Below are 70,678 nucleotides of genomic sequence, written 5' to 3' on the forward strand. Positions count from 1 at the left end.
AATGGCCGATTACTAATCTACTTGTTAGCATGTTGTCGTGCTTTTGGGTCGGATATAGTCTAGCATACAATGACTCAAGATTTATACTGGTTTTAGGCTTGAATGCCCTACGTCCAGTTGGGGGATGATCGACTGTATTGCTCGAGCTTTGGTGCTCAAAGAGTTGGGGAGTTGCTAAATAAATTTTGTATCATTGTGAATCTCCAAAGAAAAGTCCATATTACTGGAACATAACGGACAACACTGCTTGTGTAGTCCACTCTCCACTGTTCGTCGCTGGACAGGCTTCCACATCCTTCACTACTAGAAAACAGGCCAAAGATTCAGGCCAAAAGTATCACTTATTGTTTGCACCGGTACTAATGTGAGACATCAGCACCGGCTGCATCAATAGCCGGTACTATTGGCCTGCGCCGAGCGCTGGCAAGGCGCGGCACGGCACAAACTGGTGCCAATGCACTGACAAAGGCACCGGTTAATGCCATGAGCCGGTACCAAATGGAGGGTGCATCAATGTCACTAGGTGGTGGAACTAACCGGTGCTATTGGTGCAGACATTGGTACCGGGTCACGCCACAACCCGGTGCCACTGAATGCCCTGGTTATAGGCACCGGTTGGAGCCTTCAACCGGTGCTGATCAATAACTTTGGGCACCGGTTGCTAGGCACCAACCGGTGCCTTTGTGCCCCCACTATAAATACCCTGCCCCCTTCCCCACTCCAAGCTGTCGTGAACATGGCAGCTGAGTGAGGGAAGGGGGGCGATTTTTTTCAATTTTTTTAAAAGGTTAGTAAATTGTTTTCAATACTTTAGCAAATTAATTTGGAGGATGTAGTTAGCATTTGATTTAGTTTATACACATGATAAATATTTGTACATATATTTTTGGACCCGATATAGTTTATGGTTTCATATTATTGTTAAATAAATTATTAGGCATAAGATAACTATTTATTTATATATATAGTTATGATTTGGATTATTTTATTTTAATATTAGGCATGTATAATATATATATTTATAGTATATAATTTTGATGACACTCCAATTTAATTTGTTTCGTAATCAATCATTGATTAATTCAATTTATTATTATTATTATTACTTCCAATGTTTATTTAAAATGGTTTATGTTGACACTAGTTTGATGTTAATAATGAAATGTGAACCCAGATGAGTCGGCAATGGATGTACATGACGGACCAGCGTTCAATGGAGTTCATCGATGGTGTGCATGAATTCATTAAAGTTGCTGAGAATCACAAGTACGGTGGTATCGTTTGTTGTCCATGCAAAAACTGCAAGAATGAGAAGGATTACTCATCATCAAGAACCATCCATAGTCACTTGTTCAGTAGTGGTTTCATGCCGAACTATTATGTTTGGACCAAGCATGGAGAAAGAGGAATAATGTTGGATAATAATGAAGAAGAAGATGATAGGATTCCTGACTTTGCAGGCAATTACGGTGCTTTTTTATGACACTGCAATGGGCGAGCCTGAAGAAGATGCTGAAGGACACGATGTAGAAGATGATCTCTATCAGATGCTGTGCGAAGCTGAGGAAGTTTGCGAAACAGAAAAGGAATCGAGAGATCTGAAGCGTATGTTGGAGGACTACAGAATATTGTTGTACCCAGATTGCAAACAAGGCCAAAAGAAATTGGGTACCATATTGGAATTGTTGCAATGGAAGGCATCAAATGGTTTGTCTGACAAGGGATTCGTGGAGTTGCTTAAACTTATAAAAAACTTACTCCCTGAGGGTAACACCTTGCGGAGACAACATACGAGGTAAAAAAGGTTGTTTGTCCTTTAGGATTAGAGGCACAGAATATACATGCTTGTCTTAATGACTGCATCCTATATCAAGGTGAGATTGAAAATTTGGATTCGTGCCCTGTATGCAACGCATGCCGGTATAAGATCCCTCGAGATGCTCCAGGCGACGTTGAGGGGATACGTGTCAAGAAGAGGATGCCTGCCAAGATGATGTGGTATTTCCCTCTAATACCACGTCTGAAACATTTGTTCATGAACAAAACGAATGCTAAATTGATGCGATGGCACAAAGAAGAACGTAAGTAAGACAATATGTTGAGACACCCCGCTGATGGGTCGCAGTGGAGAAAGGTGGACAGAACATTCCCAACATTTGCAAATGATGCGAGGAATATAAGGTTCGGCTTAAGTACGGATGGCATGAATCCTTTCGGTGAGCAGAGCAGTGGCCATAGTACCTGGCCTGTGACACTCTGTATATACAACCTTCATCCCTAGTTATGTATGAAGTGAAAATTCATTATGATGCCGGTGCTTATCCCCGGCCCGAAGCAACCTGGTAACGATATAGATGTGTATCTGAAACCACTGATTGAGGATCTTCTATTGTTGTGGAAAGAAGAGGGTGTTCGTATGTGGGATGCGCACGCAGAGGAATATTTTAACCTTCGTGCATTACTTTTCGTAACCACCAACGATTGGCCAACACTAAGCAACCTCTCCGGACATTCCAATAAGGGTTATAGGGCATGCACCCATTGTTTAGAAGAAACCGACAGCACGTACCTCAAACACTGTAGGAAGATCATGTATATGGGTCATCGTCGATTTCTTCCGATCAAGCACCCATTAAGGAGGAAGCATGCTCACTACGATGGAAAGGCAGATCATCGTACCAAGCCTAGGCACCGTTGTGGGAAAATGGTGTTTGAAATGGTCAAAGATATAAAAGTAGTATTCGGAAAAGGACCCGGCAGCAGATCAGTGCAGAGTGATGACTGGTCGTGCACCTATGTGGAAGAAGAAGAGTATATTTTGGGAGTTACCTTATTGGGAAGTCTTAGAGGTCCGCCACGTCATTGATATGATGCACCTAACAAAGAATCTTTGTGTGAACCTTCTAGGCTTCCTTGGTGTCTACGGTAAGCCGAAGGATACATTGGAAGCGCGGCAAGATCTTCAACGTATGAAACAACGGGCCGCCCTACATCCAGAAAAAAGGGATAAAGGACGTCATTACATAGGTCCTGCGTGCTACACTCTTAGTAAGGAAGAGAAGCAAAGTATGTTCGACTGTTTGAACAGTATCAAGGTCCCATCAGGCTACTCTTCGAACATAAAGAGGCTACTGAATCTGAAAGAGAAGAAATTCGCACAAATAAAGTCGCATGACTGTCACGTGTTGATGACGCAATTGATTCCAGTTGCACTTAGAGGTATTCTACCAGCTAATGTTCGAGCAACAATCATAAAGCTATGTGCCTTTCTCAACACAATTTCGCAGAAGGCAATCGATCCATCGAGTTTAAGCAGGCTACAAGAGGATGTTGTCCAAAGTTTAGTCAGTCTTGAGATGATATTTCCTCCATCATTCTTCAATATTATGACGCATCTTCTAGTTCACCTGGTCAAAGAGATTGGTATTCTCGGTCCTGTTTTCCTTCATAATATGTTCCCTTTTAAACGATATTTTGCAGTCCTAAAGAAATATGTTCGTAATCGAGCTCATCCAGAAGGAAGCATTGCGAAGGGTTACATCACAGAGGAGGTCATTGAGTTTTGTGTTGACTATGTGGAAGAACTCTTCCCAATTGGGATTCCAGTATCACGTCATGAGGGGCGGCTGATTGGAAAGGGCACACTTGGAAGAAAATCAGTAAATGCCATAGATCTGGCCACGTTGAGCAAAGCACATCTCACGGTTCTGCAACAATCAACCTTGGTGGCTCCATACATGGAGGAGCACATGCAAATTGTGCGAAGCACGTACCCTTTGAAGTCTGAGACATGAATTACAAAACATCATAACGATACATTCGCCACCTAGTTGCAGAATGAAGTCATGGCCAATGATGAAATTCATGAGCAGCTAGCTTGGCTGGTCAAGGGTCCAGCAAATTCAATCCTGATGTACTAAGGATATGAAATTAATGGTTTCACATTTTATACAAGAGCCCAAGATAACAAGAGCACCAATCAAAATAGTGGTGTCCGTATTGATGCCACTGACTCTAGTGGCCAAATGAACTCATATTTTGGTTACATTGAAGAGATCTGGGAACTCGACTATGGGCCGTTTAAGATCCCTCTATTTCGTTGCCAATGGGTTAAACTGACAGAAAAAGGTGTCGATATCGACGAGTACGGAATGACAACGGTAGACCTCAAAGAACTTGGCTATCGAGATGAACCATTCGTCCTAGCTAAAGATGTCACTCAAGTTTTCTATGTGCAGGACATGTCTAGCAAACCGAGAAAGGACAAGTCCAGGAATAAATCAAGTTTTCTAGGTGCCCGAGATGAGCCAAAGCGCCATATTGTTCTGGTAGGCAAAAGGAAAATTGTGGGAGTCGACGACATCACTGATGAAGAAGAATATAATAAGGTTGAAGATATGACTCCGTTTGTAGTGGAGGTTGACACAAGTATTCTTTTAGCTGAAGAGGAGGCTCCATACGCATGTCATGATCATAATGAAGGGACGATTGTAAAGCGAACCATCGTTAATATTCCCTTAGTTGAATGATTATGTCTTGCAATATTTTCTGTGAACATGCTATTAATGATTATCTCTGATTGTTATGACAATTACTAGACTTCTTACGCATTTAAATGATTTATAAGGCAATTAATAGTGTTATTGTACATTTAAATGATTTATTATGCATTTATCCGATTTATTATGCATTTAAATGATTTATTATGCAATTATCAGAGTTATTACGCATTTAAATGATTTATTAGGTAATTAATAGAATTATTGTGCATTTAAATGATATATTATGCAATTATCCATTTTATTATGCAATTATCCAATTTATTATGCATTTAAAAAATTTATTACGTATTTAGTTGAGTTATTATGCATTTAAATGATTCACTATTCAATTATCCGATTTTGCAAATAACCTATTGGTACCGGTTGATTTTTTCACCCGATACCAAAGGGCTTGGGGTATATAACCTAGTGCCCTGTTCATCCTCTTCCTTTACTCCTTCTTTCGATCGTCGACCTTCGTTGCCGCCTCCTCCGCGCCCGATCGTCAACCTCCGCCGCCGCCTCCTCCGCGCCCGGTCGTCCACCGCTGCTCCGCCTCGACGCCACCGCCGGTCGGCCTCCACAGCGCCGCCACCAGGGTCCGTCTCGACGCCCTCTCCCCTGTGCCGCGCCGCCACCAGTCCCGCCGCTGCCTCCGCCTCGTCTTCGTCGCTGCCGCCTTGTCTTCGTCTCCGCCTCATCTTCACCATCGCCGACACCGCCTCCGCCTCTTCGCCATGGACGCGCCTCTGCCTCCACCTCGGCGAAGCCGCCTCTCTGTGTCATTCAAAGATTTATTTAATCATGTATTTAAATAGAGAGTGAATAATGCTTTTATTTATATATTAATCATGTATTTCTGTAACTCACGTATTAAATGGTTAGACTCACATAATCATATATTGATTATTTAATTATGAATTCTTCATTCTTAATTCTCGAGCTCACAAACTCGTGCTAACACACAAACTTCTCTCGCTCAGTCGCAAACTCGTGCTAACACACAAACTTCTCTCGCTCAGTCGCAAACTCGTGCTAACACACAAACTTCTCTCGCTCGGTCGCAAACTCGTGCAAACACACAAACTTCTCTCGCTCGGTCGCAAACTCGTGCAAACACACAAACTTCTCTCGCTTGGTCGCAAACTCGCGCTAACACACAAACTTCTCTCGCTCGGTCGCAAACTCGCGCTAACACGCAAACACACGCTCGGTATCTCGCTCTCTCCCTATAACACACACACTCACTCTCTCTCCCTCTAACATACACACAAACACACACACACACACACTCACTCACACTCACAAACACACACTCTCTCTCTCCCTCTAACATACACACACTCACACACACTCTCTCTCCCTCTAACACACACACACACTCTCTCTCTCTCTCCCTCTAACACACACACTCTCTCTCCCTCTAACACACACACTCTCTCTCTTTCAAACACACATATTCGTTCAAAGAATTAAATTCTCCTGCTTCATTTAAGGATGGACACATACTCTAACACATTTTTACAGTTTCAGTTAAGGATGGACCCCTTCGGTGATGACGAGGCCGCCAGACAATACATGTCGGATGCAATAAATGAAGATACGAGGGCCAACACCACCCAGCCAATCGGTGAAGAAGAGGCTAGGACAGTTGATTCGTTCCTCAATATGTCTGGAGATGCCGAAGAAGAAGATGATGACTTTGCGCCGCCCCCAACCATCAGTAGCACGTTCCAGTACGTATCTTAATTATGCATGGTGACTTTGGTAGATTAATTTTGCAATTAACATATCTTTTCTGTAATTTAGTCGACCTCCGCATCGACTTCGTTGAGCCAGTCAAAAGGGAGACGCCGGCCAACCAAGAAAATGGAGGAAAGACAAGTCGTCATAGAAGTGGACGCGGAGGGCTATCCAAGTGCTCCAGAGACTGCTAGCACGAAATTTGTCAACCAATGTGTGGTTATTGTTCGGGCGAGAATTCCGATCACCACAAGACTATGGAAATCGAGCAAACCAGAAGAACAGCAACACGCCGTGCCTCCACATCAGAAGGAAATGTTATGGACAGAACTCAAGGATATGTTCACTCTTCCTGAAGGAGTTGACCAAGAACTTGTGAAGAAATGTGCCTTGAAAAAGATGGCCCTTGCCTTTGCAAGTTTCAAGAAGAAGTTGTACAATAATTACATCAAGAAGGATAAGGAGCCGAACTGGGACGATCTTCCTCAAGTTAAACCACATTGGGAGGAGTTCAAACAATACAAACTTTTAGAGGAAGCCCAAGAAAAATCCTAACATGCCAAGGTGAATGCAGCAAATAAGAAGTACACCCACCACCTTGGGGCTGGAGGGTACAAGAAGGCAATAAAAAATGGAAAAAGATGGAGCAGGACCTTATGGACAGAGGCATCAGGCCGACGACTTGTGATTGGCTGGATAGATACAAGTGGTGGTTATTTGCTAATGGCATGACACTAAACCAGTTGGATGTAAGTTTGGTCGTGCCCGAACATATGCAGGAAGTGTCCCGCGATCTGGTCGCTACAATAGATGAGGCCCAACAAGGAACATTCCAGCCTCACAGGGAGAATGATGAGCTGACAAGGGCATTAAAGAATCCGGAACACCCTGGACGAGCCCGCGGCATCGGCGTGGTCTCATGGAAAGTTGCTTGGGCCGGAGATTCCTTTTACAAGACTCACCGAAAGAGCAAAGCCGAACAAGAAGAGAAACTACGTGCCATACAAGAAGAGATGAACAGGAAGGTTGCGTCCTTGGAATCTCAGATGGACGCCAGGGTCAATGAGGCAATTGCGCTAGCTCGCACTGCTGGGTTGCACCCGGATGTTGTGATAAGCCCGGCCTCTCAGCGATGCAGCTCTTGTGCATCCACGGCGGCCCGACGTACAAGCTGAACATCAACCCCAGATTGAGCCAACGACGGTAGATGACCAGAGGTATCCAGTGGATGATGTCACTATGCCGACACCGTGCGAGCTTCATGTGCGAGCAAAGAATATATCCATTCATGTCGCATACGGGTCAGCCCTGCCCTTGAATCCTTGTACTACAATTTATGGAAGGCCGATACCCCCTGGCTACACCTCCGTCACAGTCGAGCAGGTAGTTGGAAACAATGAGGATCTTGAGCTCGACTTTGTTGGAGGGGATGAAGAGAAGACATTGGGAGATGCACTGCACGGGGTTGTTCTATGGCGCAAGGCCGACATCAAACTTACTGCAAGCACAACGGCTCCCATGCAGACCGATCGCCCGTCTCCGCGGCCTCCCTCACCGCCGTCCCCACAACCACCTCCCTCACCACCGTCTCCGCCGGCACAAAGGGACACCAGTACTCCAACTCCTCCTGCACTAGAAAAAAGGAAAGAAAAAGACTGCATCCCTCCCAGCGGCTGGACCCTCAAAGAAGAAGCAGAAAACGGTCGAAAGAAAATTGACATACGAGAAGACCGCTGGGGAATTGGAAGAGGACACTGCTCGATATATAAAAGAACAATTGAAGCCTAAAGTCCCCCGCCGAGGGAAAAGGTACCTCTAGAATTAGGAAAAATGCTTCTCGCGAGCCTAGACAACCCACCACAACCGAAAAACTTACCCTCGGACTATGAACGTACTCTGACAAAGGCACACAAGGTGAGAAATGTGAAGAAAAAATGTGGCAAGACCATTCCTCAGCTTGGCACACAACAAAAAGAACTCGAGCCCCTCCGGGTGCTAGGGTTGCCACTCCTACACCCGACGGACGTACAACTCCAGGCGGACCTACCGGCCGCGATATTTCTTTCTGAAACTAGATTAACGCTAGAGCAGGCAATGGGGGAACTGGAGGCGGAAATCCCTGTCGCTCCCGTTCTTACTCCATTCCAGCATGGAAAACCTTTTGTCACTGAGGAAGAGGAGAAAAGTCTAGGCACGCAGATGTTCAATTTGCATAGATGGTACCTGCGAATGTCGAATGACGAAGGGAAAATGTTTGGAGTCAAGTATCGTGACCATGATTTCTTCCTGCGGGGAGGACGACTTTTGGGTGTACTTCGAAGATTTATATCACATTTACCATCGACAAGCCCTCGACGCCTCTATCATCACCATTTGGGTTTTGTAAGTATCACTTACCTCTACATTAATACTTTTTGTTAACAAGAACATAATTATATGTGTGCATTATAAAATTTCTATTGTATCATTTAGATAGGAGACCCAAAGAAGTCGAAAACATGGATCGCACCATCAGATCGGCTTCATGTCTCCTTTGCTAGTCAACTAGAAAATGCTCAACGAAAATTACACGGAAACGTGCCAAAACATGTACGATTCGTTGACTAGGCAAAATAACAAATTCTATATATACATACCATACAACTTTGGGTAAGCCTTGGTCGACTCAATCCTCTGTTATATTACTAAATAAATATTAAGTCCTCTAATACATGTATGTATATATCCTATCTATATCTGCAGTTATCATTAGATTTTACTCATACTTTCCATAGAGACTGGCAATCTTATAGTCTTTGACTCAATGAGAAATCCAAAGTCCGCAATCCAACATATCATAGACCCCTTGAACAGGTAAGTTCAGTTTGCACAATCAAATCCTTTTTCTGTTAACAACAATTCCTGAACATCAAACTTAACTTTGAGCATAGGGTTTGAAAAAAATTTGTGAAAAAGAACAAAGGACGTGGTCAATGGAGGCCCAAACTGAACGATAAAATGGATTATCCGGTATGTTGATTCACAAAGATTTGTCTAGTTAAGTAATCCCAAATTATTCTAAATTGAGTAATTTATTTGTTTCTCCTTAAGTGTGCGAGACAACAACAAGGAACTGATTAGTGCGGGTACTATGTATGCGACTACTTGCACATCATGACTCCATGCGGGAAGCCTACTACGGAGGACATGAGAGTACGTCCAAATCATTCACTAGTACATTTTCATAATTATACTAACGCACATGATGTTAATTTATCAGTTATTTTTTCCTAAATGATAGATGTCTCAAATGGTGGATGAATGTTACTCTACTGATCGGATCAACGCTGTGTGCGAGCAGCTCGCCGGATTCATTTTGAACGAGATCCTGGATCCTAGAGGTGAGTTCTACCACGACGGTCACATCCATAGAGGACTTCCATCGAGCTCCTGAGGGACCCAGTAGTTGGACTACAAACATGACTTGTACATTTGTAAATATTTCTAAACGTGATGCATTGATGTTTGTATATTTGTAAATATATTAGTTCATCTAATTAGCTTAATTATATGCTCGCATTTCACTTTTAGTTAGTTTCAGATATTCTCTGAAAATGAACACATACATACGACCAATGAACGTATAGTATTGTAGAGCTCGAGTGCGCTTAGCAATTATAAAAGAATAAATAGTAATAAATAAAACAAACAAAACTGAATTTGGACAAAATAGGGAAAGATTATTGGTACCGGTTGGAAAGACCAACCGGTACCAAAGGGGCTGCCACCTTGCGTCAGCGTGGCAGCCTCTGTGGTACGGGTTGGTCTTTCCAACCGGTACCAATTGAGGCCTAAGGCACCGGTTGGTAAACCCGGTGTCCTAGACCGAGGCTATTGGTATCGGTTTGGGGGTACCGGTTGCAAAACCGGTACCTAAGCACCTCTTTAACCGGTTGTGAAGGCTCGTTTTCTAGTAGTGCTTTTAGCACCAAAACTGTTACCATAAGCTTCATAGAGTAACAATTTACAATGTTATGTGTGCCATTATGATGTGATAATGAGGACCTAGGAGTCTACAGCAAATCACAATAAACTCCCGGTATGTTTTTGTAGCAGCTCGCTTACACTATTTAAGACAAACAAATAATAAGGCAGTACCTGCAATCTAATATAGGTATCTAGCTGCCCTTCTCGAAACCCTAAAATGGAACAGCGACTATTAATGAGTACGGTACTTAGCTCTTAGTGTCGTAGGGCGGCTGATGCTGCAGCGGCGGGGGACCCGGGTGCCCCGCGTACTCAGGGGTGAAGTTGTGTGGAGGACGCCGCCGATAGCTGCCGCATCGGCGGTCCCCGGTAGAACTCCCCCAGGGCGGCGGGTGCTGCGGCAGAGGAGGTAGCTGCTGCTGCATCTCCTCCACCGCCGGGTGGGAGGGGAGAGCTATGGTTTTGGATCTGTGCCGCAGTGAGACGACGAATTCGGCTGTCAATGAGCCGGATCGAGCGAGCCTACGTGCACAAGCTCGAAGTCCGCCAACAAATCAAGGCCCTGTTGGGCTGGGTGGAATCTGGCTGGGCTTATCAGCCCAGCCGTTTGACAGCCCACCAATAAGCCGCGGCAAGCGGATTCGGCTCCCCCCCATCCCGCACCGAACCTAGGGTTGGGCGGGCCGCCGAGGGGACTCCGCCTCGCCGCCGTCCAGGCCGCCCCGAGCCATCGCCCCTCCCCTCGCCGGCCGCGCCTCGCCGACGACATGTACCCTCGCCGCCACTACCCACCACCCCTACCCTCGACGGCTAGAGGCACCGCCGCACCCGTCACCGCGACAAGGGCGGCTCCATTGAATTCAAGGGTATTTAGTTAAATACCCATTATTTTTGAACAAAAAGTTTGTACATATAGTGTATTCTAGGTATATGATTAAAAAACAAAAACTATGCTATAAATCAAGGCTCATTCTTAGTTTTAGCCCAAAACAACTAAACAGCTCACCTTATCCTCGGCCCATTCCTCTCACCTGGCCCAAAATCGAGCCCAATTCAAAAATCCCCCACCCCTGACCCCCCCTGCCCCCGACCACGCTTGACGCCTTGCCGGCCTGCGCGGCTTGCCCTTGCCCTAGCGCACCGCGCCGCCCCAGACCTCGCCGGCTCGCCGCGAGCCCGCGACGCCGGCACACCACCGGTCGCCGTTCGACGGGCCGCCGGGCGCCGCCGCGCCGGCCGCACCGCCGCCGCCGCACCCGCAGTGCGCAGGGGCGGGCGGGAGCGCTGCGCCGCGCCGCTGCGGCTATAGGGGCGCCGGCGCGGTGCCGCCCTGCGCTGCGCTGCCTGGCTGCCTGCGCTGCGCAGCAACGTCAGGGAGCAGCAGACAGCAGGGGCCAGGGGGAGGCGACCAGGCGCAGGCGGGGAGCAAGCCCTGCAGCTCAGCGCCTCAGCCCGAGAAGAAGAAAACAGGGAGCCAGATCCAGTGAACCAAGGTGAATAGAGGATTCACAAATCCATTCATAATTTTTTATTACTTATGATTAATTGGCTATAGATTCGTGAAATGGTTAATTTGTAAGCATCCTTATAAATGCCATTTGCTGCTTTTATTTATTTCAGATAATCACATTTTGATTGTTGAACATTTAGTACATCTATTATCTATGTGTTGAATAATTTTCAAATTATGAACAATTTATGTTATCAGTACTCAATTAAAGCATGTGTGTACTTTGAGCTGTAAAAAAAAATTTAGCCAACACTTGAAATTTCGAATACCCACTGCCCAAATCCTGGGCCCGCCCCTGGCGACGACCCACCGCCCCTCCCCATGACTGCGAGCCGAGGTGCGACGGCGGCTGCCGCGTCGCCTCCCTCCCTCCCTCCCTCCCTTTAGCCATTGTAGGTTTCTGACGGCCAATAATAACTCGAGAGGAGTCTTCTCCCCCCATTCGTTAAAACTCTGCATACTCCAACTCCTAGCACTCATCCAATCCACTGGGAATCTGACGAATCAACAAGCAAATCAGGTAAACTCAAGATCTCCGATTTCAATCCTTCCTATTTCAATCGTTGTTGCTTGTTTCGGGGGTGAGTCGATACGGGCGGGCGGGCGGGCGGCGGGGAATCTGAGGCCGCCGCCCGCCGCCCAGATGAAGTTTGAATATGGCCGGCGCTTGTTCCGATCCCTTCTTCCCACGCCAATGACCTGCATCTGCACGTACAGAATGTGAGACTCACTAGCTAGGGGATGGGGAACAGCATGCGTCGGTACTTCACTGCTTTTGAGCTAGGGACTCCAGGGCACCTAAGCCATTGCTTCCCGGTTGATTCAGCGAGGCGCGCAAAGTAGAAGGACTGAAACGGCGTCCATCAATCTGCTCGTTTTCAACTCTTATTGGGGCTGTGTAACTTTCCCGCTAGAACTACATATTTATACAGCCAAATCTGATAATCCTATTAAACTCAGTTTTATTACAAAGGAGCAGCAACACTAGGTAGACAATATATCAGCAATTCACAACCTTTGAACTGAAGCTGTAGAGGCTTACCATGGCAAGACAAATTGTTTTCACTATAAATCTTGAAATATTGTACTGCTAGATATATATAGTCTGGGAACCTAGGATGATTGGATGAATAGCCACTTCATTGCTTAGTCACCTGTTCAGTCGCTTTCTAAATTTATATGCATATGTATTATGATTTTTTCTGTTGTACCAAGTACCATAAGCAACAAGCAAAGTAGAGTAACATTATGGCCACATGTGCAATTAGCGGAGACATACTTTCATAAACATTAAGGCCACATGTCCAGAATTTTACATAACTGCAGCCATTGCTCCTTAGTGTTGCAGGGAGCAATCACACTAATGTGACTTTTTTCATGCCTTCTGTTGGAAGGCTACTGTGGACGCTCCTTAGTTCCTGCATGGCTCATTATGAAGTCCTGCGACCATATAGGCATCAGAACATAACACAATCAGATTTAGGCTTGTCAAGTCTGCTCATGTTGCATTGTAAAGCTGACACACATACTGCGCTCCCATTTATTCTATGCAAACCCAGATTACATATGTTGGTTAGTTGTTACCTTTAGTTTAGAGTCAGGCTTCGATCATTGCTTACCAGAGTTGTCTTTATGCCATACTATATGCATGATCTTAGAACCAAGATGTCGGAATCATAATTTGAATTAGCTGAATGTCCACATGTAACTGTATCCTGAACCTCTTTTTGCTCCAACTCGGGCTTTGTACTTGATTTCTGTAATACTAATATTTAATGAACTGTTCAGTAATCCAATTATCTCTATATTTGTACTACTTATTTTTCTCTAATGCTATCTTTAATGAACTGTGCTGAAATGTCTATAACCCTAGCTCTCCCCTCCCACCGAGGCGGTGGAGGAGATGATGCAGCAACAGCAGCAGCAGCTACCTCCGCCGCCGCAGCACCCGCCGCCCCAGGGCGGCGGTGGCGGGGAGTTCTACCGTGGACCGCCGATGCGGCAGCTATCGGCGGCGTCCTCCACCAACCTCACCCCTGAGTACGTGGGTCACCCGGGCCCCCCGCCGCCGCAGCAGCATCAGCCACCCTACGACGGTAAGAGCTAAGTACCGTACTCGTTAGAAATCGCTGTTCCATTTTAGGGTTCCGAGAAGGGCAGCTAGATGCCTATATTAGATTGCACGTACTAACTTATTGTTAGTTTGTCTTAAGTAGTGTAAGCGAGCTGCTACAAAAGCATACCGGGAGTTTATTGTGATTTGCTGTAGACTCCTAGGTCCTCATTATCACATCATAATGGCACACATAACATTGTAATTTGTTACTCTGTGCAGCTTATGGTGACAGTTTTGGTGCTAAAAGGATGCGGAAGCCTGTCCAGCGACGAACAGTGGACTACACAAGCAGTGTTGTCCGTTATGTTCAAGTAATATGGACTTTTCTTTGGAGATTCACAATGATACAAAATTTATTTAGCTTCAGCTTCAGAATTTTTATCCTTTATGCTTTTTCTTTTTTGTTTATATCTTTGCTCTGAATTTGCAATGCTTATCTTTTGGTACCTACATTTTTCTTCCCTCCAGTAGTGCTGACTTCCACAATGTGCACGAACGCAGGCTCGCATGTGGCAAAGGGATGCAAGGGATGCAAGGGACAGATTCACATTGCAGCCAACTCCAGCTGCTGTCCTAGATGTACTTGCCCTGACTTGCAATTATGTGTTCAAAAGATGGATCGATAGTTGTGCTAGAAATACTGATTGGTCTAAGCTTTGGAAGATAGTAACTGTGCTCTGATAAATAGCTTTATGTGTATGAAGCCATAAGCAATCAGATGCCATTTGAAATTCAGTGTTAAATGTGCATCTACCATCTAGCATACAATAGATAAAAGGCTATTCTGCACCATATAATACTAAGTTCAATAAAGCAGTTCATATGAGTAATGGTGATGCACTGATGCTCTAGGTTATTCGCTAAATCCAGTTAGTTACTTAGTTCTATAACTAATCAAAGATCTTCATAGAAATTTTATGACTATTTCTTATTATATATAATGTTATGAGAACTGTGGCTGTTGCAGATGTTACCATCTGTTGCTTATCCCGACAATCCCTCCACAAGTTTCGCTGCCAAATTTGTACATTCTTCAATCAATAAGAACCGGTGCTCTATCAATCGTGTCGTGGTAAGTTTTGGGATACCTATTTAACTGCTTACATAAATCTTGTCAAGAAACTGTATATTTCTTATTACTTTTGGCTATTTTAATGTGTTGACAATTATGTATCATTTAATCATCACTTCAATAGACATTCATTTTTCTTATTTTCATGATTTCATCTACTTGGAGTATAATGCAAATTTATTTGTGGATAAAGTGGACCCCTACAGGCCGTCGGCTTATCACTGGATCACAAAGCGGTGAATTTACGCTATGGAATGGACAATCTTTTAACTTTGAAATGATACTTCAGGTATTCCGCATTACTTACTGTTGGACTTACTACTATGTTGGTACTTTAACTTACTTTTTGTAGTTTTCTGACCATTAGGCTCATGATCAACCTGTGAGATCAATGGTTTGGAGTAACAATGAAAATTGGATGGTTACTGGTGATGATGGTGGTGCAATCAAGTATGCAGTCCATTGTTTTGTACCTTCCACCAAATTGCCATTTTGAACTTTACATTGTTTAACCCCTTAGCTGAGTGTTTTAAATTCATTTGCAGATATTGGCAAAGTAACATGAACAATGTCAAAGTGAATAAAACAGCCCATAGAGAATCAGTTCGTGGTTTAAGGTGATGGTTGCCTAATGCACTTCTGTTAGTTTGCTATGCCTATTTCATGTTCATTGTGCACTGACATGTTCTTCAAACAGCTTTTCAAGAACAGACTTGAAGTTCTGCTCCTGCTCTGATGATAGAACCGTTAAGGTTTGGGATTTTGCGAGATGCCAGGAGGAAAAATCATTAACTGGTAATGTTGCCAAACTTTTCTTATGAATGTTAATCAGATTTTTTTGGGAAGAACAGGAGGTGTGCCCCCCTGCTGATTAATATGTATAAGAAAAGGTAAAAAGAATAGCAAACATTACATTAAGGAACCTAGCCAATTCTCGCGCTGATTGATATTTGATCATGTGAAGTTATTGCATAATATTACTTTGTTTACTTTTTTCGTCAAATAACCTGAATTTGCCTTTGACTCGGCCAGGCCATGGTTGGGATGTTAAAAGTGTCGATTGGCATCCTACAAAGTCTTTACTAGTATCAGGTTAGTATATGTTTGTGCTTGTTTCATGAGTTTATTCTTGCAGTTCTCATTTAAATTCTGTGCTCCATAGGTGGTAAAGACTATCTTGTGAAACTTTGGGATGCAAGAAGTGGTAGAGAGCTAAATTCATTGTCAGTATTATTTTCACTTCTTTATTTTATTTTCTCTTGAAGTTCTGCGTTACAATATGTTCTATATCTGCAGCCATGGTCACAAAAATATTGTACATTGTGTAAAGTGGAATCAGAATGGGAACTGGGTACTGACGGCCTCAAAGGATCAGATTATTAAGGTCCGTGATTTGTGCTTATGTACCTTGTTCTGTTTTTCCATTCCTTCTCCAAAGGACACTTTAAGATAGTAACATATGCTTTTGTACCCAACATTCTAATGCTGGCTATGTAGATGGTTACATTCCATCCTGGTAATCAGTAACTTTTTTATGATGCCAGTAGATTAATATTTTTTCCCACTGTTGCTCACTCTGTATTGCTAATTCATTCATGCAGCTGTATGATATTAGATCCATGAAAGAGCTTGAATCCTTTCGCGGGCACATCAAGGACGTAACTGGTTAGATTGCTGTTACAATATTGAAATTGTTATATTCCTTAGTGCATTTTAAGATTTGAATACTGACACAAGTTTTAGATCCAGTAGTTCACTTCCTCACTGCAGGCACACATTCTATGAATGTTAGAATGGCAGCTTAAATATTTTTAGGAAATACTGTGCATGCTCTTGTTTGCCAAGGTTGTATTGAATGAGTCAGTTACTCAATTCCTTCATTTTAACAGCTTTGGCATGGCATCCATTTCATGAAGAATATTTTGTTAGTGGGAGCTTTGATGGAGCAATATTTCATTGGTTGGTCGGGTAAGATAGTTGTAGCATCACTGAAATAATAATCTTTACTATTGTGTGCTAAGTTATTCAGTTCCCCACCCCCCTCCCACCCAAATTTGTCGAACAACTTTTTACATCTTTTTTGTCTGAAAAAAATGTCTCAACTTGATGGACAAGCTATTTTGTTTATTTGGTAGTCATGAAGCTCCACAGGTCGAAATTAACAATGCACATGACAATAGTGTGTGGGATCTTGCCTGGCATCCTGTAGGCTACCTACTTTGCAGGTATTGGGCAGTTTACTTTCAAATTTTGCAATTAACGCTCTTTCTGATTTATCGCTTGCTTTGTTTTGTTTTACATATAGATGCTTTTATGCAACATGAATCTGAATTCTTATTGAGTACAATCTTGTCTATGGTATGGTCTTATTCATTTTATTCTATAGTTGTATGTGAACTCATTAAAATGTGTTTTCTATTCTTTTGGCAGCGGGGGCAGTGATCATGCTACAAAATTCTGGTGTAGAAACAGGCCTGGTGATCTTACCCGGGATAGATACAGCAGTGGACAGACACAAGGTTGAATTTGGCTCATTTTGTTGTTTTGGTTATAAAACTTTAACAAATGTGCTTGAGCTTTCATGTGAGCATACACATGCCTTCCAATGTTATTATCTAGTTTGATAAAAGAATTATGGTCATCTACTACTCTTGCTTTACGCAGGTGCCTAATGGTGTTTTATGCTGGTTTGTGACCTTTTTGTTTCAGAGGAATTCTTAATGCTAAATTATTACCTTTTTCAGGTTACGGTGACCAACATCCTACCTTTGGTGCTCGTGCTATGGGTGGATTCCAGATGCCTGAACCTCCAACGCCTGGTCCGTTTGCTCATGGATTGTCACGTAATGAGGGCACAATCCCTGGCATTGGGGTTGCAATGACCTTGGATGGATCTGATCAAGGAGAGCAGAGGCCATCTATTCCGGGTCTTCCACCTGGGCAACCTCCGCTGCCACCAGGTCCTCATCCATCACTTCTTGGGCAGCAGCAACAATACCAACAGATGCCTCAGCAGCAACATACCCAATTTCATCGGCCACCACCTCCAAATATGCACCAATTGCAGCCACCAGCTCACATGCTTTCACATTCGCAAGGATCTCGACCTACACTACCCCAGCTTCCATCGATGGGTGGGCCATCAATGCCATCACCAGTGAATCCACCACTTCCACCAATGCCTCACCCAACGGTACTGTTCACTGATACCCTTATGATTGAGAGCATAACTGTTTACTTGACTTAACAATAACGTAGCATAGTCTATATTCTATCTCTATTTGTCTTTACTTGACTTAACAATAATGTAACATATTCTATGTTCTATCTCTATTTATCTTATCTGCCAGTGAAAAACCAAATGCGGAGACTCAAACCATTGTAAATTCACATCAGGAGGATGTTCTAAATGAACTTATTTTTTCTCAAAAGAGCTCCCTTTACTACATAAGACCTCCTAAATAATTTGCATATCTGCTATAGATAAAAGCACAAATACATCTGAGTTGACATGAAGCATGAATACATTTGAAAACATTGTATCACCAAGGAAGACTTATTTGCTGCAAGGATTTTAAAACCATGGCATCCTCCTGGTTTTGGAAATGCCATTTTTTGGGGGCTCTTCCAAAAGATTGACTTTGTCCAAGTTTTGGTTACCTGATTCTCTTGCTACATAGCCAATAACTAATAAATAAACTGCATTAGCTTGAATCCTTTTAGGGACTGGTTTGGCCGAAAACAGGAAGTAACTGGTATGTTAAGTTTTCTAAACCCCAATTTAGTGTTGTTATCTCGCACTACACTGCTTGGGCATGATTCTATGTTCATGTGAATTCACTGGTCAATTTGATGTTACATCAAAGGAACATGGTTGAAATATATTTGGATCCTTTATGCTCCTTTGTAAATTAGTACTACGGTGATAGTGTGGATTTAACCATTCTAATATTTCCAGGCGATGCAAGGTTCACAGAGTCAGATGATGCCCCAAATGCCACAGCACATGATGGGCCTAAATCAGATGCATCCTGGTTCTGTTCCTCCTGGCAATGTACCTCCAATGGGTGGGTTCCCAAGTGGGATGGGAAACATCCAAGGAGCATCAGGTTCCATACAAAATTTTCCGATGGGTGGCATCTACAACCGGCCTCAGGGACAAATGGCTCCACAAGGACAAATGACATCCATTCCAGGTCTAAGCTCTTACCAGGTAAGAGTGAGTGTTGCATCTTGATTTTTGCCATACCTATATCTACTCGGTCTAGTCATCTATTATTAAATGTTTCTGCATTATCTAGCTATATTGTTGTAAATTTGTTATATTAAGTAATAAGTAAAGCATGGTGCTACTGGTTGCTGCAGGGAATGGGCAATGTTGGCCTTACACCACCCCCGCCGCCGCCACAGCACCCGCCGCCTGGAGGTTCAACACCACAGTGACTGAGTGACCTGGAACAAAGTGATGCTGATAATGAGCCTATAGTTTTGTGCGACATCTGAATTTGTAACATCCTGAGCAATATCAGTATGTCTAGGCCCTCCTTCAAATTCAAATGAATTTTGTCTGGCAGCTAGGATGTTTGCTATTCGTGCTGAGATTTTCAGAGCCTTCTGCTTAGTTCAAGGGCCGAGTTGCATTGGACATGTTTGTCTAGACGCCTAATGACCCGTCTGGTGTCTTGTATTTATACTGTATTTTGTATTGTATTATTACTTGTCGGCTGCTTAAATGTGAAACAAAGAGAGTTCTGTAATGCAGTTTTGAGGAGAGAGATTTAACTGTCCTTGTTCCAGGTATCGATATGGATGTGCACATAGGCGATTCCTTTGTTGGATAAGTACCATCAGGCACAGTACGGGAAACTTAGTCCAAATGCAAAATCGTGACCAGTTTATTTTCATGCTACAATATAGCAGTGTCTCTATTTCTCACCACATTTGTGTCAGTTGAGTCTCTAGACAAATCTGCCCATGCTTGTGCGTACTTGATAAGTTGCGATGGCGATAATGCAATATTGGCTATGAGCTTTTCTTTTGACACAGGATGTTGAACAATTCCATTAGTTTTTATTACACAGCAAATCTGACATCAGCACCAGCATGGCTGGTGTTATCATGTAAAACAGATCAAACATTCAAAGGCTGTACAGAACTAGATTCCAGGTTCGTTGGACGCATCCATGGTGGCTTATATGCGCTAATTGCATCGTCCAAATCGCCCGTTGTTCCTTCCTCAGCAAGCTCATCACTCTCCTTGGAAACCTTATGACGATATCCAAAATAGATTTCAAGATTAGTTATGACAATTTGTACTTCATGTTTGATAGACGCACCAAACGTGAGAAGGGGAGAACCATGGAAGCAAATGTACCTAGACCGGTCGATGGTGGAAAGTTAGGAGAAATCGGACCTTGCCGTATCTATCTATACTATAAGGATCCATGAAAATTAAAACACTTCTCACTAAAATTAGAATCCATACTCACCTCACAAACTTTTATTTTGAAGCGCCCATGTAAGCTCATAAAAGTTTTACAGGAATCCGGCAGCCCGAAAAGGTCGCCCAGTCCCGTTGTTCGCGAGGCCGCGCCCCCCTCCGTCCCTTCTTTTTTTCACCGCGGGGTTATCTACCCAGCCCTGCGTACCCGCGATTCTATTGGCCGGCAGCTTCCAATTCCTGCCATAACGACGCCTGCTCCCAATCCCCCCGTGAATCCCGCCCGAGCATCACGACGCCGGCGTGATCCCATCCCAATCCCGATGACCGAGCAGAGCACCAGCGCCCTCTTCGCCTCTCCTCGCCTCCTCGCCTCACCGGCGCCCCTCCTCCCAAGCACTCCCTCGCCGGCGCCCCTCCCTCCCTCCTCCCTCCGGCGCATCGGGCCTCGAGCTCGCCGGCCGAGCAGAGCACCGGCTCGAGCTCGAGCACCGTCGCAGCCTCCTTCCCTCCCGGCCTCCTTCGCGCGGGGCCACAGCGGTGGCGACCTCCTTCGCGCGGGGCCACAGCGGCGGCGACCTCCTTCGCGCGGGGCCAGCGGCCGTGGAGGCCCGCGCGGGGCTACGGCGGCCGACGGCCGGGTCCGCGAGGGGCCACGGCGGCGGACGGCCGGGTCTGCGCGGGGCCAGGCGCGGCAATGGACGCCGCCTCCCCCACGCCCAGGCAGACGGCGACGTTGGTCCCTGCTCCGGATGGTTAGACGCGGGTTTCCTCTCGGTCCAATCGAGATCCAGCGGGTGCTCTCCCCGCGCGGGCGGCTCCGCCGGCCGTGTGCTGCGGCGGTGACGGCGGCCGCGGCTCACAGGCGCGTGCTATCGGGGCGGCGCGGCAGGCCGCGGGGGCAAGCGCTGCTCGGGCGGGCGCGTCGCGCACCAGGCAGCGGCGAGCGCGGCGGCGCGTGCTGCAGGGTGATGGCTGGCCCAGGGCAAGCGCGGCTCGGGCGGGTGCGTCGCGCATCGGGCAGCGACGAGCTCAGCGGGAGGTCGTGCGACCGCGGACGGCCTGCGCGGCTTAGGCTGGCGCGTTCCAGGCTAGCCTCCTGGCGTTCTTCCCCGCGCTCGCCTCCGTCAAGAATGCAATGGGATTCGCCTCACTGCGGGCCGCGAGTTTCAACTGGGGACGCGTCCTCTTGGCCTCTTCTTCGGCCTCCGGAACCGTCGAGTAGGCAGCGCCGCCACCAAAAAAGTGAGCTATTCCTTCTACGATCTATTTGATCTTGTCGAGTGAACAAATGATTTTATTTCAATCCAATTTTCCCGCAGCTTGCAGATCGAAGATCCCTGACTGGCTGGATGTGAGGATTTGATTTTTTTTTCAGTATGAGATTGCCCCCTCGCCACAGGCCCCAAAACGGCAAAACCTGCGTTGTGGAGAGGCAGCGGACCTCCAACCAGCCCCCACGCAAACCAGAGCAAATCCCCCTCCTGATCCGAAATAGGTACATGCATGTACTTTTGGTTTCATGCACCGTGTCCACTTGAGTGTTCAGGATCAGTTTAGGCAACGCAGAGTTGGGTATATGATATCAATTTTTATTTCTGCCAGGATCTGATATGCATGGCATGAAAGCTTTTAATCTGAAATTACTCTTCTTTCTCTCATTTTTTTTGTTAACCAATTAAATAGCACCTAAAAGAATGCATACAGAGAGTATGATCTTATACACGAATGCAAGTAAAGGTAATTCCGATTGTGCGGTCCATCCAATTTGTTGCCCAGTGTTTTGGCTTGGCATTCGAAATGATCCGATTATAGCAGTATCATATAAGCATGATTTGATTGTCAAAATAATATTGTGAGGTAATGCTTTCCTGTGGTGGCCAATAATTATGTGAAATCTTTGCTATAGTCAAGCTGCATATTTTATCTAGACAAGTACATGGTAGATGTATATACGTGTAGCCAACAATGCGAAACTAAAATGATTTAGCATGTAAGCTTATTTTGAGGCAAAATTTCAGACTTATTCTTTTTATTTTCGAAACTTTTCTTACAAGTGTGCAGATGTTTGTGGTGCTTTCAGACCATGTTGCTGACGTGCTGATGACTGATCAAAGATGATCATGCACTTCCATTATTGTTTACATGGAATGATTTAGTGAAATAAACGAAATCAGCATAATTGCTTAATAAGCGGTTTTAAGTTTAGGACTGACATGTGAAGTTAGTTATGGTATGTTGTGATAGAAAAAAATAAATGGCAAATTGCCATCAGCAATGTTTTATGGATAGATTTGTTTTAACCAATCTCATCTAGAGTTCTGCTTCGAGGTTTATTGTTGCAAAGGATTCTTGAGCTAAGAATGTGCTGTACAAATCCTTGATAGCCATTAATATCATATAATATTATTTTTCATATGGATATCTGAATGACTAAATCTACCAACCTGGCAGGACGGGTGACTAGGCATGAGGAGATGCATGTGCCACATGTCCTATGTTAACTTTTGAGGTAATTTTGTTGATTTTTTTTGTAAAGTTCCTTCGGTTATGCGTTTCAGGTTTTATGTAGAACTGTGCTTTGTTAAAAATTCGTACTTGAGGGAAATAATTTGGATTTTTCCTTCACTTTATATTTATTTATATTAGATCAAGCATTCCACTTTTGGGGAGAATCTTAACACTTGGCTGAATTCACTTCTCACCTAAGACTCATCCTCAGGTATATACAGGCAACCATTACTTTTCCACAAGCTTGCGATTTTATGTAAATTTTAAGCACTAACCATTGCTTTTTGTGATCTTCATATGTGAATTCGAATCCTGCTGCACATATGGTTAGAAACAATGATATCCTTGGCTTCCAACTTGGTTTACTCATGTATGGTTTAGACATGTAAAATGGTATCAAGATGTAGTTATTTCTTTACAGAAGTAAGCATCTTCAATTGGAGAGGAATCAAATTAATATTTTCTAGACTAGGTGGTTAACATGGAGCTAGCTACTCTTAGCTTTTATAGTAGGAGATTAGATGACGAAAATTCTAAGGACTCAGGAGGAATTCTTTGAGATTATAATTTTTCTGATTTCGGAATGTCATAATCTGCAAAATGATTCATTTTTGATAACATGAGGTTTTGCATGATGTTTTCGAAATATTTTTGGAACGTCTTATTAAAGGGATCAGGTGCACATAGCTTAGTAACTAGCACTTGATGATTTTCTAATTTATTTGCACTCCATATTTGTGGAAGATGCATGCTCCATTTTCTCTCCATATTTGCACTTGATGATGTGGTCTGTGTTAGAAAATAAGCACCAGTTCAATGTTTGCTTGCTGGTTTTGGGGACGACTGCATGAGCTAAGAGAACAGACTTTTTTTCTTTTTCTTTTGATTGACATCAAATCTCTCCTTTTGTTTTCTTTTGGTTTTGAGTTGATTATCTTTCCTTTTGTGTGCCGATTAACATACTCTGGTTAACATTCGTAGGTTAACTTTCTAAATAATGTTTCCCAATAATTTTGGTAAGAATCGGATCCCAATATTTCCTAATAGCTTTACTGTGCTGACTTCATTTCCTTTTTGTGTTCACCGGCTTGTTGAATGTCTGGTGATTATCCCTTGTATCTTTTGGTTATTAGGTCTACAAGCTCCTCCCCGTTTGTTTCCTTTTGGTCATACTGATGAGTAAAATGACACGACACAATTTTTGTTCCTCTGTAGCTTGAAGGACAGCTACTTGGTGAAATACGCACTAGCTTTAGTAAGTTCTGTTCTTTTGTTCTATTTGTCTGTGCTATAGTGTGCCACACTTGCGCTTTTAGGTTTGAAAGCTATAATTTGTTAACATAGAATTCTAATGACATGTCCAAATGATATTGGTGGAAACCTAAAAATAGGACGATTCTATGGCTTGATGCCCTGCTATATGCTTTCTAAAAACCATCGCACATTGTTTATTATTCTTATTGTACTCGACAATAAAAAAGATTTCCTAAAATGAGCTATATTTGGTTTACTGCTGAGATAACCTGCATTTGGTTCCTTCAGAGAAGTATTTCCTTTCAGTGCCTCTTTTAACTTGTATTTGGTTCCTGAGATAACCTGTATTTGGTTCCTGCTAAAATCTTCTCCCTTGCTGTTTGGATAAATTTGTTCATGCAAGCATGGGTTTATTGCCATGTTTAATTGCCTATCTTTGGTTGTCATGCATGTTTTAGTGACTTATAAAGTGCTACAAATTTAAGGTAGTCAGAGTTGGCCGAGCCTATAGTGGTTCCAACCATGCATGGACACCCTATATACTTGTTGGCCGAGCCTACAAGTTTAGAGGTATACAATGGAACTAATGGCTTGCTTGGTGGTGGTAGCCACCTTGGACCTTGGTCATACAAATATCAAGAAAGATATCGCCATTAGCCTATTGCACCAGTGCTTGATGTGCCATTACAGCAGCTGGTATGGATGACCATGCAAGGTATGTGCAGAACCTGGCATAAGCTAGAGCATTGCTCTCTTCATCTTATCTGTGGATATGTCCATCTCAGTATTATTTCTTTTTTAGAAAATTGATCTGCATTCGCATCGTGGCATATCACAATATGGCAGGAAATGAGTTTCATAAAGTAAAGATTTCCGGTAGATTCATTGAAGTGGGGGGCTTAAAGTTCTTTGGATCATTGGGGCATATGCAGTCCTGACATCAGTCATGAGAGGTAAATAACTCACTCTCTGGTTTGTATATATATTGCTTGAATTTTGTTTGGAAATCTAAACATGATTGTGATATGATTTGGCTCAAACCTCTGCCCCTTTTGGTGAGTATGGTCATTATATTTAGGATTGTTTTTTTTAGATTATCAGCACTGTACCCTCTTATCAAAATGATATCCTTCAGACTTGTCGAACTTGACATCATGCCAACATGCCGTTGATGGAGAAAACCATTGACACCAAACTATCACAATAATGAAGGTGACATGGTTGTCTTCGCATGGCTGCAGGTGTCAATTTTAATTATGCTTTGCTGGACTTTATAAAGCAGGCAAGGTATTTGCAGCAATGCATTGCTGAAACTTTCGGTATTGTTTGCTTGATCTATTTTAGTTGAAGCGTGCTGCATGTTTAGATGAACAAACTTCCTTATTTTTCTCTTTTAATTACATAGTAAATAGATATATGGCACACATCACAATGCATGTTTAAAAGCAAGTTATGTCTATATTCCAATTTTTAACTCATGGTTGTTGCCCCTGTCATTTTGTTTAATGTGATATTCCTAAAATTAGGATGATATAATTTTTTTTGTAGGGTACTAGGATGATATAATTACTCATGGTTGTTAATGCAGATAGTATCACGATGTTATATCTTATACGTGCTGTCCATGTATATGACCATTATTAGATTAACGTTATTCAGAAGTTACAGGAAAACCACATGCTGTTGGATCATCATCTGGGGGGCCACTATTAGAGCTCAACGCCAAGGGAAAACCACATCCATTGTTGTTTCAAAGCAAAATGATTTAGTTTATTCCATCTCTCTTCCTTTGCTAATTCAAGTTAAATTCTTTTATACAGGCTCGCTAAAATATATTTGTTTTAACAAAATGTGTTTCTTGTCTATATCCTTTTAATGGTTAACATTATTCAATCGAAATGTAATTCAGTGATGCATCTTGTAGCAGCACTGCAGCAGGAGCTTCAGATGTAGGTTAGTAAATACTATTAACTTTGTCAATACAGTCATTCTGCATAACTTTGAAGGATCACCTTGTAAATAACCAATAATTCTATCAAGATTCCCAATTTATGCTCGCTGACTTTATTTGCATGAACAGATGAGGCCGTGCCAAGCTTTGTACTCCGTTATTTGTTTGTTGAGACAATTGACGGATGCATGGTTACAACAGAATGGTACCGGGTTTCCTTTTCTATCTTTTGTATCAAATATTGATGCGGCTATGACTAACAAAATTTCAATTTTGATTACTATTGTTGGAGTTTTATTGTAAAAAATACTCTGATTTCCCTTATCTTATTAAGTTGATGTTTTTATTTCCAGTCTGGACTATATGACATGGTCAAAAAGTTCAGCTCTTGAATCTTAGTGTTTTGCATTTTACTCTGCAGCTTATGTCAAGTAAACCCTTTTAGATAGTTGGTATGAGACAAAATGTGAAGGTGTTTTCTCCAAAGCTGACAATTAAAACAGAGGATAGCTTGGACTTTTGAACTTGTCATAGATTACCCTTTGGAAAAACAATAATAGACATTGCTTGATTCAAGTGTGAAAATGGGTATGTAGCATTGAGTTATTAACAGTTGAAATGATAATTAATATATACGAGAAATTTTTATGGCCATCTTAGGGTGCTTATTTCTATTGTTTTTTGATAGATCCTGGTGGGATGGAATATTTTATGGGATGGCTAATTATTGTTGAAAAAAAATATAAGCTTCATGTTATCTCAGAATTCAGATGACCAATCAGACCCATGGTGAATTCTTTGAAGACAAGTGTGCATGGGCTAGAGATCGTTTTGGATGAGATCTACTCTTATGTGACCTTTTTTTGAGAAGGATATCAAACAGGACCTGACCTGGCCGTTTACTGTTTGGATCAGCCATCAGGGAGTAAAGTGCTCCCCGTCGTGCTCGCTCGCGGAACAGTGTTGCCAGCCAACCAGCTCAGCCAACCGAACAAGCCATTAGATAGTTGTATAGTACAGTGTCATATATGAACAAGTATATGTGAAAATGATCTCATAAAAGACTTCATAAATGAATTCAACTAAAGTATTAATATCGAATCCTACTTCTGTTTTTTAATGTAGTTGAGTCTTGAATTTACAAAAATTCAACATCTATATTTCTGTGGTTATTGGGGCTTGACTTTTCTTTTTTTATTGAATAATTTTAATGTGGCAATAAAAAAATAATTTTAATGTGTGTGATACTAATTATAGTTTCTTAATTGATTTTTTTGAAAAAAAACGTCCTTTTCATGCATGCATGTTATTTTCTATAAACATAAATTTTATTTCACCTGATTTTTGAAAAACATGTGCCTGCGGCACGTGCATCCTACTAGTTCATTGAAAAGAATGTTGAACACAAGCAAGAGAATTGTGGATAAGGAAGGTCCAGGCTTTCACTTCAGCCCAAACAACCCGATCATCATGTTTTGCACAAGTGTGACAGATAGGAATATGTAGCGGTGAATTTTTGGCCAATATTGTCGACACGCATCATATGTGATCTCATATACATCTTCCGTCTGTATAAATATTATTAGTCGCCACTCACCAATCAGTGCTCAAATATATAGTGTAAGAGAACATAGGCACAACTAAATTTACAGATAAGGATGACTAATCTGAAGTTGCGGAAGTTTGTTTTTTCCCCTTAAATGGAAGGCCACACCAAATAACAAACCCAAAAAACCCAAAAATGATTTGCCATAGATTTGAAGAAAGGGAGGTCTTTACAGATACAGATCTAGTGATCTGAACAAAGTAAACAAACTACCTGGTTGATGTACACTGCATAACCGAGCAGAAAGTAAATGAAAAGGATCGGAAGCAGAAGGGGTGCAACTTTCTCATCGCCAGGCCGCCTTCGGTGGCGCAAATATTAGGAGTCGCTCGTGTGACTGGCAGTTAAACCATCACACAAGGCCCAATAACTACATTTTGTTCCGAAACAATTTTTTGGTTCCTAAACAATTTTTTTATTGTTGTAACAATTAAAAAAATTGTTATGGAACAAAAATTTTTTATTCTAGAACAAATTTGACTGGATTATACATGTGGGCCGGTTTGTTGGAATAGCTTAGGCCCAAAACATAAATTTATAGTGGGGAGAGCTTAGTGTGACAAATCTGCCAGAGGTAACACGGGTGACCCCAGCAGCGCCCTCCGGTGGCAGCCGCCACCACCGGCGACTGTGGCGGCCTGCTGCTGAGCCGAAGCCGGCTCAGCTCGCCGCTCCCCCTCACTTTCCCTCCTCCCCCCCCCCCCCCGCCTCCCTCCTCCGGCCCTAATCCTGACCGCTGATTGCTCGCCGCCAGGGCCGGATCTAGTGCCCCCCGGGCTGGTTCTGGCCGTCGCGGTCCGTCCTCGGCGGGCGCCGCCCCGGCGTGAGGGCGTGGCTCACGGTGCTCGGCCACCACCAACACCTTGGCCCTCGTGTGTCGGCCTTCCTCGGCGCGCGCCGGTGGGTGGGGTGGAGGGGGGCTTATGCCACCTACTCGCGCTGGGGAGGCCGCTGCCGTTGCTGTCCTCGGTGGCACAACCAGGGGTGCTGCCATGCTCCCCCTCAAGTCGTTGCTTGGGCTTGCGGTGCTCAGCCGTTGCCGCTGCCGCCGCCGCCCTCACACCTCGATTGTGCTTGGTGGGTGCCGGTGGGTGCGTTGCACTGCTTCTACTACCATCACCGCCTTGTCCCCCCTGGGCTGCAGGTCGCCGAATGCCCCGGGCCCTATGCTTTGCCTGGCCGGGGGTCTTTGTACTCGCCGTCATCGCCGTTCTCGGTGACCGTGGGGTGGCCTGGAGTCCATGGCTGCGCTTCCTCTCGCTTTGTCGGCCGTCGGCTATAGGTTGGAAAGGGGTGGTGGCGAAAGTTTGGATCCGCTTGCAGACTGATGATGACGACGCCCTCTGGCACTGTTTACCTTCTTGAAGGCGTCATCCTTCCACCCTTTTCCTCCCTCTCCAGCTAACCTTCCAGGTGAAAACCTAGACCATGTTGGTCGGACGACGACGGCACCTGTGGCGTCATTTCCTTCCTGGAGGCATTGCCTTGGAAGCTTTGCTGTTGGCGGTCATCTGCTCTCCTCGGAGACTTTCTACTTCTGTGCCTGCCTTCGCGTCATTTCATCTACATCATCCGGGTTGCGCTTGGTCATTGGATTCTCTTCGCTGGCGGATGCTTTGCCACCATCGTCGCGTTGGTTGAAGTTTGCTGCGGGCGGATGCCTTGCCGCCATAGTTGGTTGTTCGGGTGGATGCTTATCCACCTTTGTTAGGTCGTAGATCTTTATGCCCCGGGCGTTGTTGTTTCTACTTGCAGGTTCAGTTATAGGGTTCTGGCTAGAGGTGTGGGTCGTGCCCTTTGTCTTCTCTGTGTTGCTTTGTTGTTGTTTATGTTGTCGTGGTGTTTCCTTGTTTGTTTGTGCATTTTTTTAGTATTTCTTTTTTTTAGTCCTTTGTGCTCTTAGTGTTGATCAAGCTCTGTTTGGCCGCATCAAGATTGTGTCCGTAACTGTTTTTCTCTTAATGAAAAATATGCTTAGGCACGGTTGCAAAAAAAACTATGTAGTAAGGGAAACCATAAAGATATGGCTCCTTGCTATGCCCAAGAGAATGTGCCTTTAAGAATTGCCATGTTAGCAAACACAACTGAAGAACTTCCAAAGAAAATCCTAACATGCCATTGGTCAATATGTATGTGATGAAGAAATCTGACTGCAATAGAAACAAGTTTGACATTATGTAAAATGTTTCTTGTTTCCCGAACTTTACATTAAATGTTTCTGGCGAAAAGTTTTACAAGCAACATCACATGTTTTCGTATTACCTGTGCAGAAACAGCACTAGCAAGACGGCTAGGGATATCCTTTGGGTGCGTGAAAGTTTCTCCTAGTTGATCGAGTAGAGAACCTGATAGAATGCTAAGGAATAAAACATTTCCAAGCAAGAAGTAGAACACCATGCTGCAGGCCTTAATTTCCTTTTGGTTGTTGGCAATACAGCCTTCAAACGATGCCATACCAAGCATCACAAAGGGAACCAAGTATATAAAGCCATTTAAGATCATGCTCGGAAGATACCCAGTTACAATAGAATTCAAACATGGTCTGCAAGATAACAGAAAAATCACCTATGGCATTATATATTCTGATAGCCTTAAGTGCCAACTAAATCATAATATTAGTTCGAAGTTTATAACAGTTAAATAATCTGCACAGCTCTCGCTGGTGGAAACCACCTTTTAATCTTCTGAAATTGCACTATCCCCTGCACGACTGTCACAGGGATGGCGAAGAACACTGTTAGCAGAAATGTAGCAATGAAGACTCCGACTTTGTACATAGCCATGTGCCAAAACTGAATGGCCAAATTTTTCCATATCGTATCATTCGGTTTAGGAGCATAAGTTGTAACTAATGAAAGTGGATTGACAAATTGATGCATTTCTGCAGCATGAGTAGCATCCTACCGTGATTTGAATGTGACAAAAGCTACAAGTACCTCCTATAGTTGAAACTAACATTAAAATTTATTTAGAAATATCCGTTGGGCAATACACTATTAAGGGATACCCTTCACAGAAATGAGTAAATAATACACAATTATTACCTATGCTGTACATCTTTCAGTTTTTCTTCTTGACTCTGAATATTTATTGCTTCTGATGTCAACTCGAACCAAATCCTCTGCGAAGTATTACATTTTCTAGTCTCTCTTTTCCTCTTTAGAGTTCAGGAGAAGTTTGATTTCTTCTGAATTAGAGAGCTTGGAGCTGCTAACCCAATCATTATAGAATAACCAGTTGGATGCTGATCGACATGATGAGGTGGAATGGGCACTAGAAAAATCTAAAAGTTTTACCACTAAAAGCCTGTACAAATTCCTCATGCACAGGGGTGTGCAAGTGAAGGACACGGAGAATATCTGGAAAACTAGTTTGCCAATGAAGATAAAGGTCTTCCTTTGGCAGCTATCTCACGACAAATTACAATCCGCAGTGGCTTTGAAGCGGCGGGGCTGGAAAGGGCACTCGCTGCGTGCTTTGTGGACGGCAGGAATCTGTCTCCCATATTTTCTTTTCTTGCTGTTTGGCTCGTTTTGTCTAGGCTTGTCTTTCTGAGGTGTTTGGAGGGGCGATACCCAGTTCTTCGGGTGAGTTACAAGGAGGCAAGCTCACGAGCATGTTTAAAGCTAATATGAGGCTGAGCCTCTTTCTGTTTGTAGGGATCGCTTGGTCGTCCATTTGGAGAACACGCAACAAGATGGCTATCAAAAGGGCGTTCCCTAATAATCCTATGGATGTTATGTACTCGGCTATTTCTTTTATACATAAATGGTGGAGACTGTTGAAACTTGCTGATCAGGAGAATCTCACCGAAGCTGTGGACGCGATGAGGAGTTGGTTACAAGATTACAATCCTAGTAATATAGTGTCATCAGATATCGTGGAGATCTAGTGGGGGGGGGGGGGGGGGGGGTAGATCCTAGTTTCTGTTCTGCTTTGTTGGAGCTGTTTCTTTCAAACTGGTATCCGTACGGTTTATTGCTTTCAATATAAGCCGAGTGATCTATTTCAAAAATAATATATTTAGATAATATTTTTATTTGTTCCCGAACAATTTCTATCTCTAGATATTCCTTAGAACATTTTTATTTGTTCCGAAATTTATCTTTCTTGGAACATTTTATTTTGTTTCAAAACAATTTCTATTTTTATATCTCTAACAGACTTATGCGATAGTATAACTTCGCTCGTGTGATGAATAGACGCCCTCGTTGATTCAGCTCCGACAGCCAACATATGAAATCCCTGACTAGCAGTTCAGTTCCGGCTTGGCTTCAGTCAATCGGTTGGTATTTCATGCTGACAAAGAAAAAATGTGCACGACGCTCAACTGAACAAATGACTAGAATGTACGGATAAATTACAAATTTGGAACAGTTGTCAGACATTGTAGTATTGACATTTCATTCTAAAAAATCGGCATTACGATTGTCCATTTTGCCTTTGGATTATACGGTCGAGAAGACCACCATGTATTATCACCAAGGATCACAGAAAAATTACAGATAAGCGTTATGTGTGTGTACAAGCACCCCCAAGAAAGGAATTTCTTTCCCAGCACTTATTCAGGAGAGCCACTCAATTTTCTCTTCTTACTCTGCAATCTGTACTCCCGGCCGATACTTCGCAAGACGCTGAAGACTGACACCAAGATCACCTCGACGACATCCTGCTCGACACCGTCCGCACCACGGTCATGCTGACACCCGGCCGCTGCTTCAGCCCGCTCATCGGGCCGCCGGCGGCACCGACGCCGCTGTCCCGTTTCCTATTCAGCGACAGCCTCGCCTTGATCGGCGACACGAGCCTTGTCGCCAACCTTGACGGCGAGAACGAGCAGCGCCGGGTTTTGGCTGGTGTTGCCTGCGCTTTCGGCGGCGGCGGCGATACCGCGGCGGACCTCGCGGGCAGTGCCTTTCCATGGCTCCTGAGCTTGGACCCTAGCGCGCTCGGCGGCGTCTTGACAAGGAACTTGTGTGGCGTCTGCCGGGCGGCGACTGGGGACCGCGTCTTGTAGGACTGCTTCTGCTTCTTGGACGGCGACGGCGTGGCGCACCCGTCGGTGGCGGCGGAACTGGACGCGTGGAACGTCGGGTTCGGGAACATTACCGCCTTCTTGGCCCACGGCCGGTTCTTCGGGGAGACCCGGTTGGCGGACACCGACGGCCGGCCCAGGGCGACCGGCGAGGCCGGCTTGAACTGGATCCGGGACCGCACGCGGCCGCGCGACGGCGGCGTGACGGCATCTGCACCGCGTGCCGGGGCGGCGCCCCGGTGGCTCTGCTTCTCCCGGGCGCGGCGCGCGCGGAGGGGCGTCTGCTCAGCTGCAGCTGGCTTCCTGATCCTGGGCGCCGGCTTCGGGGTTCTCGGGGGCTCCCGGTTCGTACCGCCAGCCACCGCGACGATGTCCCGCGCGAACTGGCTGGCCTGCACGATCTCCAGCACGGTCTCGCCGAGCAGCATGGCCGGCAGTGACATCCGCCGCCACTGCGCATTCTCGCCGCCTGCGCCCGCGCCCGCGCCCTCACCGCCGAACTTGCCGTTCGGCGACCTTTTCTGCGCCGACGCGCCGCCCCTCATCCTGAGGCGGAAAGGGAGGTGAGGAATTCGCGCGCGAGCCAAGAATCTAGATCGGATCGAACGGGTTCGGGATGGGGAGCTCTTGCCTGACGGTCTCCTGCTTGCACCGGAGGCTGGTGCGGAGGTACCCGCGCGTGCTGCGCGGGCTGAGGCTGACGCCGGACACGACCTTGGCGCCGCCGGCCACCGTGTACTGCAGCTCCTGCAGCCGCGCCATGCACCGGTCCACCTGCGCATCGAAACCCACCAAGCACAAAATTGAGTCCCCAGCAGAAACCCGATTGAGCAGAGCACCTTCTCCTACCTTCTTGAGCGTCTCCCTGACGAGGACCGGGTTGAGCACGGCGGCGGCGGCGAGGGCGGCCGCCGTCTGCCTGTCCGGCTTCGCGTTGGGACTCCTGGCCACCATGTTCCTCGTTGTCGTCGTGCCTGGGCGGCGGTGGAACGGAAGGGGGGCAGGGGGAGGAGGTGGAAGTCAAAAGGGGGAGCTCCTGGCGAGCGGAGAGGGAGGGGATTGCACATTTCGCAGGAGGGTTGGCGGCTAACGGTCGTCGGCTCAACGGCTAGTTCTCGGGAGTGAACACGGGAAGGCCGGCCCGGCCGCTTCTTCAGGAGTAAAGCGCGGCCGGGCCCGCCACGTCAGCCGGTGGACTTGAGCAATTACGGTGGGATAAACTGCAGATTTGTTGCTTCTCGCTAGACATGGAAATTTTATTTCTTACTATACAGAATGGGTAATTCCTATTGAGTAAAATGCATGGGAGGTCCATAAACTTGTAAGAGTGTGTCATATAGATCCATCAACTTCGAAAGTGCATTTTTGGATCCCTAAATTTTTTAAGTCGTTCACCGCAGGTCCATACCCCTCCACGTGAGCAAGTATCGATGACATGGCGTGCTGACTAGGCATCTTTATCTTTTATGCATCTCTCCTTCCTCTCTCCACCCCTTCCTCTCTCTCCAACCCATCCTCTCTCCTTGCGCCGACGGCTTCCACCCTCTCTCTCCCTGCGCTGGCGCCGCTCGTCCCGCGCCCCACCACCAGCTCGCCGCTGTGATCCGCCTTCGCACTCGCCGTGGCACCCCGCACCCATCCTCGCCGCCGCGCCCGGACTCCGGGCTCGCCGCGGCGCCCCGCCACCATCCTCTCCGCCGCGCCCGACCTCTGCGCTCGCCGCGGCACCCCTCCACGACCCTTGCCACGGCGCCCCGCCACCGTCCTTGCCGGCTTGCCGCGGCACCCGCCATGGTGTGCGGCGGCGCGCGGCTTCCGCCGGCGACAAGGCCAACGAGAGCGGAGGCGGGGCGGAGGCGGCCGGTGAGCGTGCCCCGTCGGCCTCGAGGGTGCCTGGACGCGGCCCCGGAGCTCCGTCCCGGCCGGACCCACGCGGGGCCAAGGCGGTGGCGGCCGGAGGCCTGCGCCGCACCGGAGCCCTACGAGATGGCCACCGGCGAGCACCCGCGAGCACGCATGCGGTGGCGCCGGCCGAGCTCGCCCCTCCTCCCAATCCCGCGCCGCGTCCGTCCCTCTCCCTCGAGCTCCTCCGCCTCATGTGGAGACCGGGCTGCCGGGCCCCCATCGAGCTCCGCGCGCGGCCGAGCTCCGCCGTGGGGCCATGGCGCAGCTCGAGCTCCCGTCGGCACTCCTCCCTCCGGTCCATGGCGGCAGCGACCATGGCGTATGCCCGCGCGGGTCCATGGCACGGCGGCGGCCTCCCCGCGCCGGTGCTCCCTCCAGATCCGGTTCTCTCGGTGCGGCGGCGAGCCTCCTCGCGCACCTCCTACCAACGTGGGCGGCGCGGGGCGGGATGGCAGCTCCAGCGAGTTCCGCGGGCCAGGGGCTACCCCGGCGGTGGAGGAGACGCGGAGCAGAGGCGCCCCCTCGCCGCGGAGCTCGTCGGCCGAATGGAGCCGCGGGGCCGCCCTCCCTCCCTCGAGCGGAGGTGCCCCCTCGCCGCGGAGCTCGCCTGCCGAGCGGGGCCGCGGAGCTCGCCGGACGAGCGGAGCCGCTTGGCACCCATGTCTGGAGGAAGAAGAAAGAGTAGCGCCTAGTCAGCGTGCCACATCAGCGCTAGCTGCCCACATGGATGCGTATGGATCTCCGGTGAATGACTTAAAAAGTTTAGGGACCCAGAAATGCACTTTCGGAGTTGATGGACCTATATGACACACCCTTACAAGTTTGAGGACCGCTGGTGTACTTTACTCATTCCTATTTATGGCTGACAAGTTATAATAGGGAGATTTATGGATGGACATCAAGTGCTACGGTCGTAGTGTTTCCATTCAAAATGCGTCAGGGCGAGTGTCCATTTCAAAACGAGTATCTGACATTTCTGAGTCTCCATTGCAACACAAGATAGTTTAGGTGGTGTTTAGTTGGTGAAAACTTTAGATTTGAGTACTATAGTACATTTCGTTGTTATTTGATAATTAATATCTAATTATAGACTAATTTGATTTAAAAGATTAGTCTCGTCCTAATCAGTTAAACACTTAAACTGTGTAATTAGGCTCTTGTCCAGGCTCTTACTGTGTTCAATTCATTCGAAAAAGAAAAGATTATGTTAATTCTGAAGCACCTGAACCTCTTGTCCAGGCTCTTACTGGCTTACTGCCGCCATTATAGATCCTTCTTAGAACACCAGTGCTGCCACTAGCCCAGCTTAAAGATTGGTTAGCGAGTCGAATGTGCTTTTTGTCTTTTGTGACCAAGGCTTGGCAAGAAAGCAGGGCTTATAACTCATACTAGTATGGTACTTAAGCGATCAAATTCGTGGGACTAATGTCTTTCTGAAACATATGAATGATAGAAACCCTGCTTCCGGTCAGAAAATATAATGGTAAAAAGTTGTGCAAATGGAAAGTGACATATACGAAATCTAGAGCATGATCATAAAAATGTGTTGCTCAATTTTTAGATATGGAAAGTCAGATTTTGCCATCTAAGATAAGCAGATGAGAATGTGTTGCTCAACGCAAAGTAATAAGGAGAATATTAGTAATAGGGCCTCGTAGGTAGCAGTTACATGAATATAAATATAGTTATTTGTAAAATGCACCAAAAGTCCACCAATTTGTAAGGGTGTGCCATTTATGTCCACGAACTCTAAAAGTGCATTTTTAGATCCATCAACTTGTAATTCGTGTCACTTAGATCCATAAACTATGAAAGTGTATTTTTAGGTCCATAAACCTGTAATTTGTGTCACTTAGGTCTATAAACTCCGAAAGTGCATTTTTAGGTTCATGAACAATCGTGTGGCTTAGACCCTTAAAAGTCGCTCCGATATAGCTGCCCATGAATATCTTTCAATCCCTCATCGAGAACCACACTCTGAGTTGACCAAATCTAACATCGTCACAAGAATTTTCGCCACAACAACTTGCATCACCATATCCGGCCACTCACGCCACGGAGGAAATAATATCCCCTACTATGGTACACATATTGTTGAGTCCCTCTATAACTTACTCCATCTTTCCAAAGTAATCATCTCCTACTCTCCACCCATATTACATGGTTATATTTGGATATAAACTCCAAAACTCACCACTGGCAGTCCGGAAGGCTCCTTCGAATCTCAATACATTTCAATAACCTCCTAAATAAGTCTTTCATCCCCCCTCTCCCCTCCCTATGCACTTGATTTGAAATTGGGGCTCAAATTTCACCATTATGATCAAACTCTAGTAATGTGTGGGAACCGTGTAGATTTATGTTGGTGCGATATCAGTGCATGAAGACTAGGTGGAGGGGTATGGACCTAAGCGACACAAATTACAAGTTTATGGACCTAAGAATGAACTTTCAGAGTTCGTGGACCTAAATGACATAAATTACAAGTTTATGGATCCAGAAATGCAATTTTAAAGTTGATGGACCTAAGTGACACTCTCCTAGAAGTTGATGGACCTCGGGTGCATTTTACTCTATAGTTATTATTTTTAGAACAGATTAAGAAAGAATAAAAATGTTTGTTGGCCCCTATCAGTCACAAAATATTACTCCCTCTGTCCTGAAATGTAAGCCATCCTGGGAGTGTTTTACTGTGTCCAGATTTATAGAATGTTCAATGAATCTGGACATACAGTTTGTCTAGATTCAGAGAATGTTCAATGAAACTGGTAAAATGCCAGAATGACTTACATTTTAGGACAGAGGGAGTAAATTAATGATGAGGGTGGGTAATAGTATTCGCTCTGTTCATTTGACTTGTCAGCTAACCAGCCAGCAGTACTGTTCTCTCATACTAAATCAGCACCAGCCATCAGCAGTATTGTTCTCTCATAACAAATCAGCACCAGCCACAGCTAAGCGAACATAGAGATTATGTTGTAAATGACCACATATGTAGATAAATTTTAAATGCTAGAATTGCTAATATTTATGCCTGATGGAGTGTAATGATTTCCTTTGCCGACTTAAAATTCCGTTTGAAGGATTTTTTTTTGAAAACTCGAAGGATATTTTTATTTGATGAAATGGTACGGATCCCCATTTATAAAGGTAAGCTTTTGAGAAATAGACATAGAAATTAGTTTTGAGACAAATTATTTTATTATTTCTACTTTTGAGAGAAACTATTTCTACTCTATATAAGAGAATCTCCAAGATAATAGTAATTTTTAGCTCTCTATGTGACTCTCAAATTGTCTCTCTAAAAAGATTCATCTATAGTAATTGGTTTACTCCAATAAACTCTACATTTCCTGCTCTTTAAATCCCCCATTGTACTATAGTCAGTCGCTCGGATAGCGGCAGCCGGCCCTACGGCACTGGCAGATCGTCGTGCTCCCGCTCGGCTCGACCACCACGTCATGCCGGACGACGACGGGCAGGGGCCGGCCTTGTGTTATCGGGGGCCCGGGCGAACCTAAAGTATGAGGGCCTCTAAAATAAATATAAAGCTTATTTTGCATTGTTTGGTAAAACTGTTGTATGAAATAGATATTTAATACTATGACAACGAGCTAGAATTAGTAGCCATTTTAAAGGATCGACATTAAAATTGTATTCGAATCCAGAAGGTAAGAATGAAGCAAACATACCATAAGGAACTAAAGGTTAATCAATTGGAGTTTGCGTATTCTCTTAGCCATGAGGGAGTGCACACGTGTTAGGTGGGAAATTGTGAAAAGAACACAGACAAATGCATGATGGTAGAAAAAGAATGGATTAGTAGTGATGTGAACAATATAAAGGATGATTGGATGAACTTGTCGGCTATTTGCTTGTTTAAGTTGGATGCTTTGTATATATGTATATGTACTAGTAGAAGTACACTGGGTTGGGGGCCCTTGGCATCCTGGGGCCCTGGGCGGTTGCCCCACATGGTTATACTGCAGGGCCGGCCCCGTAGACTCTGCTCCACTCCCCTCCGCCCCAGCCCCTCGCTCTGTCCCTCTCCTCCTAGATGGCGGCGGCGGCGCTTCTCCTGGACGGTGGGGGTGCGTTCGCGAGCAATCCAGCACCGGCGAGCGCGAGCTTCGTCGCCGCAGGTCCGAGCTACGCCGTGGTGCGTCAACCTGCTCCTCCTCCACTACGCTGTCACGTCCCGGTGGCAGGCCCCGCCGCCATGAGCTCCGCCCGAGGAAGACCACCGCCGCTCGTGCGGGCCGCTGACCCGAGGACGAGCTCTGCCGCATCTCTGGCCCCGACAAGGTCTGCCCCAGTCCTGGTGAGGCGCAGCTCCGTCGGCCGTTGGCGCCGCCCATGCGCGCGAGCCAATGTACTCGTCCTGGTGGCGGGGCTCGAGGGCAGGAGTGCCCAGGAGTGCCCAGGGTTCACTTTGATCGGTCCGGCTCGGTTCCGGTTTGGTCCGGTATGAAACCGGTTTAAATTTAAAATTTAAATTTGAATTAAAAAAAATGGAAAATTACTAAAAATACTTTAAGGTGCGACGAATCTAATGGTGTCAAATTTTCTCAAAAATTCGTTCATTTAGTATAGTTTGTGGGGATTTGAAGTTAAATAAAAAAAACGTGCATACAAAAGTATACAAATATAATGTAAAAATAGTACAAAAGAGTGTTGGAGGGTTCATTTAGACTAAAATATGTTATACAAACATTTATTTAGTATACTTTGCGGGCATTTGAATATAAACAAAAAAAATTAAATTTGACCGGTTACCAATCAAACCGATCGGTAAACCGGTCAAACCGGCCGGTATACCGGTACGAACCGGTTGAACTGCGTCATTTGAATTCAAATTTGAATTTGACCGGTTCTGACCGGTAACCGGTCAAACCAGTCCGGTAAACTAGAACCGGAGGCCGGCGGTTACCGCTAACCGGTCGGGAAATAAAACTGGAGTGCCAGCAGGAAGGAGGTGAGCGGCGTGATGAGTAAGCTCCAAGGGGATGGACAAGGAAGAGGATCCACGCATGGGTGAGAGCGGATGGAGAGCCATTCTGTCTAGGCATTTTTGCCTCGCGGGATGACGATTTTACTTTTTCCTACTTTTATACCTAGCTACCTAATTTTAACTAGTCTGTTAGAGATGCCTAAGGTACACTTTTGTTTCCCGGCGAAAAAATCGAGTAAATCAAACAAGTGGCAATTTTTTTGAAGTAAAGAATAAAGTAGCATTTCAAACCAGCCATTTCCCATTTTCCTGGGTCCCATATGTCATCCTACCCGGCCTAAACCCCTCTCCGTGTTCCCCCGTTCGCAGTTTCACATTCCCCTCTCGCCCAAATCCCCCCTGCGGCACTGCCATTGTTGATTTCTTGAGCGCCGCCTCCCCACCCCATCCAATGTGACCACCAATACCCTAGCCACGGGTCTCCATGCCTCCGCCTCGCTCCTCCGTCCTCTCCCTCCTCCTGCTCCTCCTTCTCGCTGTCCACCTCCCGCCCCCCGCCGTGGCGGCCAAGCACCGCCACGCGTCCACATCCGGCCCCGCCCCCGCCCCGCCCGCCTCCTACCTCGGCGTGTCGTGGGCGAGCAACCTCACGCTCCTGGGCTCCGCCTCCCTCCTCCCGGGCGCGACCGCCGTCGCGCTCACCACCCCGTCCCGCGACGGAGTCGGCGCGGGGCGCGCCCTCTTCTCGGAGCCCATCCGCCTCCTCGTCCCCTCCTCCGCCGCCCCCGCCTCCTTCTCCACCCGCTTCACCTTCCGCATCACGCCCGCGCCCACCCACGGCGACGGGCTCGCCTTCCTGCTCACCTCCTCCCGCACCTTCCTCGGCGCCTCCAACGGGTTCCTCGGCCTCTTCCCCTCCTCCTCCGCCTCCGACGAGGGCGAGGCTGACCTCCGCGGCGTCACCACCGTCGCCGTCGAGTTCGATACCCACCGCGACGTGGCGCTTCGCGACCCGGACGGCAACCACATCGCGCTCGACGCGGGGTCCATCTTCTCCGTCGCGTCCGCCAGCCCCGGCGTGGACCTCAGGGCAGGGGTGCCCATCACCGCCTGGGTGGAGTACCGCGCACCCCGCCGTCGCCTCAGCGTGTGGCTCTCATACTCGCACTTCCGCCGCCCTGAGAAGCCCGCCCTCTCTACTGACGTCGACCTCTCCGGGCTTCTCCGCACGTTCATGTACGCCGGCTTCTCGGCGTCCAATGGCAACGGCGCGGCGCTTCATGTCGTTGAGCGCTGGACCTTCCGCACCTTTGGCTTCGCCAACTCATCCCACGCTTCGCCACCGTCTGAGCCCCCAGCGCCGCCCAACAATCCACTGCTGCCACACAACAAACCACTGCTGCTTACAGGAAACCACCAGCACCACCACCACAACCTATTGTACATGGTGCTTGGTGGAGTCCTTGGTGGCGTGGTCCTACTGGTATTTGTCATCGTTGGCTCTGTTGTCTGGCTCTCTAGGCCAATTTGCCACCCAAGTGAAGAACGTACAGTGCCAAGTGAAGACAAGCCTTATGGAACGATGTCTATGGAGGTGGTGCGCGCAGCAACAAAGGGATTCGACAGTGGCAATGTGATTGGCGTTGGTGGCTCTGGTGCCACTGTGTATGAGGGGGTGCTCCAATCTGGTTCAAGAGTTGCAGTCAAGCGGTTCCAGGCTATTTGGCCGTGCACCAAAGCATTTGTGAGTGAGCTTGCTGCAATGCTCAATTGCCCAAATCACCCCAATCTAGTGCGGCTTGCTGGTTGGTGCTGCAGTAAGGATGAGCTCGTGCTTGTTTATGAGTTCATGCCCAATGGGAATCTTGACTGTGCACTGCACACAATGGGTGGTGCAACACTTCCCTGGGAGGCACGATTCAGGGCAGTGGTTGGTATCGCCTCAGCGCTTGAGTATCTGCATGATGGGTGTGATCACCGGATTCTGCATCGTGATATCAAGTCATCGAATGTGCTACTTGATGGAGAGTTCAATGCCCGACTGGGTGATTTCGGGCTTGCTCGTTTGGTGAGCCATGGTGGATTACCACACACAACACAGCCAGCTGGCACGCTTGGCTACCTTGCTCCAGAGTATGTGCATTCAGGTGTTGCAACAGAGCGGTCTGATGTGTACAGTTTTGGGGTGCTTGCTCTGGAAGTGGCCACTGGCCGGAGGCCCACAGAGAGGGGAATCTCTGTTGTTGACTGGGTGTGGGTTCTATGGGGTCGTCGGAGGCTGGTTGATGCTGCAGACCAGCGGCTTCAGGGCCGATTTGTTGCGGAGGAGATGCGGCGGGTTCTACTTGTGGGCCTCTCTTGTGTGCATCCAGACTGCAGGAAGCGGCCTGGCATGCGAAGGGTAGTCAAGATGCTTGATGGGACTGCACCCTTGACACTAGTGCCAGATAAGAAGCCACCGGTTATGCTCCAGACGCAAGTAAATCAAGCTTCGTCAATGAACTCTGTGGATACTGTCAATACTGCATTCTATAGCTGTCGCTGAACTTACATGTTAATAGGTTGGTAAAGATCAGCATCTGATTCGTATGTAGTTGTGTTGATACTTAACCTTTTCCAATGGTATTAATGTTTCGGAATACAGTAGTGCACAGAAAGGTAAATAAAATCTTGTTTTGTGGTGCAAATTGCACTTTTATCGACTAGGCTGTAGGTTTGGATGCCATTGCTCGAGCAATGGTTCAGTAACTCTTATATGCCTCATGATGTGCTTGATTTTGCCTGACAAATGATTAGCATCTACTGCTGGGGTATTTGGGCATTGGTCTCACTGTGAACAATCACAACGGAGCAATAGCTCTGATGTTCATGTAGATGGAACAAAACTGTCTTCCTAAGTAGTTTGAACATGTTGTATTCAGTGCATGTCTTTCTTCACTGGAGTTCTTACAATCATCTGAACTATACTCAGTTGGTCCTATCACACATCATTACTTCATCCCTTTATTTTATAGTCAGTTGCTTTATCATATAACATAGCATTTAGAAAATTGACAATTGAGCACTAGACAATCACTTGAACAGATTTTAGTTTCTTTCATCTATGGGAAACTTTTTGATATTTTGATATTTCCTGTCGGCTAAAAAGTTTAAAGGAGTGGTTTATGAGGGACATGCTTTGAAGGGTATTACTAGCTACATACTACCTGTCCTAACTATGCTTTTACTTGAAATTGCATAAACAGTTTTAAGTTCTTGAATGTCAAGGCTTTGTTTGTGTTAGATTTAGTGAGAGTGTAATTCTTTGTTCTATTGAATATGTTTTGGCATGTGAAATGATCTGCTCTGGATACATTCAGGCACTGTAGAGTGAGTATATTAACGTGAATTGGTTCTGATATCTGTAATTTGATTTGGATCTCCTGTATGCATTACCTGAATGCCAGTCAATTACATTCTCATTTTGTTTTTGTCCTTTCTGTTGCTACGAACAAGGCTTGATGTTAGATTAATGTGGTTGCATCAATATTTCAGTTTTAACAGATCCACATTTTCTGCAGAAAGGTATAAAGATGGAGATAATTTCTGTATAAGTTGATTTCTTCTGCCACACAAAGAACTGATGAAATTGGAGGCTTACAAAGTACTCTGATAAAATGTCCAGCATTCCCCTGTATATATTTACGACTCCTTTATTTTTCTCTAAAACCATTCCGTTTATACCCAGTCTGATTCTTTTGCTACCTAATAGTTTGGATTCTTGATCTTTGCTTCGCGTCATGCTTACTATTGCATTCCAGTAGTATTGTTGTTTCAACGGATTGACTGGTTTCTGTGTAACAACTAAACTCAAAGCCATTCCTGAGTTTGGGAGAAGTTCTCTTATGTTCACTTGTTTGCAGTACATTGTTGGGTGGATGCTCGTGAATCGTGTCAGTTAAACACCGGATGTTGTTACCTCTACCTATGTACCACTATAATGCGTTCAGTATAGATAGCCCAATATGAGCTGTCTCCCGCATAATCTGAATATTTCAGCATCTGCTGTCCTGCTGCTTTGACGATAGGTAACTTATTCCTCTGTCATGTCATTTCTGAACCCGCATTTTCAGCATAACTTAATCGTTTGCAGCCGTTTCAATTGCAATGAATATCTGGCAATCAAAAGGTTGCGCCAAATCCTAAATTGTCGGGATTACACGGGAGCAACCAATGATTGTCGATCAAGCATCCTGTTCAAACTGTCAATCGCTTTGCAGATGAACTCGGCCATCGTTTGCAGGCAGAAAAGGGAGCAGTTTTATGTGGACGAAACATGGTAGCTCGGTGTACCATCAATTCACCATAGGCACTAAGCTCCTTCTGTGCACGAGGAATCATACTCCATACGTTCCAAATTATTAGTCATTTTAACTTTTCTAGATATATTAATTTTGCTTTGCGCCTAGACATGATATCTATCTAGATGCATAGTAAAATTGATGTATCAAGAAAAACCAAAACAACTAATAATTTAGTACGGAGGGAGTAGACAACAACATGATGACCGCGTTTACATCAAGCACCTATACAACAGAATGCAACGACGGCAGGCCGGCAGGGCATGATCCGTTGACTGAACAGGATTACCAATCAGACGATGAAATACCAGTGAATCGTCTCTGAGTCTCAGCAGCCGTGCTTGATGGCGCAGGCCACCACCTGCGCCCAGTGCCTCAGCCTCGTCTTGACAAGCTGAGGGTTGTCGCCTGCACCGATCATGCATCCATGGACATGCATATATGATGTTTCAGAACACAGAAGTTAATGGAGATTAAGATAACTAAAATGATTCTATGGAATGGAAGCACACGAGCGCATACTACCTGGACTGAAGATCTTCCATGGATCGGCCCCAGAGGCGGCCGGGGCATCGTTGGGGCTGCGTGGGCTCGGGGTGTCGGGGAGCGTGGAGGACGATGACACGGGCGACAGCGTCGACTTGGGGCTCGCCGAGCGCAGCTTGGGGTCTGACAGCTGCCGGTTGACGGCGAAGTAGAAGTCGAGGGCGGGGAGCGTGTTGCGGAGGTGGGCGCCGCCGGTCTCCACGTCGAAGCCGAACCCGAGCTCGAAGGAGCCCCGCAGCTCGTCCAGGTCCTCGTCGGTGAGGCACCTCATTGCGCGCTCCGACGACGACCTCACGACATGAGGCCGTCCGTCGACGGCGCTCTTCTTGTTGCGCCCTCCGCCGCCGCCGTCGTCGTCCCCCTCCTGCTGCTCCCTGCTCACGACGACCGAGACCAAGCCTCTGCGCCGCAGTATCTGCCGCCGGCGCTTCTCCCACTTGGCCTCCCTGGTGGTCTCCTTCATGGACAGCTGCTTCGACAGAAGCCGCCTTCTGGCTGTCAGGGGCAGGGGAAAATGCAGGGGCGCCTCCCTCGCTGCGGCCACATGCTGTGCTTCGTGTTGCTCCTCCCTGTCGCCGTCGTCCGACGACGAGGAGTCGTCGACCTCGATGCGCAGCTTGTTCGTCGTCACCCGGTCGCCGACGATGTTGTCCACCATGTCCGATCGATCCATGCTTGCTGCCTACTATAATTAATTACGCTACGTGTATGTACTGTATGGTATCGATATATATATTCCTCCTCCGATGAGTGTATACTGCGGTGTATGGATGACACGTAGCAGCTGCCGTCCGTCACCGGCCGGCGCACGTACGGCAGCCGCGCGGCGTTCGGAGGAGGGGGCCGGGGACGACGGCGAGCGTCGTCGGGGTGGGGGAGGAGGGTCTCCTCCTGTATGTAGGGCTGTAGGCCCTCCTTGCCGATCAAGGAGGGGAAGAGACGTCCTCCCAGGAAATAGGGGTCCACCAGCCACATCTTTTCTATGAAAAGCAAAGCCGACACAGATGTCAATGCATGGCTATGAAGCTCGCGGCAGGCAAGCTAAGATGGGTTGGCCGGCCGTAACGACGGGCGGCACGGCTGCAGCGCGCCAAATTTAGCTGCCGGCATGGAAAGGGGATGTCATTATCTGCATTGAGGAGAGAACATGAACAGCTAAGCAAAGCATCTATGTTGCCTGGGAGCAGGCAAAGATGCAAAGTTTTGGGGGAGAACGGACGACTAGTAGCCCACAGCTGATCGGATTGGTAGTTTCCATGACGAACACGATCAAGAGACTCCTATAAAAATCGAAAACAATTAAAAATATTTGTTGCTTAAATTGGATTTAGCTTACCCCTTACCATAGTTGGCCATTTGGCCCGATGCCCATGGGCCCCGAGGCCCGGCCCAATTTAGCCCGTCCCGAGCACGGCCCGGGCCCAGTGATTATTGGGCTCCGGGCAGCACGGGCCCGATAGCCAGGTCGTGCCTGGGCCTCAATGCCGGCCCGCTGGACGCGTCCAGGTACGACCCGAAATAGGCGCCCCGATCGGCCCAATGAGTAGCATGATAGGCCCGTTTAAATGTTAGCCCACCCCATTATCAAACCCTATTAAAGCACTTTCGGGCGCCGGGCTGTCGGGCCAAACGGGCCAGCCCAGCACAATTAAAGCACTTTCGGGCCGTGCCTGGGCCGGCAGTTTAGCCTATGGGTAGGCACGACACGGCCCGTTAATTAATTCGTGCCTAAGCGGGCTTTTGCCGGGCTGCCCGTTTGGCCATCTATACCCCTTACACTGGACATGCCTGTTAAGGTCCAAGGAGGTGGGAAAGGGTGCAGACTCATAAAAATAACATGTTGGAGGATGTTTCTACCAAAAACTAATTTTGTTCTCTCACCAATTTATACCTTACCCGCCACCCCTTTCTCCTCTCCACTACCCCGTCGTGCTTCTCCAGTTCCCCGCGCTGGCCGTCCTTCCCTCCCTCCTTCCCTTCCTTCCTCCCTCCCTCAGATTCTACACATCCGCACCCATGGAATAGCTCCTGCTCTGCCACACCGGCATACCATGGTCAGTGCTACCTCACCATCCCATGCCCTGTCCATGCCTTCCATACCTGCAGCGCGATTATGCAAATGCTGGGCCTCCCCATCCTCGGCGGCAGCTACGCGTCCTCGCCACGCTCTCCATTCGCAGCCGGGGCGACACATCCCCATCCTTGGAGGTGGAGGCGGCGACCATCGGGGGCACGAGAACCCAACATCCGTGTCCTTGCCATGCTTGCCATTCGTGGCTGGTGCGACATGTCCCCATCCTTTGATGTGGCAGCGGAGAGGGGCAAAGGGACCCACACTCGCCATGGATCCGAGCATCCGATTCCTCGCGGCGCATGCCGTTCGGGGCTGAGGCGTGTAAAATTATGAGGAATGTGGGTTGCCTCTCTCGGCATACCTTGGCTTGTTTATATATGGGCACCAAGGCCATGAGGTATACATCATAGGATTACAATCAGGTTACAACTAGGACTCGACTACTAGGAGATTGATCCAGGTACAAGTAAGCTACTGAGTCCATAACCAATAATACAAACCAATCCTACTTGAACACATTTACACAAGTTGCTCTAACAGCCTCACTCAATCTAAACTTGTCTTTCTTTGCAAGTTAAGATTGTGTCTGAATTCTTCAAACTTCCTAGCTGCCAATGACTTTGTGAACCCATCTGCGATCTGATATTCAGAAGCAATGAACTGGATTTGAAGCTCTTTGTTTACTACTACTCTCTCTCTCTCTAACAAAATGGAAATCAATTTCAATATGTTTTGCTTGAGAGTGAAATACTGGATTGGCAGAAAGACATGTTCCTCCTAGATTATCACACCACAAGCATGGTACTTGTTCCAACTTCAGTCCAAGCTCAGCCAACAATGATTGCACCCACATTGTTTCTGCCATTGCATTGGCTAGAGACTTATACTCTGCTCCAGTTATGGCTGGGCGTTCGGGTAACCCGAAAATTTCGGGTCGGGTTTTTCGGGTTCTTTGAAATTCGGGTTTTAGAAAATGATACCCGAAAAACATTAAAAAAATATAAAACCCGACATTTCGGGTATCCGACAATTCGGGCTCGGGTTCGGGTAACCCCGATTTACCCGAAATAACAGCAAGAAGACACAGGAATAACACAATTTTGTATTGCGAGAAGAAACATCAAGAAAGCTTCAACATATGCACTTGAGACACGGACAAAAGAATAATCATTCCAAGCATACGATTGACACCACAACAGCAATAATTGGAATAACAAACAAGCTAATCACCAATCCACAACACGCCAAGAATGAATGGGAGCAACAAGCAAGACACGCTGGCACCAGATGCTAATGGCAACAGGGAAAGATCAGGCGCTGCTGGCCTGCAGCTCTACCATCGCACACTCGAGCCACCATGCTGACGAGTAGGTTGGAGAAGAGGAGCGGAGAGGCGGCGAGGTGGAATGCCTGGAGGCGCAGGCAGATCTGCACGCACGGAGGTTGAGGCGGACCTGCACGCAGCCACGCACGGAGGCGGAGCCAGAGGAGGACTTGCACGCGACAGCGACCTGCTGGTGGCCGGTGGCCGGAGGGCACTGGCCGTCCGTGGAGATGCGCCGCCAACTCCTGCGTATGTTGCGGCTGGAGCCTGCAGAGTGGAGGAAGTCGATGGGGGCGGTGGGGGCCTAGGGTTACTCGGGTTTGGGGCAGGCAGTGGGAGGCTTTCGTGGGCTGGGCTGAAAACATTGGGCTTGGCTTGCTTGAATGGCTAGATGAGCGGAAGTTCGGGTTTTTTATCTAAATTCGGGTACCGGGGTCTTAAACCCGAACTACCCGTAATAATTTCGGGTACCGTAGTCTGCTACCCGAAGTAGTGTTCGGGTTTTTCGGGCTCGGGTTTTTCGGGTTCGGATTCGGGTTTTTCGGGTTCGAGCTTCGGGTTTCGGGTAATATGCCCAGTCTTAGCTCCAGTGCTAGATCTTGAAACAGTAGCATGTGTTTCATGCACTCCATGATATAAGATTTTTATAAAAGTAAACTACAAAGCCTCCTGTCGATCTTCGATGATCTATATTGCCAACCCAATCGGCGTCCGAAAAGGCACTCAACAATGTAGAAGCTGACTTCTGAATTTAATATCAGTTGAAAACCGAACATACCTCAGTATTCTTTTGACTGCAGTCTAGTGAATGTTTGTAGGCGCATGTAAGAATTGACAAACCTTATTTACCGAGAATGCCAGGTCAGGCCGGGTAAGTGTGAGATATTGAAGTGCTCATACAAAACTTCAATATGTAGTGCTGTCTTCCATGCTCAACGATTCTCCTTCAAACCGTGACAATTTTTCTGATGTTGACAAGAGAGTAGTAGAAGGTTTGCAACTCGTCATCCCTCCTCGAGCAAGTATATCATATGCATACTTTTCCTGTGAGAGAAGAATTCCTCCACTTGTCCATTTAACTTCAATCCCCAAGAAATAGTGCAGATCTCCTAGATCTTTCAAAGAAAAATATTTCTTAAGATCATTTAATAAAGCTATTATGGCTTCCTGAGAAGAACCGATCACTATAATATCATCAACATAAATAAGCATGAAGATCACAACTTCACCCTTTCTATATATGAAAAGTGACATGTCTGATTTGGACGACGTGAAACCAAGCTCAACCAACTTTGAGCTCAGCCGAGAGTACCAGGCCCTTGGTGCTTGCTTTAGCCCATAGATAGCCTTGTCCAATCTGCACACATGATGTGGTGCATTAACATCTTCGAACCTAGGTGGCTGACACATATATACTTCCTCTTCCAGAACACCGTGCAAAAACACATTCTGTACGTCCAACTGTCTCAAGCACCATACTACAACTGACAAGACCAACCTAATAGTAGCAATTTTCACAACAGGGCTAAAGGTATATTCATAGTCAATTCCATACTTTTTCTTGAATCCTTTGGCTACTAGACGAGATTTGTAACGATCAATCGAGCCATCTGCATGTTTCTTGATTTTGTACACCCATTTGCAATCAATCAAGTTCTTGCCTTGAATAGAAGGTACAAGGTGCCATGTTCCATTTTTCTGAAGTGCATCATATTCCAATTGCATTGCTGCTTTCCACTTCGGATCTTCAAGAGCATCAGTCACACTTTTAGCTTCTCCAGTGACACATAAATTTCCCCAACTTATTGTTCCATCAGTAAATTTTCAGGGTTTGGATATGCCACTTTGTAACCTTGTTCTTGGACGAGGCTGTGCAGGGGAAGCATCTTTAGGATTTTCAGAAGGAGCAGAGGTAGTAGTACTGGTCGCAGTGGAAGATGAACCAGGCACAGGAGAAGACCCCCCTGTGGCTGGCAAGGATCCCGCAGACAGTGAAGTGCCGCCAGATGATACCTCCCCGTGCGACGCCGGAGTGGTTGACATAGGCTATCGCATGGGATCTGACCCACCACCATGCATCGAAGTCATACTGGCACCAGGTGCTGAGGGGAATCTGGCGATCGGTAAAGCTGGTGCAGGCAGATCAACTGCAGGTGTATCAGCCTTGGATCGTGCGTGATGATCTGCCTGTTAGTCTGTGCCACCTCTATCATTTTGTGCTGGTGAGATCACATATGGAAAACCAGCACTTGCAACCATATTAGATCGGTTTTGAGCCAAATTTTCTTCTAAATCCTCCTGCACTTCTCCTTCCTGTATATCGGATAACTCAGCAATACCAGGGTTAGAAGCATTAGAAGATAAAAGGTCATGACAATCTACATCCCCAAGGTTGTGAAGGTGCTCGGGAAGGAGAGAAATTTGTTTTCGAAGAAGAGCTCCTGCATTAGGATGCATAGAGGCAAAAGGGAAAACAGTCTCATCGAAAACAACATCTCGAGAAATATATACTCAACCAGTCGAAGGTTCTAAGCATTTGAACCCTTTATGAAGAGATCTATAGCCAAGAAAAACACATCTGATAGAATGAAAAGCAAGTTTTCAGCTATTAAAAGGTCTCAAATTTAGCCAACATGCACACCCAAAGATGCGAAGAGAAGAATAACTGGGTTTTTCTTTAAGAAGGCGCTCCATAGGGGTTTCAAATTTTACGACCTTGCTGGGAAGGATATTTATAAGATTTGTAGCTGTGAGACACTGTCGGTGTTTACCGCCAAGCCTGCTCAGGGATACCCTTAGCAGTAGGGTTTGTAGATAGGGATCGACTGCTCTAGAACTCGATGGTACAAGGAACACAAAGATTTAGACAGGTTCGGGCCGCGAGTTTGCGTAATACCCTACGTCCTGTGTGGTTTGTATTGCCTTAAGTGTTGATGATTGTTTGGAGGGGGCCCCTGCCCGCCCTTATATATCCGGGGGGACAAGGTTATATGGAAAGTCCTAGCCGAGTACAGTTGGAGTCCTACTACAACACAATCGGATAGTTTTCTTTGTACTGCAGTTAGTTCTATGCCTATTCGGATAGTTACAAAAGAGGTAAGATACATTTATGAGCTATCCCTTACTCTAGAACATTCTATGTCTATAAGCAGTTCCGCTGTCCCGTGTCTGACAAGCCCCCGAGCTCTTCGTAGCCGAGTCCTGCAGGCGTCGAGTACTTGGCTGGGCGTCTTCGAGTACTTCAAGTAGTCAGAACATCCTTCTGGTTGCTTCTGGTCCTTCCTTCAGATACGTCGAGTAGTCCTTCAAGTACTTCCGTTTGCTTCGAGACTGTGAGGTGCTCAAGCCCCGAAATCTTGATCATATATGGTGCACGAAGTACTCGCGCTCCATATGGAGGAGTCCCCGAGCCTTAGGTTGAATCGCAGAATCAGGCTGAGGGTCACTTCAATCTATTTTCCAAAAAATTTGAAAAATAAATCTTTGATGCCTATATCTAGCAGCCCCCAAGCCTTAAATCAAAATCCCTTTTGCTGCGTGTCGGTACCCCAGGACTGGGGTACCCCCTCTTGCTGTGTCTAGGCAAGAAGAGCTTTGTAGTTATCCTTAACTACGTCCAGCAGCCGGACCCCTGCGGTTCGGAAGCCCTGTTCACCCGACAACGGTCCCGGACCCGTTCTCTGGTTGGGAAAGGTCCGGGAGCACCACGTGTTCCGGAAGAAGCATGCGCTCATTCCGAACAGCCGGGGGCTCCGGACCTCCCGTGGAGGTCCGGATCCCCGCGGAATCCCGGTCCCCCCCTTTTTGGGGTCTCGGACCCCCTGTATAGTGACCGGACCCCTCGCCAAGAGAAGGAATCGACACCCCGCCTCGGGGTGGTCCGAGGCCGCCACGTGTCTGCAAGCGCAGAACACGTATATAAAGCCGCTTGGTCTCCATATTAAGGTTCACCTACCGCTATATTCATTGCAGTAGGAGGACGTCCGCATTGATGTAGCAGAAGCCGAGGCGATTCTTTGACCAGGGGGCACTATTGATCGCGTATTACCAAGATGCATAGTGGGGCTGCTGGCGCCGCCCACGCCGCGCCTGTCAGTCTGCCATAACAGATGGATACGACGGCTCGGCTTCACCCATTATGACACCTACATAATAGCCTCAACAGGTCACGCCGCAAGCTACGTTCCCCCAACGGGCACCTTGCTGACGGGACAAGAGAAGACCACCCTTCGTCAAAGGGCCAGCAGGGCATGGAAGCGTATCGGAGGAAAGATTCGTGACCACTGTAGCCATTTAAATACTCTGCGCAGTATGCTTCACAGTTATGTTGGGCCCACTTGTCGGGGCCCCAACGTCCTATGTATCCGCACCCCTTGGTCTATAAAAGGGGGCGCCCGCTAGAAGAAAAACTCAGGCTGGGTAAAAGCCAAGACCCGGCAGAGGATAGATTCATACACAACAGAGATCAAAACCTCTCCCAGTATATGTAGGGTATTACGCTCCGGCGGCCCGAACCACTCTAGATCATGTGTTCTTGTGTGCTTGTCTCAGAGGTAGATCAGCCCAATCGCCTAGTACCTTCCCGAGCACTCCCTCTCTGGGGATAGGCGGGTGCGTTCCGCCACCCGGCTGTGGGTACCCTAGAAACCCCGCGACACTGCGAGTAGCTCCCGAGCGTAGATTTGGAATTAAGGATTTAAGTCGTGGCATCATATTTTATCCTTTAAATTATTTGCAGGATTCATCAGATCCGGAATCCGAAAAGACCTCTTTTTCGGGTAAAATCCCAGAAAAATGATACAATTCGATCCGCCACACTGATTGCACCCGAAATAATTTCAAAAATAAAACTCGGGATGTACGGCTCTTTATTCAGTGCTCACATGAGATGTTACTGTTTGGAGAATCTGCATTATTGCAACTTTGACTACGTTCGTGAATGCTGCCATGAATGCGTCCGTGAAATGTGCACTGTTGATTCACGGGTTCTCCTTCAGCAAGCCTCCTTGTGGCTATAAAAGGCAGGGGAAAGGCTTTTGCCAGAAGCACCAAAGTGTAGCGACCATGGCTTTTCCTTGGCGTTCTTGTTCTCGCCCTCCTAAATTTTACGTAGTTCCTTCCAACAAAAGATGCTAGAAGAGAACTTGCGAGTGACAAGAGAAGTCTCTGCTGCCTCCTCCTGCATCCCTAGAGCTCTCATCGGATCCATGCTGGACATCATGTCCTTGCATCTTCCAATGAGGCAGATTTGGGGTCGTAGGGTTGGGTCTTGTTGTGTCACATCCTTGGGGTTGCCTATTTTTTGGTGCCCAAGAACTGACATCTCTAGCGGGGAAGCTTGATCTTGCCACAAAGTGTTCAGGGAGAAGGAGAAATTTCTCTGCAAGATGCTACAAGAGGACTTGCAAGGTGGTTACTGTAATCTGCCTCCATACTCTTATTGCTTATCTCTCTGAATACAAATATCTTTATTCCCAAAATGGGAATAACAAGTTTGTTCTTTTTCACAGCCTCGGGCCAATCTAGCTGCAGCAGGCATCGACTAGAAGTTCTAGGAGATCCAAACAGCAAGCATGCAAGCCCGAGTCGTTTGTAAAGTTTATGTAATAAAAAGTACTCGAGCTATAATGTCGAGTAGTTGTACTGTGTCGAGTACTTATCCTTGTTTTGAAATGTAATCCCAGTTAGGGAAAATGGTGTCGAGTAGTCGACTAGGGATGTGAGTTTTTTCTTTTCCGGAATGTAATCTCAGAAAAAGAAATGTATCTTTAAAACGAGACGGTAACTTAGGTTTTACCAGGCGGGGAAGCAAGAACTTTTGGCCTATTGGGTGTTTTTACCATATTGCCACCGCCATTATAAAATGAAGCGGTAACTTAGGTTTTACCCCACCGGCCGCCACTTGTTTTTACTGCTTTAGATATGTCTGTCTGCTCTCGAGATCCCAGATCCAAAGTTCTTGCTTCATTTTGCTCCCCACTTTCGCCCTAGGGTTTCTGCCAGTATATGCGCGTGAAGCAATCCGTAGATTTCTAGATGGCCCCCAAGAAAGCGACCAAGGGGAAGGGTGTGGCTGCAGAGCCAACCCGTGATGAGGGTTGGAACACAAGTAAGAGTTCTCAATCTGACTTAGATTCTCTGGTGTCGCAGGGTCTTTTAGTTCCCAAATCTATTATCCAATGGCGTCCTGCCTTGGGTTCAGATCATCCGTATGAAAATACAGGGGAAATTGTTGCTTTCACCTCATACTTGGAACGAGGATTGGGGTTTCTTTGCTCTTCTTTCTTTTCTGGACTCCTGCGCTACTACAGGATCCAGTTGCATCATCTGACCCCAAATTCCTTTGTCCATATTTCCATCTTCGTGCATTTATGCGAAGATTTTTTGGGCATCGAGCCCCATTTTGAGCTCTTTCGCTTTCTTTTTCATTTGAAACCGTAGCCCAACAGATTCATCTTAGATGTAGTAGGGGGCGCGGGTCTCCAACTTAGGCAAAGGAAGGATAGAGTGTATATCCCGTATGACCTTAGTAATAAAGTAATCGAATGGAAACCCTAGTGGTTCTATGTCGAGAACCAGTCGAGAAGTTTTCCATCCATTACTCCCGGCCCTCCAATCGAATGGCCCGAGTGGAATAAAAAACCAGTCAACGAGAGTCAAATCTCTGAACTACTCGCGCGGATTGCCATTCTAAGGCAAAATATGTTGACTGCGGAAACAATCATGTTTGACTGGATGAAGCAGAGAATCCAGCCATTGCAGGCTCGGGAATCGCTTGGATTCCAGTATCAGGGAACAACTGATCCATCAAGATACTCGAAGGAAGAGATCTAGGATGATGTAGTTTTTAGTCGAGTACAACGACTTCTGAAGAATGTAAATAAAATCCCAGTTGTTTCTAGTACATTTTCTGCTACGAATCCACCGAAACAGGTACTTGATAAGAGTAGTCGATACGTAGAAATCGAGTACTTTACCATAGTGTAAATCTGATAGGATTTGCTTTCTGTAGGAGGACGTGGACAACTTTAAGAGTAGTCCTTCGCTACCAGGCATTTATTCTCTCTTTTGTTCCTCCAATTTCCTCGATCTATTAATCAAATCTTAGTATGCTCATATGAGGTTTCATATAAACAGTACTGATATCCAGACTTGGTTGTGCAGATGAGGCAGCGTCTGGGGAAAGGAGTGATAGGGAGCACAGCCCCACTCCAAGTGCTGATGCCCAGACCGAGCGCCCAAAGAGTACTCGGTCAGCGGTGAGGAAGCGTAGCAGCTCCTCCCATACTACTAGCGACAGGTAAATAGCTAGTTATTTTGCAATCGAGTACTTTCTAGTTGTCAATTTGCAAGTTTTGATTTGTGTTTTTGCTTTTCCCAGTCCGACGGCTAAGATGCCACGGACCTCACCATCTAGGGATGATACTACGGTGGGACAAACTGTCCCCTCCACCACAGTGGACCCATCAAGTGGGATCGGGGCTACTCATTCAGCGAGTAGTTCTGATATAAATAAGACCGTCAATGCGGGTAAGCTGGCCATGATCGCAAAGCCTGCCCGCAAATTTGGCATCAAGGGGTTTGCCCTAATAAGAGCTCCTGCGTAAGTTCTTTAGAACTTGTATGTGTAGGATCTGTTTTGAATCTAGTAGTTTGTATTGTCTTTGTAGAGATGCAGTCCTAGGAGAGGACGTGGTGGCTGAGAGCCACTCGGCTTCTCAACCGAGGCTGGAGAAGCCCCCGAGTACTCCTGAGATGAGTACTCATGATGCAGAGGTGATGGCCAATAGTATGCTTCTGGATTCTCTATTGCTCGATCCTGAGAGGGTCAATGAGGAGATCCCGGAGGATGGTGGAAGCAGCAAGCTTCCAGGAGAAGGAGAAGGCGAGAAGCATCCTGAGGGAGGCGATGATAAACAGCCTGCGGAGACCCCTGCAGGTAAGCTTGTAGTGCCTTGTAGAAAGGTATCCTTCTGTTTGCTCTTAGTGTGATTAAGTAGCATGTTCTTCCTTTAGATTCCCAAGTCACAGGGAATACTGTAGGAAGGATTGAAGAAGTGCCCAAGAAGGCTGTTGTTGTGGCAAGTACTTCCCAAGTCATATCGGGAAGTGACTTGCCAAGAGAGAAGGTGGAGCTAGCTTTCAAGCTGCTGGAGGTAAGTAGTCGAATGCTTCGATTACTTTTAGAGTAGATCGAGTAGTATACTGATCTTTTTGTTTTGCAGGAGGCGCTGGGACGAAAGGGTGTCCAGTCGTCAGATGAGATAGAGCTGAATACTCTCAAGGAGAGGGTTAAGATGCTCTCATCTGAGAAGACTGCGCTTGAGGGGAAGCTGAAAAAGCTTTCCCAATCTAAGAAAGGTTAGTCTTTAGCATTTGATATGCACTCGACTAGTAGATCCGCTTGGTGTTTATAAGATTTTCTTGTTAGTCGAGTACACAGCTTGTGCCAAATCTTTAAAGATTCAGGAAAGCTTGGTACTGGATTTAAAGATTCTTATGTACCGAAACGCAGATGAGATAGAGAAGCTTAAGAAGATCAAGGAGGACTCTGACCGTGAGGCAACGACGGTGCTGCAACAGCTCAAGACTTTGTCAGAGTCTAGAGACTCGATGCAACGTGAGCTCGTGGAGCTGAAAGAAGTCAGAGATGCCGCCCTGGAGGTAGCCGAGGCCATGGATATCCCAGTTAGAGATGGAGATGAACCGCTCACACTGGCAGGGAGGCTTCACAAAGTTCTCGAAGCTTTTGAGAGGTTTGTTTCAACCATCACCCGCCAGTACGTGGGTCACATACTTGGGTTGATGAAATCTTATTGGCCAACCACTCGTCTAGATGCTCTTGGACGAGGAGCCAAGGCTGATTGTACTAATGATCATTTCCGTCAATATTTGGCAGAAACTTCTGGGGTGGCTGATCAGATTGTAGAAGCCTTGACCAGAGCAGAGTCTCCTTAAGCTTTTCTTGTATTTGAGTTGGCGTGTGAGCCAGAAGTACTTTGAACAAATGCTGGATGTTTGTGTAAAGTCAAGTACTTGTTAGGATTGTGGAATCTCTTAATGTGTCGAGTAGTTGTACTTGTGGGTCCTGAGTGTAGGCAGCATCGGGCCCACTCAGTCATAATAATAGATATGATGCATTGTATCCGTGGGTGCCTTAGGAGGCAACATATGTTCGAATCAAATCGAGTTTGTATGGTTCTGAATCATAACCATAGTGCTGACCGGTTAGGATTGAATCCCGCGGGATTAACCAAGTGGGAATAGCACTTAAAGGAGTGAGAAGCCGTAGCTTAGTATGAATTTCCTTTTTGGAGGAAAAATTTTCAATTAGCACGCGGCTAATATGAACTTTGTTGTCCAAATGGGGGAAGAACTCTTTTTGAGTATTTAGGAGTTTTAAGAAGTTTCTCGATATATAAGAAGACAGGAAGCTCTCGACAACTACTTAGATTACTCTGGGAGAATAGTTCTTTTTGTATCTCAAGCAAGCGAGTAGTACCCATCAAGTACTCGAGCCAAAAAGATTCTGTAACAGAGATTCCCATAGTAAACTAAGTAAGCGGGAAACTTGTGTCAACTTATTTTAGAGTATCGAGAACTTATTTGTACTCCTTGAGGGGTTTTCGTAGTTGACCATTTAGGATAGACCTTGTTTGGTTACCTAGATAGTATGCAGCTGTTTACGAAAATGACCCAAACTACTCGATCATATCGAGTAGTATGTCCTATTAATGGACTGGATTGATTTCTAGAATAGGACTGTTAGGATTGAACTTCGTCGAGTTAACCAAGACGTGAATATTCTAGAAACATCCCAAACTTACTCGAGCAGAGCAAGTAAGGTGTCCTACCTGAGGACTGGAGTAACTCTAAGGCAAGTCTGTTAGGTACTAATCCCGTCGGGTTGTCCAAGATGAAGGTGCCGAAAGAGTATCCAAGACCTACTCGAGCCAGCGAGTAGGGTGTCCTTTAACCAAGGACTGGAGTAATCCTTAAGACAGAACTGTTAGGTACGAACCCCTTCGGGTTGCCCAAGACGTAAATGTCGAAGGGATATCCAAAACTTACTCGAGCAGGGCGAGTAAGGTGTCCTTTTAACCAAGGACTGGAGTAACTCTTAGGGCAAGTCTGTTAGGTACTAACCCCGTCGGGTTGTCCAAGATGAAGGTGCCAAAAGAGTATCCAAGACCTACTCGAGCAGGGCGTCCTTTAACCAAGGACTGGAGTAATCCTTAAAACAGAACTGTTAGGTACGTACCCCGTCGGGTTGCCCAAGATGTAAATGTCGAAGGGATATCCAAAACCTACTCGAGCAGGGCGAGTAAGGTGTCCTTTTAACCAAGGACTGGAGTAACTCTTATGGCAAGTCTGTTAGGTACTAACCCCGTCGGGTTGTCCAAGATGAAGGTGCCAAAAGAGTATCCAAGACCTACTCTAGCGTGGCGAGTAGGGTGTCCTACCAGAGGACTAGAGTGTCTTTTAGGACAGAACTGTTAGGTACGAACCCCGTCGAGTTGCCCAAGATGTAAATGCCCAAAAAGCACTCGAGTATGAATCATAAAAACTACTCGATAGCTGCTCTAATGTTGAGCAAGACTTTCGAGATGGGGTATTGGTCGTGTGAGCGAGAGCCAAGTAGTCGATATAGGAGAAATCAACTTTATTTGGATTTGTCGAAATTACAATAACTGTAAGGTGACAGACTCTGACTCTTAAGACCTACCCCTTGCTCGCTGGACGTGAGCAATGGTTTACATGATTGAATAAGACTTATTCGAAGAAGGAACTTAGTCGATATGATGGTCGACAAGTACCACTAGTCGATGCAGATGTCGACTAGATTTATTGGTGGTGTCTTCTTTAGGAGAGGTGCCCCAAGGGCCTTGCGGAGTGAGTCACACTGGAAGATCGTGTGAGAGCTCTTTGGGTGGATAAAGCACTTACGTAGCAGTACTTTGTTGATCCTGTTTCCGCTCTGAGGCGATCAGCTTGATGCTGGGTGCGTGGTTTACCCTGAGGACGGGTACTGGTGGTTGCCGGTTTGTACTTCTTGAAAGATGCGGAAGCCTTTGGCAGGATGCGGTAGTTGGAAGAATGGCTGTATGCCTCGACTTCCACCCGTTCCTTTCTTCTTGAGATGATGACGTTGCGTGCATCGCGCCCAACGTTGATCACGCTGCGGAGGTCGCAGTTGGAGTAGTCGTAGTTGTCGCCTTGTTGTTCTTGTAGGGTGTTAGCGAGGCGCTGCCGCCTGAACGCCCTCTTCTGGTTGAGCTGGCGACGACATTCATAGAGATCTTCTGCTGGATGCTGCTCGTCCAGTTGGACGGTGACGGTCACCGCTGGAGGAGGAGGAGGAGGAGGAGCAGGTAGATTCTTCTTGGTAGTAATTTGGGCTTCTGTGATTGTAGGAGGAGTAGTTTCCGTGTTGTCGGAAAGGTACTCGTTGAAATCATCAGAATTGTAGTCGTCGAGATTAAGACACTCCGTGGGATCGCCCTCAGGTTCTTTGGCGATACGAACCATGAGGATTTCACGGCAGAGGTCTTGAACTTCTTGGTCTTGTTTGCTTGAGGACGGGTCCAAAGGAGTGCTCCGTTGGTAGGGCAGATCCTCTAGCTATGAGGCAGAAGCGTTGGGATCTTGTGCCTTCCTGAGGTACACTGTCCGTCCTTGCGGCATTGCATATATAATCAAATTAGGGAGAGAGTCCTGATCGGACTTGGAGTTCTTAGCCGAGTTAGACTCGACTTGTTTACTATACTGAATTAGGTCGTCCAGCTGTTCCTCCGGATCGGAGGAGTACTCGGATTCGGAATCGGTTAGCCCACCGATTTTTGAGTATGTATGCTTTGGGTGAGCGAGAAGCGGTATGCCCATCTCTATACGGAGGGCGTTCTCGTTCATCCAGTGTAGCCATGATTGAGTAGGAGTTAGCCCCTCAGTCTCCTTGATCCAAGGTTTGTTATAGATTGAGTTGCTGGATTGTTCTGGAGCCTTGGCTTTTCCTTTTTTAAGCTTGGCCAGTTCCCAAAGAGCGTTAGCATGCTCGTTTGGTTTGGCCATAGCGTCCATGAACAGCTCAACGTTGTCTGACCACTCTTCAAGATCGTCGAACGTTCAAAGTTCTCGAGACCGTTCATGAAGCGACCAAAGTCCTGATCGAATTTGGACTCGACTGGTTTCGGAGTCCGAGTGTGAGCAGGTTTCGGTGAAGGGCTCTGAGATATCCTGGAGATAGACGGTCCCATCCGAACAAGCCGGGGGTTTGTCTCACCAGCTCCCCCGCATATTCCTCCTCCCGACTTCTGCTCTTTGTTTTGCAGAGCGCTTTTAGTCACCTTAATGCAGTTAGCAAGCTTTGAATTTACCCGATCGATCCCTTGGAGCATGTCGCCCGACCTCTTCTGCGGTGGGTTTAGTGCTTTAGGGTTCTGCTGTAGCGCAGATGGGCTGAGAGTGGTTTTCTGCAAGTTTGATGCAACCCTCTATCGATCGTGAAACTTGATCCACTCCGGCGAGTAGTTCTGAGTTTTTGATCTTAGGGCGTTTGATTGTCTTCAGATGAGCTAGGTATTTTCCGAGAGTTTTGGAAAAGTAAGTCTTTTCGTAATCAGAATTTGTGTCGAACTCGACCAAACCAAGAGTTCGGTTTTGAGTTGTCATGTTTCCTGGGTTGTCTGAGTCGAGTTCGGGTGGAACTCTTTTCTCGTCGAGATCCGCGGACTCACGGATGTCGGCCAGTTGGGAGCGGATTTTTGATTTAGACGAGTTAGGCGTGGCAAGGTGGCTGGAAAAGCCTCCCGTTCCATCAGCCGTGCAAGCCCAGGAACCGAAAACTAAAGTTATGCCTTCTGGCACGCTGTTGGCGTTGCTTGATCCGGCCATCGAATTCGTTAGTGAACTCGCCGAATCCCCTACCTGGCGTGCCAGCTGTCGTTGTTTACCGCCAAGCCCTCTCAGAGATACTCTTAGCTGTATGATTTGTAGGTAGGGATTGACTGCTCTAGAACTCGATGGTACAAGGAACACAAAGATTTAGACAGGTTCGAGCCACGAGTTTGCGTAATACCCTACGTCCTGTGTGGTTTGTATTGCCTTAGGTGTTGATGATTATTTGGAGGGGGCCCCTGCCCGCCCTTATATATCCGGGGGGACAGGGTTACATGGAAAGTTCTAGCCGAGTACAGTTGGAGTCCTACTACAACACAATCGGATAGTTTCCTTTGTACTGCAGCTAGTTCTACGCCTATTCGGGTAGTTACAAAAGAGGTAAGGTACATCCATGAGCTATCTCTTACTCTAGAACATTCTATGTCTATAAGCAGTCCCGCTGTCCCGGGTCTGACAGACGCTTCATCCAAAAAATTTAGTGGCATAGAGGCATTAGCAAGGAGAGCTAAACCTACTTCTACAATGTGATGGTGTTTGCACTCAGCTGATCCATTTTGTTGATGTGCATGCGGACAAGAGACATGATGAGCGAGTCCTACTTGTTGAAAGAAAGAGTATAATTTTTCATACTCTCCACCTCAATCTGTTTGCATTGTGAGAATCTTTATGTTAAACATTCTTTCAACAAGTTTTTGGAAATTTTGGAAAACAAGAAAGACATTGTTAGACCCGGGGCAGCGGGACTGCTCATAGGCGTAGAATGTTCTAAAATAAGGAATAGCGCATGACATGTACATTATCCTATTATAACTACCTGATAGATGTAGAACTAGGCGGAGTACAAGGAAACTACCTGATCCTTTTGAGGTAGGACTCTATCAGTACTCGGCTAGGACTTTCGATGTAACCATATCCCCCAAACTACATAAGGGCGGGCAGGGACCCCTCCAAGACATACAACCTTATACAATCTCTAAAGAAATACAAACAACCACACAGAAAGTAGGATATTACGCACCTCGCGGCCCGAACCTATCTAAAGATATCTGCAGCTTTATAACTAGATTTGGGTATGCTACAACACAACACAACACATGCTGCAAAATAGTTTAACATTTGAGGCACTACCTAAAGGATTGTATAATCTTACCACTTGGCCTGTTGTCTCAGATAAGTAGCCAGCTTGGGTTTCTGGTTATGAGAATACAGTCTAATGTGTAGGATTGCAGCTCTCTAGTATCAATGTATCATGTCAATGTGCATCATTTAAGATGACCGAAAGGTTATCCAGCCTTTGCACATGTGCTGATTCGTGTTATATAGGTGGTGATTGGTTGCCTGGGTACCCTAGGAAGGCTTGTGGAATGCAGGCTCTTCATGTTTGGATGCTTGGACAGGGTTGTAATTTGTAAACCAGGCTCCAGCAATGCAAAAAAGACCCTACTAGACATGTTTGTGGTTGTCAACTCGTCAACAAGTTGGGCTGCAATTGTTTATTCCTTAAGCACAGACAAGATATTCAGCAATATACATGAATGATTGATCCTTGGATGAAGCGTCGGTTGCTGTAATTTATTGGTTGTGGCAGTGCCACAGTAACCAGTACTGCTCACATCTTAGACGTTGTTCTCCTGGGTTTTGGAATGTACGGTGCAGTTGTTTCTGAATCTTGCTGCAGCACGCCGGTGCTTGCATTCTGCTGGTTCTGGTGTGCCATTGCAATGAATAGTCGTCATGCTGAATTTTGTCTGAAATCAATTGATAGCATGCCTTAATTGATTACTTGTGCTTAATATTGTTTGTAAAAGCGTGCATGCAGAATGAACATCCCTTCCCGTATCAGATATCTGTAACTTGTCCTTTGTCGTCCTGTTATCTTGTCAGTGTATAATTTGTTTTGGGCCCTGAACTCTCAGCCGGGTGAAATGCAAAACCATAGAAGAAACAAATCAGATTTCACCAAATTTGTTAGTTGGAAAAAAATAATTTTATAAATGTGCCTCGTCGATCTTCACATCTACCATCATCCATCCATCACCTAATTCACGAGCCTATTTCTCTCTCATTTGCTTCGCCTCCTCCATCCCACTCCTGACCTATCCACAGACCAAAGTAAGTGGTGTTAACACTCGAGAGGAGCTTGTGGTTGTGGTCGAAGAAGCTTACACCACTTGCCCTATCATTACTTTGCATCCAAGGTACAGCAGTTGTTATATTGTTACAATGACACTTAACCAGTGACCTTATAAGCTTACAAGTAGTATATTTTCTCCCATCAGAAATTTAAATATATTAGAGCCAGTATTATGGTGAGCTAAACAGGCTGCTGAATGCTGAGGTGGAGTAAAGCAGTGTCACACGGTACGCGGATCGTTGCTGCGATCCCCGTTCCCGGAACTTCTGTTCCGGATCGCAGATGGGGAACGGCGCGGATCGTACGACGGACCGTGGCCGGGACGCCCTTCCAAGCAAACGGGATCGAGAGCAGAGGCGGAGCTCCCTGCTCTAGCTACCCGGCGGCAGCAAGATCCTCCTTCCTCTCTTCCCATGGCAATCTCGGCGGCCATAGTAGTGGATTGGTGGCACCTGGTGTAGTGGTGTGTTCATCCGCCTCAGCATCGTGAGGTTGAAGAAAGGGAAACCGTATTTGGGCTGAATCTGGGCTTGGAAGTGAGCATGCAGACGGCCCAGTATAGACCATAGTAGTAGCTGCCGCTTTTCTTGTCTGTAAAACGAACAACAGCTGCTGCTGTAGGGCAAGTTACTAGAGATTTTAGATACTATAAGAGATCTCCTCACAAGAACATAGCTCCGTTCCGGGTACATGGTCCCAATTATCTGTGGATCATGATCCAACCATCGAACCAAACGTTCCGAAGAGGTTATACCCCCTTATGAACCGGGAACTTAAAATTGCCGACCCACGTTCCGCGTACCACGTTCCTCGTACCTACGTACCGGGAAAAGTGAGCTGTTAGTTTACAGTCAGTTTCGACACAAGAATCAAAAAAATTTGTGAGATAGATAAATAGGCTATGTATTAATTCTCATTGAGCTAAACCACTATACAAGCGGATTGAGAGATGAGCTGCAACGATTATTGCAACAAGTAACAGACTAAATCATTAACCTTGCTCTTAGGATATTGATACTGACTTGGCTAGCATCATCTTGAGTAATAATTAATATAACTGTCAATCTATACGAGATTTTTATAAATTATTATAGTGAGGTAAAATGGCAAACCTATATGAATTTATAACCTGCCTTTTGCATCAACATTAATTAGATGATGTGGCTTGTTTGTTAATCAGTGTAATCATTAATAAAATTTAAAGGGATGCCCAAAATGCCCGTCCGCCCACGTTCGGACATTTAGCCCAGCAACACAACCCGACAAGGAACAAACCCTAGAAGCTCCACTGTTCACACTAGTGTTCCATGCCACCCGGCTGACCAACTTCAAAAACACACCATTCCCCCACACCATACCACCTATGAATCACCGATACTTCACTAACCCAGCCGTACCCGTATCCGATACTTCGATACTTCGATATTCCGATACTCTCTCTATACTACCACTATGTCGGTTTCTAAACTCACGTATCACCGTACCCGTATCGCGTATCGGTGATACATAGCAGACCACACCGACTAAAACCCTCGCCGCTGGAACCACAGATTCCTCCACCGATCCCGTCACCGGCGGAAGTGGGGGCATCATGGAGGACATAGCTAACATGCTCGCCTGCAGCCTGGATTTCCTTTGGATGGACGACACCATGTTGGGTTTGATCAATAGCATCAGCCGCCTCCCCGGCGAGGTCCTCCGCAACATCGTCTCCCGCCTCCCCGTCCAGGACGCCGCGCGCACTGCCGTCCTCTCCACGCGATGGCGCCGCGTCTGGCACTCGACGCCGCTCGTCCTCGTCGACGCCCACCTCCTCCCCACCGCCTTCTCCCCGTTCCACTTCGGCGCCGACCCGCGTGACCTTGCCCACGCGGTGTCCACCGTCCTCTTCGCGCACTCAGGCCCCTTCCGCTGTGTCTACCTCCTCGGCACTCCGATGGAGACGCACCGGGACGAGATCGCACTCTGGCTCCAGCACCTCTCCGCTAAGGCCGTCCAAGAACTCATTTTTGTCAACCGCGCAATGACGTTGGACAACGAAGCGCATCTCCCCGCCACTCTCTTCAGGTGCACCTCCCTCACCAAACTGTACATCGGCTTCTGGTGGTTCCCGCCCTACCTCGCAGCGTCGCGTTCCCCTATCTACGGGAGCTGGGTCTCTTTTCCCTCATCATGATGGAAGAGGACCTCGCCTTCGTGCTGAACAGATGTCCCGTTCTGGAGAAGCTCCTGATTGTCGGAAGCCGGTGGCCGGTTTGGCTCCGCGTTCGGAGCCACAGCCTGCGGTTGGTGGAGGTGTGCGAGGGTCTTGTGCCAGAAATCACTGTGCTGCACGCTCCACGCTCCACGCCTGGAAAGGCTCTTGCTGTGGGGCGCTTGGGGTGGCGGTGATTTATGCAACATGTCCTCCGTGATCAAGATTGTCCATGCCCCGAAGCTGCGTTTCCTAGGATTCTTGGTGCCCGGAATGCACAAGCTGGAGATTGGGAACACCGTTATCAAGGTGGGAATCATCATTTTGGTTTCCTTGTATAGTAGATGTGGTTTTCATTCTGAATCCTTGTAGAGTAGTACGGCAACGTGTGATCTTAGTTTCTTCGTTCTATTCCATGCAGTGACAAATTGCATCAATTGCAGGCTCAGACTAAGGCAAGCCCAAGTACCACTGTTCCGAGTGTGAAGATGCTGGCAGTTCAGGTCAAACTTGGAACCCGCATTGAAGCAAGGATGTTGCCGAGTTTCCTCAGATGCTTTCCCAATGTCGAGACACTCTACATCCAGGTAACATTAAGCTGGATACCCCAATTTGTATTTGCATTAGATGAGACTGCTAATACATAACCCAGCATCTGTGTGCTCGGATCGATCTAATTTGCAGTCCGGGAACGATGACCTCAAATTCTGGGGACCTCAATGCACTGGTGCTGGCAAATTAAATCTGAAGTTCTGGAAGGAGGCAGGGTCCATTGAATGTGTTCAGTGCCATATCAAGAAGGTGGTCCTCCGTGAGTTCCGTGGAACGAGAAGCGAGCTTGACTTCCTCAAGTTCATCGCTGAGCAAGCACAAGTTCTTGAAAAGATGGTGATTGTGTTGACCCATGGCCATTCCCCTTCTGATCCAATAGGTACCAACTTGAGGACCAAAATGGCTTCTGCAAAATGGGCCAATGCACGCTGTGAGCTGATGATTTTTCAGTCTCCATTTCATCAAGAAGGTACGACTTGGTGCTTCCTATCTGCATTTGATCTTTCTAACCCAGATCCTTTTGACGTTTCAAAATGTCTGGATGGGAAATGTCAAAATCATTAGTACAGTGTGCTATTCCTGTATCCATATGCAAGACACTGTTTTCAATCGTTGGCAATGTGTTTTCTGAAGATTTGTAACCATTCAGTGACTTTAAGTGTAGAATCTATTTAGCAGCGTCGCATGTCATGGAGAAGACTTGTACTGGTTATGTAATCTGTTTTCTGGTTCCATTGATATGCATTGGACAACTCCTGCTAAATGTTTGGTCATTGCTAATGGGAAACATTTATGCTTTCCTTGTGATTTACTACCAATTTGCAGTAGTTTGTTCCAAGCCATATTGTGTTGTCTGAGCAAGACTCTACTTAGATGTCTGCTGTTATCTAACTAGATATATATGCCTAAAGGATGATAACCTGATCACTTGGCCTGCTATTTCAGATAAGTAGCTAGCTTGAACCTCTTGTGTTGGCATTTAAGTATAGCTAGTAGCTTCCTCGAAAAAAAAAAGACAAGCAGCTAACTAGGGTTCCTCTGGTTATTATAAAACAAAAAAACTCTTGTGTAGTCATGTAGCTGTGGTATCTGGTCGGTTGCTAATCCCGTGCTACACACATATGTTTGCTTGTGGTTGTGGGCACATCTTGCAAATTTCGATTGGCTTTAGTTTCTGTTACTTTACCTTCCCACATGGTGTATTTATTTTCTCTGTATCATTGAGTTTGGCTGTCTTGGCTGCAGTTCGTTTGTTCTTTGAAAAGCAAGCAATACTTTGGAATGATTGATCCTTCAATGATACTCTGTGATATGGCTATAACAAGGTGAACCTTACCGTTGTTGTTTGTGGAGTACTTAGAAACGAGTACTGCTCACATTTGAAATGTTGATTGCTAGAGTTTTGAGTGTACATTATTGTTGTTTCTGAATCTTTGGTTCAACTTCTTAGTAGCTACGCTGTCTGCGTTTTGGTGTGACCATGAAAACTCGCATCACAGGCCCATGTCGATCTAGATTCACTACCGGAATCCAATACTTCGTAGTGTGCCCGAATCTTTGCCTTGTGCAGAATTTCGGGCACACGGCAACCAGTCCATTTGCCGTGAGCCTAAAGAAAAACACACGGCAAACAAAAGGCACACGGCAAAAAGTACGTTTGCCGTGTGCCTAGAAAAAAAATACACGGCAAAAATAAAACACACGGCAAATGGTGGGAGTTTGTCATGTGCCATGACGAACACACGGCAACCTGGTTTGTTTGCCGTGTGCCTAACATTTGGCACACGGCAAACAGGTGGCCCAGGCGCGCCGTTTGCCTGACCGTTGGGTTTGCCGTGCGCTTCAACGAGCACACGACAATCAAATTCTATGCCGTGTTTTTTTATTCTTTGCCGTGTGCCTAAGTTATGGCACACGACAAATTATTTCAAAAAAATTTGATTAAGCACTCCTAACTTTTTCTGCTAACTACATACTATACGTGGTATTATATGTTAAGTTTTGCTATTTTTCTCGGTCTTTCAACTATATCTAATCATTTTATTTAAGTAAACCGAATTCTTGCGGATAAATCAAATTTGAGCTGCAAGTATTTTGAATAATTGAATATAATTAGTAAAAATTTGATATTTACATTATTGAGTCCAATGTGAGGCCATATCCATGAAATGGAAAGAAATTTCGAACATCTTGCTCACGAACATTGACCACGAACGTCTGGCCGGATCGTTTTAAATTTCTGTAAAAATCAAACGGATCGGAGTCTGAAAATCATAAGATTTGTCGTGGTATCATGATTTCATACGCGGAGGCTGAGAAAAAAAATTGAGAAAGTTTCGGACAAGTTATTACGTACGCTCCTCAGAAATCAAAGAATCTCCGTAGAAGATCCAAAGAGTTGAGAAGCAGTCGTTTAGATTTGAAGTCAAAGTGACGGTCAAATTGGCGTATGACTTCAAAACTTTTTGTACATACAAAACACAACTTAGATTCTTTCTTAGAAAAAATTGGTTATTTTTCTAATGTTTTTTTAAAATTTATATTTTTTTGCTTAAAATCAACCCGGATACTCCGGGTGTGTGTCCGGATACTCCGGGTGAACGTTGGGACATCCGATTGTATACCCGGATACTCCGGGTGCACACCCGGAGTATTGGGGTCTACGATCGGATGTCCAAACGTCTATCCGGAGTATCGGGGCATATATCCGAAGTATCTGGATTTAGGATTTTGGATGTGCCGCTGGACGTCGTCTGCCTTTGCCGTGCGCGGCCGTTAGGCACACATCCAAACAAGTCGTTTGCCATGTGCCGGCCCTTTCACACATGACAAAATAAAAGAAATCGGTCACACTTGTCACCTCATCAATCCAAAGCTTTGAAATGGAGCTCTCCCATTGGTCTAAATGTCTTGAGGCGGATCATCCCTCTCTCTCTTCCTTTTAAAGCCCCCCGGCCGGGCCTCCTCCTCTCATCTCTCTCATTCTCTCGCTCTCTCTCTCTCTCGGCGGTGGCTCAGGCCCACGGCGGCGGGCGGGCGGGAGGCCGGCCCTGGGCACGCGCACGACAGAGCCTCGTGGGGCCGCGGCGAGCGCGCGGCAGTGAGGAGCAAGCGGCAGCGGAGCTGCAGGGTGCGGCGGTGGAGCTGTGGGGCGCGGTGGGCGAGCACGGAGCGGCGGGGCGCGGTGGCGAGCACGGAGCGGCGGGACGCGGCGGCAGCGAGTGCGTGGACGCGTGCGTGGAGCCGCAGGACGCGCGGCGGAGCCCCGTGGGGCCACCGTGAGCGCGCAGCCATGGAGCCGCGTGCGGCGGCGCCGAGCGCGCGGCGGTGAGACGAGGCGCCGCGCGCGCTGCCGGCGGGGTAAGGATGCGGGTGCGGCGGCCTCCCGCAGCACCCGCTGGGCGCGGCGACGGCGAGCGCGCGGCACGGACGCGTACCCGGCGGATTTTTTTGTTTTTTTTTCAATTCTTCGCCGAGTGCAAGGGGTCTCGACGCACGGCAAACTAATTATATTCGTTGTGTGCTTGAGATCGTGGCACACGGCGAACTAATTATCTTCGCCGTGTGCCTAAAATCGTGGCACACGGCGAATTCATCCCGACACCGTTAGGTTCCGGGTCACGCCATCTTCTTGCTTTTTTGCGCCGTGTACCTCGACAAACACACGGCAAAATTGTTTGCCGTGTGCCCGAAATTTGACACACGGCAAACTCGGCCTTTGCCGTGCCTGTAGTTGCCGTTGGCGCTTCGCCGTGCGACCCTCGGCGAAATCTTCGCCATGTGCCTCGAAATCCGGTAGTGATTGTTTCTGTTTTACTGCAGTCAATAATGGAGTACCTCATTCCCAGAAACAGTCGTTTTGTTGAACCTTGTCTGAAATCAATTTAATTAGTAGCATGCACTAACTGACTACATATGCTGAAACTTGGATGCAAAAATGTACCGAGTTAATAGTGTGAGGTATCTGTAAGTAACCTTTGTCCTTGCCTCCTTGGTCGTCCTGTTATCTGCTGAGACTACCTAATTGGTTTAAGGCTCTGAGATTGACAAAATAGTAAATGTGGAACTGCACATTAGTCATTATGGGCTTCAAGTTATATGTGATCTAAATTTTCTGATATTTTAAACTTTCCATGTACACCAATACTTTGGGCCTTGGCAAGTTAGCAGAACATTAGGTCAGGGTAAAGTAATAACCACACGAGTGATTTGGTCCATGGTCCATATTCATTATTCAACATTTTGTTTTGAAGGAGAAATGTCTGCTTTTATTGAAAGTCATAAAGTTTGAGGTCGGTACAGACGCCACTGTGTTAGCAGCTCCAGAATGTTCACGAGCGCATCGCCACAGGGAATTCCACTTTTACAAGGTTTGCGCCACAGCGCGAAAGGAAGAACGCCTACCAAATGGCTATTGAAGGGCTTTCTCGCTGGTGGGAGTTGGAGGTGACTACGGTGGGACGTCCTTGTCTCCAGCCTCTGTTCCTGCCACCGCCGCCGATTCCTGCTCGGCAGTGCAACTTTGCCGGCGGCGCCATGAAAATATGAGTGGTGCGCGTCGCCGGACCTTTTCGGCGCCTCCCCTGCGGCAAGCTGTGAGCTGTGCTCTGCGTCATCACCATGGAAACTCCGCTTGGATGGCACCTCGACCTTGGTCTCTGGGTGGTCGCCGTCAACCTGGGAGCTAGGAGGCGGCGATCGACATCATTTCCACGCTGGCTTCTCAAAACTGATTTGTTGCAGGCTGGGGCAGCTTTGAACGACGACGGCGCTTCCTCTTCGTTGCCGAGATGGATAATTGATGCAGTGGCAGCACGACACACACAGGAAGAAAGCCTTGGGTTGGTCCGCTGCCGAAACCATGGCACTCGCCGACGATGACTCTTGGGGATGTTCAGGTAACGTTCAAGAAATCGATCAAGAAAAATGAGTCCTCTACGGGGAGCCCGTCTGGCAAACGTCCGGTGAGGGTTTCTTCCCTGCGAGGTCTCTAACAAGCAGCCGGTGAGGGACGAG

At 46.7% G+C, this 70,678-nt stretch overlaps 4 protein-coding genes and 2 pseudogenes across 21 annotated transcripts; 4 read left to right on the top strand and 2 right to left on the bottom strand.

Moving 5' to 3' along the window:
* Window positions 1-11,338: 11,338 nt before the first annotated feature.
* On the top strand, window positions 11,339-19,748 carry LOC120655647 (flowering time control protein FY-like). Of its 2 annotated transcripts, none has more exons than XM_039933569.1 (19): window positions 11,339-11,743; window positions 13,634-13,856; window positions 14,096-14,187; window positions 14,378-14,455; window positions 14,844-14,948; window positions 15,142-15,237; window positions 15,316-15,398; window positions 15,494-15,565; window positions 15,646-15,743; window positions 15,981-16,040; window positions 16,111-16,171; window positions 16,245-16,332; window positions 16,550-16,613; window positions 16,838-16,916; window positions 17,084-17,173; window positions 17,379-17,467; window positions 17,693-18,141; window positions 18,907-19,161; window positions 19,314-19,748. In XM_039933569.1, exons 2-19 carry the CDS (start codon window positions 13,664-13,666, stop codon window positions 19,389-19,391), a joined length of 2,130 nt encoding a protein of 709 aa, XP_039789503.1. In that variant the 5' UTR covers window positions 11,339-11,743; window positions 13,634-13,663; the 3' UTR covers window positions 19,392-19,748. The 2 variants fall into 2 exon arrangements, with proteins under 2 accessions (XP_039789503.1, XP_039789504.1); XM_039933570.1 differs by lacking the exon at window positions 11,339-11,743 and adding an exon at window positions 12,146-12,280 and having other exon boundaries at window positions 19,314-19,733.
* A 773-nt stretch (window positions 19,749-20,521) lies between these two features.
* Window positions 20,522-31,761, top strand: LOC120655649 (translation initiation factor IF-2-like). Of its 17 annotated transcripts, XM_039933585.1 has the most exons (9): window positions 20,564-21,633; window positions 21,711-21,886; window positions 22,843-22,900; window positions 23,038-23,110; window positions 24,115-24,154; window positions 24,639-24,868; window positions 25,000-25,106; window positions 25,395-26,106; window positions 26,234-26,512. In XM_039933585.1, the coding sequence occupies exons 1-2, from the start codon at window positions 20,712-20,714 to the stop codon at window positions 21,752-21,754; spliced, it is 966 nt and encodes a 321-aa protein (XP_039789519.1). In that variant the 5' UTR covers window positions 20,564-20,711; the 3' UTR covers window positions 21,755-21,886; window positions 22,843-22,900; window positions 23,038-23,110; window positions 24,115-24,154; window positions 24,639-24,868; window positions 25,000-25,106; window positions 25,395-26,106; window positions 26,234-26,512. The 17 variants fall into 17 exon arrangements, with proteins under 17 accessions (XP_039789517.1, XP_039789515.1, XP_039789511.1 ...); XM_039933581.1 differs by lacking the exon at window positions 21,711-21,886 and having other exon boundaries at window positions 20,524-21,633; window positions 24,033-24,154; XM_039933579.1 differs by lacking the exon at window positions 21,711-21,886 and having other exon boundaries at window positions 20,525-21,633.
* Window positions 31,762-32,038: 277 nt separating this feature from the next.
* On the bottom strand, window positions 32,039-33,857 carry LOC120655650 (annotated as a pseudogene).
* A 6,106-nt stretch (window positions 33,858-39,963) lies between these two features.
* LOC120655651 (L-type lectin-domain containing receptor kinase S.7-like) lies at window positions 39,964-43,469 on the top strand. The gene is made up of 2 exons (XM_039933588.1): window positions 39,964-42,162; window positions 43,162-43,469. Exon 1 carries the CDS (start codon window positions 40,086-40,088, stop codon window positions 42,144-42,146), a length of 2,061 nt encoding a protein of 686 aa, XP_039789522.1. The 5' UTR covers window positions 39,964-40,085; the 3' UTR covers window positions 42,147-42,162; window positions 43,162-43,469.
* Window positions 43,470-44,007: 538 nt separating this feature from the next.
* Window positions 44,008-45,335, bottom strand: LOC120654055. Its single transcript, XM_039931650.1, has 2 exons — window positions 44,467-45,335; window positions 44,008-44,349 (listed from the first exon to the last, which is right to left on the bottom strand). Exons 1-2 carry the CDS (start codon window positions 45,158-45,160, stop codon window positions 44,270-44,272), a joined length of 774 nt encoding a protein of 257 aa, XP_039787584.1. The 5' UTR covers window positions 45,161-45,335; the 3' UTR covers window positions 44,008-44,269.
* A 19,172-nt stretch (window positions 45,336-64,507) lies between these two features.
* On the top strand, window positions 64,508-66,226 carry LOC120653464 (annotated as a pseudogene).
* Window positions 66,227-70,678: the final 4,452 nt, after the last annotated feature.

This window comes from Panicum virgatum, chromosome 1N (assembly GCF_016808335.1).
Source record: "Panicum virgatum strain AP13 chromosome 1N, P.virgatum_v5, whole genome shotgun sequence".
Classification (NCBI taxonomy): Eukaryota; Viridiplantae; Streptophyta; class Magnoliopsida; order Poales; family Poaceae; genus Panicum; species Panicum virgatum.

Coding starts and splice junctions, on each gene's coding strand:
- LOC120655647 (XM_039933569.1), top strand. CDS start 13,664: ATGATGCAGCAACAGCAGCAGCAGCTACCTCCGCCGCCGCAGCACCCG. Junction 14,456..14,843: donor CTCCAGCTGCTGTCCTAGAT/GTACTTGCCCTG, acceptor TGGCTGTTGCAG/ATGTTACCATCTGTTGCTTA. Junction 16,614..16,837: donor GCACATCAAGGACGTAACTG/GTTAGATTGCTG, acceptor TCATTTTAACAG/CTTTGGCATGGCATCCATTT.
- LOC120655649 (XM_039933583.1), top strand. CDS start 20,712: ATGACCGAGCAGAGCACCAGCGCCCTCTTCGCCTCTCCTCGCCTCCTC. Junction 21,634..22,842: donor GCAGCGCCGCCACCAAAAAA/GTGAGCTATTCC, acceptor CCAACCTGGCAG/GACGGGTGACTAGGCATGAG.
- LOC120655651 (XM_039933588.1), top strand. CDS start 40,086: ATGCCTCCGCCTCGCTCCTCCGTCCTCTCCCTCCTCCTGCTCCTCCTT.
- LOC120654055 (XM_039931650.1), bottom strand. CDS start 45,160: ATGGATCGATCGGACATGGTGGACAACATCGTCGGCGACCGGGTGACG. Junction 44,350..44,466: donor ATGGAAGATCTTCAGTCCAG/GTAGTATGCGCT, acceptor TGATCGGTGCAG/GCGACAACCCTCAGCTTGTC.